At 36.6% G+C, this 71,283-nt stretch overlaps 6 protein-coding genes across 9 annotated transcripts in view; 3 read left to right on the top strand and 3 right to left on the bottom strand.

Moving 5' to 3' along the window:
- Positions 1–1,361: 1,361 nt before the first annotated feature.
- Positions 1,362–3,086, bottom strand: LOC121984489. The gene has a single exon (XM_042537426.1). It carries the CDS (start codon positions 3,032–3,034, stop codon positions 1,646–1,648), a length of 1,389 nt encoding a protein of 462 aa, XP_042393360.1. The 5' UTR covers positions 3,035–3,086; the 3' UTR covers positions 1,362–1,645.
- Positions 3,087–13,814: 10,728 nt separating this feature from the next.
- LOC122008431 (wall-associated receptor kinase-like 14) lies at positions 13,815–16,531 on the bottom strand. Its single transcript, XM_042564197.1, has 3 exons — positions 15,748–16,531; positions 15,418–15,486; positions 13,815–15,329 (listed from the first exon to the last, which is right to left on the bottom strand). The coding sequence occupies exons 1-3, from the start codon at positions 16,478–16,480 to the stop codon at positions 14,146–14,148; spliced, it is 1,986 nt and encodes a 661-aa protein (XP_042420131.1). The 5' UTR covers positions 16,481–16,531; the 3' UTR covers positions 13,815–14,145.
- Positions 16,532–34,018: 17,487 nt separating this feature from the next.
- LOC121984481 (protein TRIGALACTOSYLDIACYLGLYCEROL 2, chloroplastic-like) lies at positions 34,019–38,785 on the top strand. 2 transcript variants are annotated; one of them, XR_006112927.1, is made up of 5 exons: positions 34,019–34,575; positions 35,609–35,938; positions 36,557–36,672; positions 38,173–38,259; positions 38,338–38,785. XR_006112927.1 is itself a non-coding variant. In XM_042537419.1 (5 exons), exons 1-5 carry the CDS (start codon positions 34,105–34,107, stop codon positions 38,428–38,430), a joined length of 1,101 nt encoding a protein of 366 aa, XP_042393353.1. In that variant the 5' UTR covers positions 34,019–34,104; the 3' UTR covers positions 38,431–38,785. The 2 variants fall into 2 exon arrangements, 1 of the variants encoding a protein (XP_042393353.1); XM_042537419.1 differs by having other exon boundaries at positions 38,169–38,259.
- Positions 38,786–43,606: 4,821 nt separating this feature from the next.
- LOC121984461 (protein LEO1 homolog) lies at positions 43,607–56,264 on the top strand. Of its 3 annotated transcripts, XM_042537404.1 has the most exons (12): positions 43,607–43,886; positions 45,759–46,150; positions 46,635–46,746; positions 47,232–47,417; positions 47,820–47,996; positions 48,633–48,764; positions 48,927–49,106; positions 49,358–49,489; positions 51,599–51,712; positions 51,802–52,032; positions 55,635–55,781; positions 55,920–56,264. In XM_042537404.1, the coding sequence occupies exons 1-11, from the start codon at positions 43,743–43,745 to the stop codon at positions 55,767–55,769; spliced, it is 1,935 nt and encodes a 644-aa protein (XP_042393338.1). In that variant the 5' UTR covers positions 43,607–43,742; the 3' UTR covers positions 55,770–55,781; positions 55,920–56,264. The 3 variants fall into 3 exon arrangements, with proteins under 3 accessions (XP_042393338.1, XP_042393329.1, XP_042393344.1); XM_042537395.1 differs by having other exon boundaries at positions 55,635–56,264; XM_042537410.1 differs by lacking the exons at positions 55,635–55,781; positions 55,920–56,264 and having other exon boundaries at positions 51,599–51,711; positions 51,800–52,031.
- A 10,353-nt stretch (positions 56,265–66,617) lies between these two features.
- Positions 66,618–70,304, bottom strand: LOC122008339 (vesicle-associated membrane protein 711-like). The gene is made up of 4 exons (XM_042564088.1): positions 70,014–70,304; positions 68,064–68,254; positions 67,728–67,891; positions 66,618–66,973 (listed from the first exon to the last, which is right to left on the bottom strand). Exons 1-4 carry the CDS (start codon positions 70,228–70,230, stop codon positions 66,883–66,885), a joined length of 663 nt encoding a protein of 220 aa, XP_042420022.1. The 5' UTR covers positions 70,231–70,304; the 3' UTR covers positions 66,618–66,882.
- A 205-nt stretch (positions 70,305–70,509) lies between these two features.
- LOC121984450 (pentatricopeptide repeat-containing protein At3g47530-like) overlaps positions 70,510–71,283 on the top strand; it is a 1,993-nt gene continuing 1,219 nt past the window's right edge. Inside the window, exon 1 of the mRNA XM_042537385.1 lies at positions 70,510–71,283. This exon is cut by the window's right edge and continues 1,219 nt beyond it. Coding sequence (XP_042393319.1) covers positions 70,554–71,283 — 730 coding nt within the window. The 5' untranslated portion in view covers positions 70,510–70,553.

Here is a 71,283-nt window from a genome sequence, read left to right as displayed (position 1 = left end):
CTCTAGTTATTGTTCTAAGACGACACACTATTTTTTGGATTCTACCCACCTAGTGAAGTAGTTGAAAACCATTATGAGGAACTTCCCTTTGCCCTTTATCAGGTGGAAATGAGCTTCAGATGTCATACCTTACTGATAAAATGGCTAGATGCAACCGACAAATGCTTGTAGCAAAGACACTCTAGAAATTCTTAGATACTTTGCATTTATTCACTGGATAGGTGTGGTCTTGGTGCAGGGAAGGGCAAAAGGATCCACCTTTAATCACCTTGAAGAAGAGGCTACAAGCACCCTTGTATTTATTGAGTATTCCTTTGTTCATTTCATGCAAAACCAAACTAGCATGTAGGGGGGCAAGCACTCCAAGTATGGCATGGAGTAGGATCCCTTATACAAGGTGATGGGTACTGTTGTTAATCAAGTTGTACCCGGAGGCTGATTTTTAGTAGCTTATAATAAACATGGCCTTTATTGATGGGGAAGTCCTCCCACAATATGCGCAATATGTAGGGCATGACCTCCTCAGTCCCACGGTTGTACAAGTCTAAATTCCTTACTGCTTCGATATTGCATTTTCAGACATACTTGATCATACCTTGTTGGGTCCGTTCCACTGAAATGGTCACTACTACCTTGCAAAGAGAGTATGTTTTTGGTTTGTCATTGTGTAGGATGTGTTGTGTAATGTGAATTGATCTCAAAGCTCAATGACCTTGTACAGAGAAACAACCAAGGTACCCTCCTCTAACTTGTACTCCCCAAATATTTGGCCAACAACCAATTTGAAGTTGTCGAACACTTGAACATGCTCAACGAACACTTCGACTCTCATGTTCAAGCTCATTACAAACGCTTTATACTTTGCCTCAGTGCTGGCAACCAAGAATGTGAATCTTAGGACCTTCTCTAGTTTGATCCTTCAAGCCTGACAAAGAACTATCTTACCCTTTCTCATTCCCTAATGGAAGAATCACCAATTAATAAAAGTCCATTGTATCCTTATTTGTCCATAGGTTTGGTTATTCCAAATATGAAGTTGGCCAACTCACTTACTAGAGTAGTTTGCTATCTAAAGTTTTTGATGACCATAGATAGAATATTAATATTTGATAGACTACCCCCTATGGTATCTTCTTGATTTTCCTTCCAATTAGAAACTTCTCTAAAATCATCAAATCACAAAGAAGTGAAGTGATAGAAGTTTATGCTAAGTTTTCATCAAACTTAGCAAACTAATCTCCATCTCTCTCCATAATTTGATAGCATTCAAACTCGAACATGATTAGCTAGCTACTCATTATCTAATCTGAACAAAAACTCTTGAATTCTTTAAAAAAAAAAACTAACTCAAACATGATAAATAAACATCCAAATTCTTTGACTCTATACTTTGAACATAAATAAGTTATCAAACCCACAGTATCCAAGACATAACTGTTACATAACAGATGAGTATCCACTAGGCACACATAAATTCAAACAAACTCGTTTTGAAATTGAAAATTGTTTGCAACGATGAATCCAAAATTATCAATTCTGAATTTGGTTATGGAAATTTAGCATTTGCATGTTTACTTGAAAACAGAAGTCATTTCGATCGGAGCTATCAACGAATCTCAAAACACTTGTTTAAAACACCTGTTACTTACTCGCTAATGCCGTCGGAAGCCGCCGGTTCCAACCGAACACGCTTGCTCTGCGGCGGTGAAAAAGCGGCGGGATTAGAGATTGAGATTTTTGTGTCGCCCAAGTGCGGCACCGCCGCCAATGTGCTGATGTAAGGGACGTAGTCGTCGCGTCTAGGAGGTCCGCCGTAGGCCGTCGCCATGCGCAGCCGCTTGCTTGCCAGGTCGATCCCCACCAATTTACCCGACACCCAGAGCAGAATCTCCGAGTCCGCTCCCTGGAACCTCAGCGGCCATGGCCGCCGATTGAACAACACTTCGCCGTCCGCCTCCACCGCCCACGGCGCCTCCTCCTCTTCCTTTTGTTCTTCTACAACTTCTTCGTCTTCTTCCTCTGTTTCCTCTCTTTCTTCTTCGGCCGCCGCCTCGTTTAAGATCCGTGCGTCGATCACGCCCATTGATTCTACCATCGCCCACTCGCCGGACTTCCCAAGCAGCATGTGTACCTGCACGGACGTGGGGGTCACGGCGACGCAGTACACTCGGCCGCTGTCCCCCATCTCGCCGATCGCCCACCGGATCCCCGCCACGTGGCCCATGGGCCACGGCACCGTCAGGACGCTGTCCGCAGTTGGGTCGTATCGGACCACCGTGAACATCGTTGTCCGCCAGTAGGCCGCGCCGCCTGCGGCAATGCCAGAGCCCGAGTGTAGGGATTCAACCTCGCACATTTCGTTGGACACCCACCACCCGCCGACAGACGAGGAGAAGGTCTGAAACCCTACAAAGCCCGAGGAGGCGTCGCCGATCCGGAAGGGCAGCACGATGAAGTAGTCAGGGCGAAAGTTGTAGACGCCAGTAAGGAAGATGAGAACGGCGGAGGGGTCCTTCCCGGGATCGCAGGGAGGGCAGGGGACGGCGTACCAGGCGGCGGTGACCGGATTGCAGACGTAGAAGGTGGAAGTGTCTTCATCGAAGCAAAGGAGGAGGCCATTGGAAGAGGAGATGACGGAAACGGAGCAGGCGGATAAGAAGGGGAGAACATCGTTGGGAATTTTATGGGCCGAAGCGGGAGGGAAGTGGACGTAGGCGGAGGGGGGAGATCCGAAGAAGACGCCGGAGATGCAGCGGTTTCTGTGGGATTGGGTGTGGGCGAAGAAAGGGGAGGAGATGAATCGGTCCCAAGAAGGGGCGACGGCGCGGAAGCGGAGGAGGGAGCAGGCGGGGAGGTAGTGAAGGACGCGGTCGCGGACGACGGCGGCGAGAGGCTTGTTGATCTCGCCGTGGAGGAGCTTGATATGGGCGCGGAGGCGCTCGCGTCTGGCGCTGCGATTGCGTCGGATGACGTCGCGCAGGGCATCGCCGTCGGCATCGTCATCGTCGATGGGGCGATGGGAATTGTCGTCCATGTGTCGCTCGCCTGACTTCCTTCTCTGCTCCTATTGGTCATTGACAGCTTCAACGAGTGGAAATATAGGGGAAGCCTACGCGGACGACTTTGATTTCAACCTCAACTTTTTAAAAGTATCCTCAAAATTTGAATAATTCAAAAATATTTCTAAATTTTTTTTAAAAAAAATCCTATAATCTCGCAAATTCTTCAAGGGGTTGCTGATGACTGTTTTTTTTAGTCCCACATATTTTCCGCATCAGTGTTCTGTAACTTAACAGTTTATTTGATTAGGGCGAAAAATGAAGAGTCGCTAAAGTTCAGCAGAGTGTTTTAATGATTTTGAAAGTCGCATAAGTTTTCTAATAAAAGAGTAAACTTTAAGAGGTAAAATGAAATTTACTCGTATATAATATAGGATCCGCATCGTCATGGGTTTTCGTCAGCAATGACGACATGAAATTTTCGCTTAAAGTAAACTTAGTTGTAGATTGGAATCACTTGATGATTATTATTTAGTTACTATATTATTTAAGATGAGAAAGTGAGCCCGGAACTACGGTAAAATAGAAAGACGTCAAAGTAACTATAATTTATTTGCAATTTTTTGTTCCAAATATGACACTTAATTATAGCATACTATCTTTTTGGATTGTAGATGTGTTTCTTAATTTATTTTAACCGCTAGTAAAAAATTAGTATGAAGTAGTGATGTCAGAGAGTTCTCCTCATAGATATGGTGATCTTAAAGATCTTACTAATTAGTAATTAAGATGAATTTACAGCTACCAATTTGTTTTTAAGAGTTATAATTTTAATAATCTTACTCGTTATTGCAATCAGCGTGAACATCATAATCTCCGGGGGCATCACGATTAAGGCGATTTAAAAAAAATGTAACGATCCATAAATTAAAGTTGAAATGAGAATTATACTCTCTCCCTTAAAATGAGGTTGCTTTATTAAAACGCTCAGTGTAAAAGGACACTTATGATCAAATCTCCAGTGGAATAGGTCTGTCCGGAGCTACATTACCTTGGAAGGTGTTAAGTTGTCATATAGTTATTTGTGATTTGATCCAAACTAGGGTATATTTATACGAAAAAAAATCTTTAAATAGAATGCATAACTATAAGATGCTAGATTTCTAAATCACGTGAGTATTTTTTGATTTACATTAGTATCTGATGAAAATTTTTCATGGGACTAAATTATTCATCCCAATTTCGATATTACCTGATTTATCATTTTTTCAGTTGAATAAGAATACGGTACAATGAAAGAGCATTAAGTTATCACCCAGACATCTATAGTTCATTCCCCAATAGTGATGTATTTGTAAGGATTTTTCTCTAAATGACACGCACAATCATGAAATGCTAGCCTTATGAATCACCCATCATAAGTACTTCTTAGGGGGGTGTATTCAATGTTAGATGATCCGGATGCAGGTTAGAATATATGAGAGAGGGGACATTTGGGTCATTTCTCACATGAGGGTTTGAGTGCTTTAAGGAGCACTGTGCATAGGGAAAAAAGGGGGCTGGTTCGTGAGAGGGGCTCTCGCCGCCGCACACAGGAAGGACTTTTCTTCCTCATCCTCTCCGGTGCTTCCCACCGCTGGACTTGCACTGCCACCGACGATAGGCACTCACAGCTGCCTCCTTCTCTCCGTTGCCATCGAGCTCGAGGGCTTCGTGTGTGATCTTTCCGCCGCTGCTAGGAGAAGGAGAAGATGGACTTCTCCTTAGTCCTTCACCGCTGCTGCCGGACATATCTACCGACGACGACCGACCTTAGAGCCACCTCCTCCCTTTTCCTTCGACCCCGGCGCCTCCCGCCATGGCTGCCAGCGTCTCACGCCGTCACCGCCGCCTCCAGCGTCCGCTACAATGACTCCCAGTGACCACCACAGCCGCCTCTAACGGCTGTCGTCACCTCTTCCGACACACGCCACCACCTACAGCGGCTACCATCGCTTGTCGCGGCTACTGCCGTCTTCGGCGGCTTCGGGGGTCGCCGCCGACACTTCCGGGCAGCCGCCGTCCAAGTGCTCAGGTATCATACTATTTGTATACTCCGGCCTACGAGCCGAGACTGTGTTCGGCCTTCGTGCCGTGGTTATATTCCGGCCTGCGTGCCGCTGTTGTATGCCGGCTTACGAGCCGAGGTTGTAGTCGGACCGTGCTTCGCCTTGTGGATCCATATCACGCCGGGCTTCGAGCCACCGAAGTCGGCTACTCTCCTGGTGGACATTTATCTACTATTCAGAGCCGCGACGACTCAGTCAGTATCCCGATCAGCTCATCCACCTATCCGAGGGCGCCCCCCCTGGGGCCAAGGTACGTTACCGTACCTCTCCTGCATTTATTTTACTATCCTGTTATCAGTATTCTGCTGCTCATATACTTGTGGAATTCGCCTCGAGCACCGAGGTACCAGGGACCGGGGCAATCCGATCACTGGTTGCAGGTGTTGTTGATCAGAAGATATCGGACGACTTGGTCAACATAGAGGACAGATCATCAACCGGGTCATGGGGATGCGGTCAACCTTCCAGACACGTCACACCGGCAGGTTCGTCTTCTCAGCTTCCCGACAAGATCATTAAACTTTAACTTTTGTGTATTTTAAAAGTCTAAGTGCATTCAATCTAGATTTTTATAAACTTTATAAAAATTTAGTGATATCAAAATTAGATTTTTATAGAGTTTTAAAAAAGTCATGTGGTATTCAAACTTGACTTTTTAAAACTCTATAAAAATCTTTTGGTATCCAAAGTTTCAATAGATTTTCATGGATTCTTTTAGAATTCCTTGGATACAAATTTTAACCAATAATAACTCTCCAAAACATTTGGTACAACTTTAAAAATAAAATAAAAAGTCTTCTCCTTATCCTTGAGATTTATATATGTTGGATTGCCGGAGCGGATAATCTCAGGCTGCCAGCAGGGGCTGGTTTCTGCTACGAGCCGAAGAATTGCCAAGCAAGAAGATCGTCTGAGCCTCTAGTCTGTATTGCCGAGCGGACGGATCAGTCAAGAGGACGGGTCGGACGAGCAGATTGACCGAGACCTGCGAGCGTTGCAGGCCCCCACCTCCGGCTGTGCTTCGAGGCTTACTCGGGTCATCTGTTTCCCAGGATATAGTGGTCTAACCGTGAACTCCACCAAGTAATGGTGGGCACGGCGAACTGAGTGACACCTAATCGCTACCACGGCCACTCCGCCGAGTAAGAGTTGCACGACAGAGGAGGGAAACGAGGTGGAGAGCTTCTGCGAGAGAGCCTCTGTCCATGCATTTGTTCACTTCCTCAATGTATGTGGATCAATATAAACCGACAAAAATACCTTGAAACTTCCAATGTGGGATTAAAGTCTCATTCACAATGGAACCTCTTCTCTTTCACCTCTTCTCCATTCACACTTATTCAACAATATAGACTTCAAATCGCTTTAATTTTTTACGAATAAGTCCTTTCTCTTCTCGCTCCTCAATTTTGATTATTTCTTTGATCTTAAAGGTCATGTCCTTGCTCAACCTCTCGACAGCTTGTATCAACCTCTCAGCATGCATTTCATACGAAGCTGAGGGTCCTCTAAAGTATTTTGTTGAGTGCTCTCGTCATGGCTCGTCGGAACGTAAGTGGAACGGCTAGAACAGGAGTTTCGGCACAAGAACACATCACGCCGCTCCAAAGTTCTGGTAAATAACGTGCCTTGCTTTGAAACATCATTCTCCGATGTTATAATGGTAAAAGAACGGATCTGAACGACCGGAACGGAACGACAGTCGCTTGCAGCCTTTTCTCCAGCAGCGGATCACGATGGCAGGCTGTCGGCAGAGATTTCTCTGGTTGCTTGTGATGGGAAAGAATGAGGAGTGTCATCCGGTGAAGCCATCGGAGTGCCGGAAAGGAGGAAAAATAAATAGAAAAATTGTTTGAGGTGGTCAGTGATGCTTCCATCGACTACTCGTGAGCAAGTCGAAGTCGAAGTCAATTTGGACAGCGGCGCTGTATATACAGGGAAGAGAAACTTGAGATATTAGGTTTTAATATAAAATATATATTAATAAATAAAATTAATTATCAACTTAATTAATAAATAATTTAATAAATTCTAATGATATTAAATAATATAAGATACGGTAAATTAAATAATAAGTGTTATTGAAGAAATAAGCTTGTTGGATTTTTCAAGAAATTTAAAAATTTTCTGAGATTTAAATGGAGTTCGTATGATATGTTTAAGGAGATAAATTTATAGGCTTGGAGAAAGTATGTGTGGATTAACTATTAAAAGGGAGTTGATTGAGAAATTAACTTAGAGTTTAATTAATTAAACCCCAACTATATAAGTTTAGTTATATGTCATTTCCCTAATCGCGATGATTTTTTTTCCATCACCTCTTCCGAACTCCTTCCGATCCCAATCGTCATTCGGCCTCTCCCTTCTCCTCTCTAAGTCGCCGTCGACCGCCATGGCCTAATGCTGGACATCGGCTACCGTACATCACCTCTTCTCCCGATCCGATTTATCACCGTTGATTTCCCCTCTTCCCTTCTCATGATCTTGAATCGCCATTGATCTTTCAGCCACCCCAATCGCTGGTGTTGCTGCCCTCTTCCATCATTCTAATGCCATCACCATTAGAGAGAGAGTGTTGTCGTTCTCCTCGCCGCACCTTCCACTCGAGCATCAATGAAATTGTTAGATATTGAGTGTTGTTGTCAGAAGAAGGAGATTCGACGAAGGCATTAGGGTAATCCTTTCCCTTTGCTCGTGGAGTCGAGAAGAGCTGCGGATCTTACATTAGAGAGGTCCACCGTCTCTTCCTTGTCACCAAATTTGGATAAGGGCTCTGGCCATTCATGTTGGTGAGCATCACTGGTTGTTTCCCCTTTAAACGATGGGTGGCAGCTTCGAGTTCCTTCCACAGAGTTCCTCTGTTCCATCTCCATCCATCGGAGCCATCATCTTCCAATAGCTTGGGGAATAATCCAAATCTTGTGCATTTTCTATTATGGGGACTAATAAAGGGTTGAATCCTTTCCTAAATTTGAAATGTATCTTAGAGTTGGTCATGTTACTCTGTTATGGACATTCTTGTTCCAGTTCAAAAAACTAGAAGAAGAAGGGGTGATCAAGGTGAGATCTCATGGTTTAAGAACTTGTTTGATTAGGAGATTAATTGGATTAATTTGATATCCATGATGATTAATAATAGCATTAGTGTGGTGATGGGTTTTGTTAAATCTGAATAGTTTGGATGAGATTTGGAGTTGATTCATGTAATAAACTTAATCTAATGAAGATGATGGATTAATTAGGGTTAAACCGGCCTAACTCTAGTTTAAGTGGTTAATCAATGATCGTATTTCGATTGGGGTTACCCTTAATATGTTTGAAGATTTGATTTAGCTATTTAAGTCATAATTAATTAGATAAATCTGTACATTATGGAATTGTAGGACTTTGATTCAAGACGAGCATCTCATCATGAGATTGTTCAGCAGGTTCTACCATTAAAGGTAGGTATTTCTTCCTTGGCATCTATATAGTTCTTTGAACTTACTACATGGTTATTATTTGATGGATTAGGTTGTTTTACCTTAAATCTATTCGTTTATTATCCTACTTGATATTTATCTGCTTGACCTTAGAGATGATCTAGTTATTTCATATACAGTCTTGGCTTTTGGATATCTATACTCAGTTGTGTATATACATGTAGAGGATATTTTGTTGATTGTGTTAACATACTGATTATGCATATGTTGTTGGGCGTACACTTGTTGGGTATGAATTATAGGAGTTATCTTGTTGATTGTCTATTTGTATGTTGTGTGTGTACACATGTCCGATGTTTACTATTAGAGGAAGACACATATTGGATCTACCCATACCTATAGATATAGTTGCTAGATAGATTACGATTCCGTAAGTGCACGGATTCGTCGTCAGTAATACATATTATCGATCCCACGAGGACTGGTTATAAGCACTAGCGATGGCTTACTTAGGATTAGCTAAACTACCGATGGTTGTAAGTTATCTAAAGAAAAGAGGTTTGGAAACAGAAACGAGAACTAGCAAAGAGGAAGTAATAGACTTGATTTATGAAGAGTCCTAGGAGTTCAGTTTCATTGTGGTGGTGTTGATGTATCACAATATATCCTTTACTCATTGTCCATCAACATGCATTCGCCGGAAGCTGAAGTATCTAATCTTAGGTACCAAATAAAGAAGATCCCTATGAAATCCTGTTACGGTTAACCCCTGACACTAGGGCGTCTCGGTAGATCACAAGAACACTACTCTAACTGGTGTCACCAAGGATAGAGATAAGGAGCTTAGTTTGGTCTCTTACTTCCTTGTGGAGGAGTTGTCTCTCCTTTCAAGGAAGTACCCTAGATGTCCGTGAACGGGTTACCCTTGTCACTTGGGCCCCTCGGGTGTACGATCTAGGATATTCTCTCTACGAGATAGATAATTCCTACACAATCAATTAACACGATACAGAGATCGAGTAGTCGAAACAAAACAAGCGAAATCATCCAATGAAATAGAGACAAAAGTACGAGTCTTACATCAAACCAATCTACAACTACTCCCTCATCCTAGAACAAAGAATCTACTCCATAGACACTGGAGAAAAACCCAAAGACATAATGTTAAGCATTCAATTCTCAAACAAGAAGAGAGAGAGAAAAGACGTTTATCCAACGACGACGTGTGATCTTTGGATCCAATCCTTTGCTTCTGGAGTTGATGTGGTGATGAAGGATCGCTGGACGAAGGTCCTAGATGGCGTAGAATAGCACCAAGTCGATTCTTTCCCTGACGGCTCGCTTCCCGGCTCCCTCTCCCCCCCCTTTTGAGGAAAAGGGTTAAAACCCTTTTATAGGCTAGGGCGCTGCTGCGGTGGTACGACCGTGTACGAATGGCACAGTCGTGCCCTTTCTTGTCTCTGGCTGTGATGCACGGCCATGTGAACCTGGGACTCGGCTCTAGGGACACGGCCGTGCAAGATTGCACGACCGTGTGCTACTTGGTTGCGGTTATGGGGGGGCACGACCGTGCAAGTACGAACGACCATGCTCTAATCTGCCTCTAGGTTGGCCGCACGGCTGTGCAAGAGTTGCACGGTTGTGCACTTCTCCTCTCCTGTTTGGTCATACGGCCGTGCGAGGTTGCACGGCCGTGTTCTCTGGCTCATTCCGGTATGTCGACAATCGTTGTTTTTGCTCCGAAAATTGTCCCTGTCAATACAAAATCAAATAAAGAACAAATATCCGAACAAAAGACTATATATGATGAATACATGATAAAAGAGGCGATCATGCAAAGAATATATACGTATATAGCAAGTGAATGTGTGTTAAAACATACATAAACGATCATAATATTTATGCACATCAGTAGCCGACCTCTTTTGCGAGGTCTTAAAAGTTCGTTTGATTCTTCTGAAATGACGGTGGGAGCTGATGGCTAAGTCATGGTGGGAGGAGTAGTGATGGTCGAGGGCTCGACATAGAGGATATAGTCAGTTCTGAGTCAACAGACGCCATAACGTTAGCGGTTGTGACTTGCTGATGCTTGATGAGAGAGGCTGACCTCATCTAGTTATTCGCAAAGAATTGGAGATAATCATTAATTATTTACCTAAAGAGAAGGTAAGTTCTCTCTACAGGACTAAACATGAATGGGAAGAGAAGATGTTTTTCTTTTCTTTTTTAATGAATTAGATAATATTAAATCTGGAGCGATCAATTTGGCTTCATGAAAATATTTCATCGACTATCAAAGTAAATCAAGAAGCGCTCAAGGATGGATGACCTAGAAATCCAGTATCCCATGATTACACACCCATTTGAAGGAAGAGAAGATATTTTTCAATAAGACGGGTGATATTAAAATGATGATCAATAGAAAGTTTGAGATGGGTTGATACATGGAATTTTCTTTGAAATAGATAATCAATCGACCTACAATCTCTTTCAATTAGACTTGAGAGATTAGACTTAAGATGAAGACATGGTATGGAAGTGAATAAGGACCTTATGTAGTATATCCTTCACTCGGTCAACATAGATGATGCATGAAATATCCCTGACTTAGTCAACAAGGATTTTATGTGTCATGTTCTTAACTTATTCAACATGGATGTTGCATGATATAATCTTGACTAATCAATAGGGATTATACGTGTCATGCCTGACTCGGTCAACATAGATATGAGTCACTTGAAGATCGATTTGGATAAGATTGGATCATGCTGACTTCATAGGAGCTCAACAGTGTGTATGGGAGCTCAGATATACTCATGGGAGCTCAACAATGCTTACGAGGAGCTCGCCAATACTTAGGGTAACTTCGTCGAGCTCAATAAGGTTGGCGTCGAGTCCGTTGAATGCTTCATTCGGCAGATTAACCAAGTTAAGTCAAAGTGAATTAAACAGAGGCAAGCAAGAAGCACATCAGTTGTGGAAATGGAGTTAGGTCAAGAGGCCCAATGATTATCTTGTTAGCAATAAGGAGGAGCGTTGGAAGAGATGGGTTAGTTCCACACATAGGAGAGCAGGCATCGATTACAATTGTAGGAAGCTTACATCGGTTACCGGCATCAGAGTTATGCAATAGCTTGGAATAAAGAGAAGGGGAGCAACCATCACAGGCCAAAAACATCTTCTCCCTCCCTCCCTCCCTCCCTCCCTTCCTTCCTTCCTTCCTTCCTTCCTTCCTTCTCAATATATAAGGTAGGAGATCTTGCCTGAAAATGATGGAGATGACGCGCTGGACAAATGACTCTATCGTTAACTCAGATAAGACTCTTAGATGGAGAAAAGATGACACCTGATACTCCTTCCTGCACACAACGCAGAGAGAGCAAAGGGAAGCATTAGAGTAAGAACAAAGGAGGGGGTCTCTTGCATAGATACTTTGATGCTCAAGTCAATACAGTAATCAAGCGAAAAGTAGAAAAGAAGATGAACAATAGAGTGAATGGGTGTGTGTTTTTCAGCGTGTCAAAATATATCTAGCCAACGGAGATGGCCCCTTTTTATACTGACCCTCAGAATTCCTGTAATCATCAGGTGTCAAAGAATGTCTGATGTAAGAATATGTCGTGTAATGAAAAATTGTACAACCATCCTTCGAGGAAGGTTTCGTTTAATGCACATGAACCATCTTTTGTAACTCTGGTATTAATGAGGCGCTTTGAATGTTTGATGTCAAATTATATCAAGTAATGTCGAGCAATATACGACCATTCTCAGAGGAAGATTCCTTTTCTTGCATATATTTTGGTAGCGAAATATTCTCTATCGATCGAGTTGCTGTTATTTTCTAATAGATTATTGTGATTCCTTGATAATGTTGTCTCCTGAAGACAGTCCAATTGACCTAGTAGCCAACCGACTGTATGCTAGGAGGCTTGTACATAAGAAGTGGAGAACTGGGCCCTAAAAATCCAACTGGCTTCATAGCCGACCGATCGTATGTAGAGTGTTTTGGCACTGAGAAATGGGGAACCACGTCTCGAAAGTTTGACTGGCTTTTGAGTCAACTTGCTATATGCTAAGAGTTGTATCTTAAGAGTGGGGAGCTAAGTCCCTTAAGTCCGGTCGACTCTGGGGTTGATCGGCTGTATTCTGTGTATCTTGGCACTGAAGAGTGGAGTGCTAAGTCTTTTAAGTCCGACCGACTCTGAGGCTGACTAATCGTATGCTAAAAGACTTGTGCTTGAAGAATGAGAGAACTAAACTCATAAATCTGACTGACATTACTCTTGAGGTCACCCACAACACACGGTATCAGTAGTCATTGTAGAAAATAAAGTATGAACAATTGACTTCAAAATTACCAGACACCTATTGTTCTCCATTCCGTTCTCTGTTTTTTTCTTCGACTCTAACTTTAGTATTGTAAGGGTCACACCAAGGTGCGCCTTGGCCCCTCTTCTAATATGTTGTTAGTCTTTTTCAGCTAGACAAAGGAAAACTACACTATCAGGTTCCGCACGCTCGATAAAGGAAGATCCGCCAAGAGCTACCAAACACCTATTGTTCTCCATTTTGTTCTCTGGTTTTTTCTTCAACTCTGACTTGAGTATTGTAAGGGTCACGCCAAGGTGTGCCTTCGCCCCCCTTCTGATCTTGTATTGGTCTTTTTCAGCTAGACAAAAGAAAACTGTACTACCAAGATTCTGCTCACTCGATAAAGGCAGATCCGCTAAGAGCTGACTCAGTAGAAGTCGATCCATTTGGAGAAGTCATTCTAGTTGCGGCTAACACAACTGAAGTCAATAGGATCGTCAGTAGGAATTGACTCATCTCTTTATTTCAGATCATATCACCACTGTCTTTTATAGGTTAGAAACTTTAGTAATCATTAACCCTGCCAATTAATGGTCATTCCTCCATCATTATGTTTTTTCTACAAGCTGGCTTGAAACTTTTGACGATTAATGGTCGTCTATTTTGTATCTGTTTTAATTTTGAGATAGGTAGGAAAAATAATTTGAGTGGCAAAATGTATTAAATGAGTTGCTTGAACAATTTTTGCTTCAATGGATCTAACATTCAATACGCATAAATCATTCGAGCAAAAGGTGCATCACCTTAGCGGTTGCTCCTGGATGGCCTCACATTAATGTAAAGGGGATAAATCAGGGAGATATTTATTTATCCTTTGCATAGGAAGATCAAACACCAAATAAGATAGTTTGCACATGCTAAAATTTAACCCAAGACTTATTAAAGTAACCACTCAACTATGTACACGATTCAATTGGATTTAACCTGATTTGGGCTTTAAATTAGCACTGATCAAGCGGGAGAAAGTATCTGATCTATATAATACTTACAATTGTAATTTAATATAAACAATCAATCATATTATCCTAAAACTTTCTACTGTGAAAGTAAATCCTATTGATTCAATATTAGAGTTAAATTTTCATCTATTTTTGTATACTTCAAGTTTTGTATACTAGTATTTAGAGACTCGCCAAGAGGAAGTTGAGAAAGATGAAAGGGATCCGTGTAGAACTTGTTTGAATGCTGTGATTGTCATGTCTGAAATTCATGACGAGGATCTCTGTTCATCAAAATTAAATTCAGCTAGCGATTATGAATGCTGGAGGAGGAGGCAGCAGACAAAGAGGAGGAAGAGCAGCTTGGCTCACTCCCCCATTGCTCCTTAACGCATGAGAATGGCGGCGACACCATCTCTTTGGCCACCTCCTCATCTTTCCCGTGATCATGACCTCCTTCTTCCTCCACCCTGATCCTCTCCAGCTCCTCTGCCACTTCTGCCATCGACGGCCGTGCCTCTTTGTGGAACGCCAGGCACCGGAACGCCAGCTCCGCCACCTTCTTCACTGACTCCATGCTCTGCCCGCCATCGCTTTTTTCCCTAAGCACAGGGTCTAAGATCTCCTCCACCTTCCCCTTGGCGATCCTGTCTCCCGCTAACGCCGCCAGGTTCACCTCGCTCGGATCCCGCCGAAAGTCCACCACCTTCATCGCCGTGATCATCTCCACCAGCACCACCCCGAAGCTGTACACGTCGCTCTTGTCGGACAGGTGGAAGTTCTGGTGGTACTGCGGGTCCACGTATCCCGGCGTCCCCTGCGGCGCCGTCGAGATGTGCGACGACTCCGGCGCCACCGCGCGCGACAACCCGAAATCCGCCAGCTTCGGCCGCAGGTCGTAGCCCAGCAGGATGTTGCTGGACTTGATGTCGCGGTGGTAGATGGGCGGGTGCACGGCGGTGTGGAGGTACGCGATGGCGCTCGCGGTCTCGGCGGCGATCACCAGGCGCGCCGGCCACGGCAGGCCGTCGCCGAGCTGGCGGTGGAGGTGCTGCGACAGTGTGCCGTTGGGGACGAACTCATAGACGAGGATGTGGTGGCCTCGGCCGATGCAGCAGCCGAGGAGGTGGACGAGATTGGGGTGGCTGACGGAGGACACAAGCTTGATCTCGTTGATGACGTGCACGACGTTGTCGGTGTCGGGGTGCTTGAGGCGTTTGATGGCGACGAGGCCACCGGCGGCGGAGAAGCGGCCCATATAAACGATGGCGTAGGCGCCGGAGCCAAGCTTGTAAGCGTCGGAGAAGTTGGCGGTGGCGCGCTCAATGTCCTTGTGGGAGTAAACTGCGACGGTATTATTGCAGGAGGTGCCGGAGAGCAGGAGACGGCGGGTAGCTGCTTCCTCTGTTTCGGCGCCGCCATTGGTCCGGCAGAAGATGCAGTAACAGAGCAGCGTTGCGGCGAGTGCCAAAGAGGATCCAGCTCCGATGCCTGCGATAGGAATCAAGTAAAGAAGGGTTGACGATTTGATGGCAATTCAAAAGAACAGGGAAATCGATGGAGAAAGAAGGAATTATACCTCCAATTATAACCCAAACTTTGATATCATCCTTCTTGCACGATTGATCCGATGAACTGCACTTGGGGACTGCTCAAAGAAAGATAACACTAAAGTAGTTTAATTTTTACCCATTTCATAAAATCAAACCTAAATAAATCCTTCACTTAGAGAACTCCTTATTTATTCAATCGAAATAAGGAAACAGGTGTGGACTGCGAAGTGGGAAAGGACTCGGAGCAAATTTGTGAGTGTGACGGAGGAAGACTGTCTAATTGATTAATCGGCAAACGCCGGACGCTTCATTATCGAAAATAAATAAATAAATAACGGAGAATACACGCGACTCACCTCTCACGCAACCGCCGCCGTCGGCGAAGCCGTCGCCGGCGAACCCTTCATTGCAGCTGCACCGGAACCCCGTACTGCCGTTCCCAGCCGGCAACTCCACGGGGATGCAGGACGCGTCGACCGCGCACCGGCACTCTCCTCGGAGCCACCACCCCACCTCGGCCGCCCCGAACACCAGCATCGACTGGTTGAAAGCGGACTCGCCGTACCTCACCGACGTGAACAGCAACCTGCACCGCCCTGCTGTCGCTGTGAAATTCTCCTCGGAGTAGAACCCCTCCGTCCGGCCGGTGGAGTAGCACCGGATGTCGTCGCCGGAGGGGCCGCAGCTCGACAGGTTGAGCCGCTGCGAGATGATGTCGGTGTTGATCCTGCACTCGGGGACCGCGTTCTCCGGGCATTCGCGGAGGAACAGCGCGTTGCTCGCCGTCATGGCTAAGTTGTCCCTGAAGAGCACGCCCGCGTCGGCGATGGAGCGGTTGCAGGAGGCCGACACATCGAGGATCAAAGAGTTGGCGGTGAAGTTCCGGACAGGGTACGTGCCGAGGAGAACCACGCCGGAGTGGGAGCAATCGAGCGGAACAGGGCAGCCGGCGGAGAAGCCGAAGGGGTAGGAAACGGTGGTGAAACCGCAAGTGCGGTTGCTACATGATGATTCCCCGTTTATGGAGTCGGCGTCAGCGGCGGCAGCGGCGGCGAGTAGTAGAAGGGCGAGGAGGAGGGATGAAAGCATTGCAGTTGAGATCAAGTGGAGAAGGAAGGAAGGGCGTGGTGATGTGAATTAATTAGTGGTGATTACTTTGGACAGGCAATAAATTAAGACTTAATTAATGTATTTAGGGCGCGATGGATTGTGGACTTCGAGAGCAGCAGAGTATCGGAAGGACACGCATTCTCACTTTGTTTGGACCAATAGTCAAATTGCTTACCTGGACGGGGTTTCGTACTACAATAGTAAAATTGATTTTATATATATATATATATATATATATATATATATATATATTCGTATATTTTATTCAAATAATTTAATATGTAAATATATAATTTTGTCAAAAAAAAATATATTAGACATGACTATCTTCTTTCAAAATAGAATGACTCACCGCGTATTCAATAATATTCTATTAAATATTCTGAATATTCCAATCTAAAGTTGGAATGTAAATATTTATCATTACTACTTAGCTTGTTTACCATAATTTCAAATGTTGACTTTTGAAGATTTTTTAATAATATAATCCATAGTTGCAATGTATATCATATGAGTAATTTTTTTAAAAAAAAATTCTCTACCTGCTTTATCCGATCATAATGAACTGACTTGTGAACAATACTAACAGCTGTTGATTATCATAGTCAAATATCATAGGCGAGTCATTAGAGAATTTTAATTCTTTCAATAATCTCTGAAGTTATATCTGTTGGTGTCGCAGAAGCGATTCAGATCGATTCAGATCACTAAAACAGAGAGGTGAATAACGATCTATAAATTAAAAATACTTATTTCTTTTGCTAATGACTTAATTAGCAAGGACAACATACAAGTTAATCGAAAATAGACACAACATTAAAAAAAAAAAAAAAACTAGGCAAATTACTTGGTTTACAATCCTTGGGTCGCTAGTTAAAGAATTATGCACAAAAGCTCCATTGTCTTCTCCTCTTCGAAAACTTATCGAAGGCGGAGCAACTTCTTATAATGATTAAGCACAAAGAAAATAATAGAACTGAAACAGAAATATTTGAATGTGTATTGTTATTCTTCTTTGAGCTTCAGTCTCTTTTATAGACTCTATCTTGATCAAACTATTGTGATGACGTGATAGTTTCTAGTCGTCTGAAAGCCTTCCACTTGATTGGATTTTGTTAATTAGGTTTCAGGCTTTATCTGCTTCAACAACAACTCAATAATTGCTTTGGATGGCTCTGCTCCTTCTCGCTTGGAGACACTCTGATTTCCTAGAGGCTGCTGGCATGTGGTCGTTCTAATCCGTTTTGACAACAGGTCTGGGTGACCCAGCGATGGGCTTCTGGTCACTTGGATTGCTTCTGGTTGCCTGGAATATGGTCAACCATTAGTCTTGACCATTCGCTGATCTTGCCTTTTCTGGTTGCTTGTGTAGGACCGTTGCGGCCGGCTAGGAGAGGATTGTTGGATAGTCCTGTAGAATAAAAATAAAAACAACCCTTTCTCGAACTCTTTAAGCTAACACTTGCATAATAAAAGCAAAGCAGTAAATCAAAAGCATAAAATAAGAGGCATGAGTGTTTACTTGGTTACAACCAATGTGGTTGTTAATCCAAGGAAGAGTAAGCCCAATATCAATCTCCTTCAGGCGGAGAAGCCTCTTACAACGTTGACGTACAAAAAGAAAGAAACTCAACTAAAACTCTAAAGCGCACAAGCGTTGGATTTACAGTTCTGAGTTCGTTGAAAAGCTTCTGGACCAAGGCTATATTTATAGCCTTGGTCGAGGCGCCCTGAAAGGTTTCGGGCGCCCTGGGGGGATAAACTTTATCCCCCAACGGTCAGATCGAGTCAAATCTCAATCCTAGTCAAAAGTCTGGTCCGGGCGCCTGGAAGGGTTCCGGGCGCCCTGGAGCCCAAAGTCAACAGATGTTGACTTTTTCGTCCGGGACCTTTTCTCTGGTTCAGTCCCGCCTCGGTCCGGTTCTTCTCCTCTAGATCCGCTCGCTTGGGTGATCTCTGCCATCCGGAAAAGGGCTCACCCGAACCCAAGTTCCGGTCTTCTCGAGCAGCCTTCCGCTCTGGCTTCTCGTCCCTCGGAATCGCCGCATGTTTCCTTCTCGTCCACCAGCGTACTCATCCGCAGTCTTCGTCCCTCGGTCGCACCCCGTGCTGACCTTCTCGCTAGCTGCGTCTCTTGCTCCCCGAGAAATCTTCCGCTCCGGCTTTCGTCCCTCGGAACCACCGCACGCTTCCTTCTCGTCCACCGGGGTACTCTTCCGCAGCACCTCGTCCCTCGGACGCACCGCGTGTCGTCCTTCTCGCTAGCTGCGTCTTCCGCTCGAGTACCTGTGCTCCTAAGCTCCTGCACACTTAGACACAAGGTTAGAAACACCATGACCTAACTTAACTTGTTGATCACACCAAAACAACCTTGGGGTTCCAACAATCTCCCCCTTTTTGGTGTGATCAACCCAAGTTAAGTTAGGGTTAAAATAGACATTAAATAAAATTAAGTAAATTACTTAATTTGCAATTTAAGTGCAAAAAGATAGAAAAGATAAAAAAAATTAAATCTATCTACCTCCCCCTAGACTTATACTTTCCCTTCTCCCCCTTTGATCACACAAAAAATGGGGTTTCAAGAAAAATAATCTAAGGGTTAAAGACTTAGAAAAAAAAATATTTCAAAAAAGATATTTCTAAGTCAAGGAAAAAATTTTAGGTAAAAAAAAATTTCCAAGTCATTAAGAACTTTTTTAGAAAATTTTGAGAACTTTGAAAATTTTGTAATAATTTTCACAACAGCAATCTCAAAATATCAGAGAAAATTTCTAAGTTAAGAATAACTTTTAGAAAATTTCTAAGTTTTCACCATAAAAAAAAATTCTAAGCTCAAAACTTTATGCAAGAAAATTGATAACATTAAAAAAATTTCTATGTATTTATTTATTTTATTCTAATAGTTTTATCAGAAAGTTTTAAATTTCCATTTCAATATATCATAATTTCTTAAATCATAATTTTTCAGATTTAAAGTAAATAATATTAAACATGCAGAAAATTCTTTTGACGAAATATTTGGTAAAAGATCTTTCAAACATGTTTCAAGTTTGCAAGATTCGTTTGACAAAGTATTTTGTAACTTGCAAGACTCTTTTGACAATACTTTTATTTGACAACATTCTTTCAGCAAAATAATAGGTAAAAAATCTTTCGGCAATTTTTCTGTTTTACAAGATTCGTTTGACAAAAGATTTTTTAATCCGAAAATTTTTTCTGACGATATAAAAAATTCTTTTGGCAATGTGTAAGATTCATTCGAAAAAATATTTTGTAGTTTGCAGGAATTTTTTAACAAAAATTCTAATTTTCAGGAGTCTATTAATAATAGATTTCTTAATCTAAAAAACTTTTTCGAAGATTCAATTTCTGATTCGAAAAAAACTTCAGGCAATTTTTCGATTGATTGACCCAATTGATCAGAAGCTCGAGTCCATACCTGACTTACCTTTTCGATAGTTGATACTCCCCCTGTCGAGTTGCTTTCTTCCAATATCTCTCCCCCTTTATTGATTCTCACTTGGGATGAGCTTTCTGTGTCCTTGGGATGGAGATCGACTATCTCGGCAGTTTCCTCATTCTCGGATTGTTCTGTCGACGGCTTGGTGTCCATCAAGGAGTCGAATTCGGCTTCAGCTGGTTCTTCGTAGATCTTCAAGAACTTTTCCCAAAGTTCTTTTGCGTTCTTGTATTCTCCGATTATGTCGAGATCTTCTTTTGGTATTACGATTAGAATGTGAAATTTGGCTCGCACGTTTGCCATAAACTCCTCACGTTGCTTGTGAGTCCAGAGACGTTTATCGATTTCTTCTCCGTACGCATTTTTCAGTTCTTCATAACCAAATTTTATTATTAAAGAAATACCAAAATCTGAATTAAGATATACCTCTATTTTTTGTTTCCAGACGGAAAACTCCCCCTCGAATGCAGGTGGGTAGTTGCTAGCTCCGACCATCGTTTTGTTGCTTCAGACGACGGTTAGTCCTTCTGAGGCGTCTCGGCTCTGATACCACTTGTATGACCGTTGGGCCAGCTGGAAGGGGGGTTGTTGGATATCCTGTAAAATAAAACACAAACAACCCTTCTCGAACTCTTTAAGCTAACACTTGCATAAGAAAAGCAAAGCAGTAAATCAAAAGCATAAAATAAGAGGCACGAGTGTTTACTTGGTTACAACCGATGTGGTTGTTAATCCAAGAAAAATTAAGCCCAATATCAATCTCCTTCAGGTGGAAAAGCCTCTTACAACCTTGACGTACAAAAAGAAAGAAGCTCAACTAAAACTCTAAAGTGCACAAGCGTTGGATTTACAGTTCTGAGTTCGTTGAAAACCTTCTGGACCAAGGCTATATTTATAGCCTTGGTCGGGGCGCCCCGAAGGGGTTCCGGGCGCCCTGGAAGGATAAACTTTATCCCCTAACGATCAGATCGAGTCAAATTTCGATCCTAGTCAAAAGTCTGGTCCGGGCGCCCCGGAGGGCTCCGGGAGCCCCGGACTGCTTCGGGCGCCCCGGAGGGCTCCGGGAGCCCCGGACTGCTCCGGGCGCCCCGGAGCCCAAAGTCAACAGATGTTGACTTTTTCATCCAGGACCTTTTCTCTGGTTCAACCCCGCCTCGGTCTGATTTTTCTCCTCCGGATCCGCTCGCTTGGGTGATCTCTGCCATCCGAAAAAGGGCTCACCCGAACCCAAGTTCCGGTCTTCTCGAGCAGCCTTCCGCTCTGGCTTCTCGTCCCTCGGAATCGCAGCATGTTTCCTTCTCATCCACCAGCGTACTCATCCGCAGTTTTCGTCCCTCGGTCACACCCCGTGCCAACCTTCTCGCTAGCTGCGTCTCTTGCTCCCCGAGCAATCTTCCGCTCCGGCTTTCGTCCCTCGGAACCACCGTACGCTTCCTTCTCATCCACCGGGGTACTCTTCCACAGCACCTCGTCCCTCAGACGCACCGCGTGCCGTCCTTCTCGCTAGCTGCGTCTTCCGCTCGAGTACCTGAGCTCCTAAGCTCCTACACACTTAGACACAAGGTTAGAAACACCAAGACCTAACTTAATATGTTGATCACACCAAAACAACCTTGGGGTTCCAATAGCTTGGACTCGCCTGTGCATGTGGTTGTCCGGACCTTGTCTCGGTTATCTTGCACAGTCTTTCTTTCGGCTTCTCTTCCCTCAGATGCATGGAGCTCTTTTGGGTCGCTCTCGTGCATCCTTCTTGCTCCGCCAGAGTATTCTTTCACATCTTCTCATACCTCAGATGCACCAAGTTCATAGGCTCCTTTCCCCTTTAATCCTTTTTGCCCACTTACGTCTTCTGCCAAGTTTTGTCGTGTTTATGCTTCTTAGTCATCGGGTACATGTGTGTTCTTTTAAGTCCCTATACACTTGGGTGTTAGGATGTATACTAAAAGCCTAGCTTTTGGTATTAACATTTATCTAGAAATAAGAATCACATTGGTCAAATGTCTACATTTATGATAAATATAGTTGTTCAATTAATTTATATTGTAGATAACATGGTGTGTGGTATCACACACAGAGGATCATGTTATCAGTACCTTATAAATTATAAACAGTAGCTCACGACCAAGATGGAAAGGAACAAACTATTGGAAGGTCGTAGTGTAATTAGGTATTAGTTTATCTTAACTATATAATTACACTAGTACACTTAGAGTGTATTGAGTATGACCATTAGAGGTCGTTTCTTTTATACTGACTTTATAAAGGAACAAAGACCTCAATTATTATGGAAGTGTGTGTTCTTAATCCTAATATAATAACAAACACATATATTTGATGTTTATTTCTTTAATTTATCAATGGGTGAGATTTAATTCGATAAATCAATAAGCCCGATAAGTTGGGAAATGATATCACTTATAGTGTGTTGTTGTTGATTATAGAAGGAAACTGTGTCCTAGTGATCTAGGTTGATAATGTCCCCAAGAGGAGCTCATAAGGATTGTCATGTTAAACCCTGTAGGTGGACTTAGTCCGACATGACGATAAGGTTGAGTGGTACTACTCTTGGACTAAGATATTAATTAAATAAGTTGTCAGTAACTCATTTAATTAGTGGACATTTGACATCTTAAACACAGGGAGACTAACACACTCATAATAAGAAGGAGCCCAAAATGTAATTTGGGATTGGTGCGGTAGTTCAATAATAGTTCTTTAGTGGAATGAATTATTATTGATGAAATTAAGTTGTGTGTTCGGGGCGAACACGGGATGCTTAATTTCATCGGGAGACCAAAACCAATTTCTCCTCTCGGTCCCTATCGTAGCCTCTTGTATATAGAGATTTATACCCACCACATACCCACCTTCTTACCCATCCAATGGGGCCGGCCAAGCTAGCTTGGAACCCAAGCTAGGGCCGGCCAAGACCAAGTGGATGAGCCAAGTTGGTGGTCGGCCAAAGCTTGGGTCCCAAGCTTAGGTGGCCGGCCACTAGAATATTAAAAAGGATTTTTATTAAAATTATTTCTTATGTGGATATCATGTTTTTAAAAGAGAGTTTAAAAATTAAAAATTTCCTTTTATAGCTTTCTACAAAAGATTAAGAGAAGAGATTAATCTCTTTCCTTATTTGTAGTTTAAAAGGATGGTTTTAATTTTTGGTAAAAACTTTCCTTATTTGTAAATCATCTACATGTTTAAAAGAGAGTTTAAAATTTGAAATCTTTCCTTATTTGTTGATTAAAAGGTGGATTTTAAATTTTAAGAAAACTTTCTTTTTTAACCATGTTCATGATTTAAAAGAGAGTTTAAAAATTAAATATTCTCTTTTATAAGTTTCTACAAGAGAATAAGAAAAGATTTGATATCTTTCCTTATTTGTAGATTAAAAGAGATTTTAATTTTTAGAGATAACTTTTTTTTTTATCCACATGTTTAAAAGAAAGATTTTAATTTATAATTTTTCTTTTTACCAATCATGAAGGGATGAAAATTATTGGAGAAATTTTTTATAAATTTCTGGAGACAAATTAGGAAGTTTTAATTAAAACTCTCCTTGTTTGTAGCTTTAATATGGCCGGCCATTATAATTGATGAGAAAAAAAAATTGTTTTTAATTAAATAAATTTTCTTTTTCAATGGCAAAAGAATTAATGAAGTTTTTATTAAATTTTCCTTATTTGCCAAGACCAAGGATTATAAAAGAGGGGGTAGAGGAGGCTTCATTGCGAACGACTCTATTCTATTTTCTCCCTCTTTTCTTCCTTGGTGTGGCCGGCCCTTCTCCTTTTCTCTCTTCCTCTTGTGTGGCCGAAATCCTTTATCTCTTGGAGCTTGGAGGAGGTGGCCGGATCTAGCTTGAGGAAGAAGGAGAGAAAGCTTGCATCCCTTGGAGCTTGGTTGGTGAAAAAAAGTTCTTCATCCTTTAGAAGATATGCTTGGCCGAAACTTGAAGGAAGGAAGAAGAAGGTGCCTTGGTGGTTCTCGTCTCGGAAGATCGTTGCCCACACAACGTCCGGGATTAGAAGAGGAATACGGTAGAAGACCTAGAGGTTTTTGTTTGCAAAAGAAAAGGTATACTAGTATTTAATTTCCGCATCATACTAGTTTTATTTCTTTGTAAAAATACCAAATATAAGAGGCATGCGATTCTAGTATTTCGAATTAGTTTTCGATATTGTGTTCTTTTATTTTTCTTTTCCTTGTGATTTGATTGTTGTTTTTGGTTGACCTAAAGTTATTTAAGGAAATTAAATATTAGCTTTCCTTAAAATGCTTTGTCTAGGCGGTGGTGGTTGTTCCCATATCCAAGAAGGTCATGTGCCTCGTCATGCAGTCCTGGAAGCCAATTTTGGAAATTAATATTTAATGGAATTAATAACCTAGGTGATTTGGATCGAACGTGTTAAGTTCCGTAGGAGATCCAAGTCTAAACCTAAAAGAACAAGTAAATTAAACTTTGGATCAAACGTGTTAAGTTCCGCAGACGATCCAAGTTTAATTTAAAAGAACACATGGTAGCTAGGAAAAGGTTCAGACCTTTGTATAAAATTTTTTTACAGTGGAACCATTAGGTTTTCCGAGTAGCAACCAACAATTGGTATTAGAGTTAGGGTTTTGCCTCTGTGTATTTGGTATTAGTTTAATTATGCACATGTCATACATAATTTAGGCAGGATAATAGTAGGATGTGCTAACTTTGTGGATGCAGGATCCAACTATTTTGGCTTATAGATATTGTGTGTGTGATTGGACCCTTGGACATGTCAAGGGCATTTTATTGTGTGTGCATGATTGTATTATAAAATACAGCAGGAGCTGTATTTAGCTTTATTAGGATTTTATTTTTTGATCTAGTTACATGTACATTCCTTTTATGGAATATAGGATCGATGGATGTGAATTTTATTTTATATTCGATCTAGTTTACATGTACATTCCTTCGAGGAATATAGGATCAAAAAAAAATGTAAAATTCTATTTATGTCGCGGATCGAATTTTGCAAGGCATGGAACCTTTTGAGGACCAGAGGCGTAGCGGAACAAGGAGCAAGATGGATGTGACAACTAGACCCGGTGACGGTGGCCAAAGATGGCAGCAGCTAGGGTTGGTGACACACGGAGGACAACAATAGATAAAAGCCATAATAGTTGAAAATTAGTTTTTCTATTTATTGTTTTTTATGCTGTGTTGTATGTGCTTGTTAGTATGCATGTTAAGTAGGCTAGCATAGTCAAAATTCCTCACTTTAAATAACTAAGTGGGAGAGCGATTTATTTTTTAATAAATTCCACGGTCTCCATTACTGGTTTATAAGTGATGCAACAAGCTTGCGCGTTGGCTCTGAGTGCCTTCCTCCATATCGGATGAGCTTGTTTGCGGATCACTAGATTAAACTTCCATTTTGGATGACTATAGGAAGTTAATTAAGAGCGTGTGATCTTCCCCATCGGAAGGGGCACAATCTTATTAATGGACTTAGTGTCAAGTAATAGTATACACTTAGGCACGTCTAATAATATCCTCCCCATCGGAGTCACTGCTTTTATTTGTGTGACCGAAGAAAACCAACTATTAATTTGTCAAATAAATAGGTTGACAAGATAATAAAATTAAAAACTCCTCTTACAAATGTTTGATTTTGTATACGTCCACACTATCGTGGCATACAAAATTCACGGTGTTTGAGGTAATTTTATTTTGTCATAAAGATTTATTGACAAGCTAATTAATGGGTAAAACCCTCCTCTTACAAATGTTTAAATTTTGTATACGTCCACACTATCGTGGCATGCAAAATTCACGGTGTTTGAGGTGTTGGTGAATTTAAATAATATTGTTTGAGGAATCAATGTTATTTTAAATTCAAAAGTTTTGACCAAATATTTGATCAAAGAAAAATCAACTATTAATTTTATTCGTCATAAAGTAAAGTTGACGAGATAATAAAATTAATGGATAAAATCTCCTCTTTGATTTTGTATACGTCCACACTATCGTGGCATACAAAATTCATGGGATTTTAAGGAATTGATCTTGACCAAATATTTTGTGATTCTTAGGATTTAAAATGTTTGTCGATTCCTTAGTTGTTATACTATAGAAAAGACTTAGTAGTCCCAATTGTAATGATTGGAAATATGACTTAGACATTAAGGTAGACTATCTTCTTAGAACTAAGAACAATATAGGTGTATTTAATTCATTAGTTGAAACATGTTTAGTGGTGTTATCTACTAGAACCTGAAGTGTAGATACAGATGCCATTAATCATGTCCGTAATTCATTGCAGGGTTCCAGGAAATCCGACAACTAAATGAAAATAAAAACACCGTCTACATGGGCACTGCTGTAAAAGTGGCAGCTATTGCAGTGGGAGATGTTTATCCTTTGATAGGAATAAAATATGGATTTTAAGTAATTGTCTTTACGTACTAAGTTTAGAAAGAACTAGTTTTTAGTTTCTAAACTATTCAAAGAACTTGATATTCTACCTCTTTTAAAGTTGTTAAAAAAAAGAGGGAAGTTATCTCTTCTGGTACGTTGGTTGGCAATTTATAAATCCAATAACTCCCACGATGCAACAAATGGAAATTAGTAACACATCTTCTAACTTTAAGAGAAAGCAACCTTCGGAAATGAACCAATTATATCTTTGGCATCTAAGGCTAGGTTATATTAACTTGAGTAGGATTCATTGGTAGCTGATGAACTTTTGGGTTCATTAGTAGTGGAAATCTTTCCAACCTGCGAGTCTTACTTGGAAGGAAAAATAACCAAGAAGCTTTTAAGTCTAAAGGGTATGGAGCCAAAGATATGTTGGAATTGGTTCATCCTGGTTTGTGTGATCCTATGACTATCCAGACAAGAGGAAGTATCGAATATTTCATCTATTTTATAGACAACTATTCAAGATACAAATACATTTACTTAATGTGCCGCAAGACTAAGTGCTTTGATTAGTTCAAAGAGTACAAGGCTGATGCGGAGAAACGTTAAAGTAAAAGTATCAAGTCACTATGGTAAGATCATAGTGGCAAGTACCTCTTGGGACAATTTAGGAGTTACTTATCAAAAGTAGGGATTCAATCCCAACTAACTGCACCTGGTACACTCCAACAGAATGGTGTAGTAGAAAGAAGGTATATGACTCTTATGGAAATAATTAGATTGATGATGAGTTATTCAGAAAATTACCAAGTTTGTTTTAAGGATATACTCTGAAAAAGAAAGTGAACATAGTACCTTCCAAAGTCAGAACTCTCTACTCATATAGAATTGCTGAATAGGCGTAAGCCTATTTTGAAGCATATTCGGATTCGGGTAGTCCAGCACATATGCTGAAGAGAGACAATGATAAGTTGGATAGGAATTCACTTGTTTGTGGGTTATCCTAGAGAAACGAAAGTAGGTTTATAGTCTTAAAAATCATAAGGTCATTGTTAGCATCAATGACTGATTTTTAGAAGATGACTATATAATGAACCACAAGCCCATAAGTAAATTTGTTCTTAATAAAGGACACGTCTAATCTAGTACCAACTGTACAAGATGAGATACCACAAGAAAACTGCAACATGTATCACAATAACAGACAATGTCTCGTCGTAGTTAATTTTAATTTTATTGTAAAATTTAAACATGAAATTTAATTTTTATTGTAAAATTTAAATTTTAAAAGTAAAATAAGATTTAAATGGGATGTAAAATTGGAAATAAATTGGATTAAATGATATTCCTATAGATGTATGAAAGTACTTAGTTATAAAGTTATTCAACCTGATATTGGAAACTAAAAAAAGTATGAGCAATAAAGAGTAAGTACTTTAATTTCCTTATATAAGAATAAAGGAGACGTACACAATTACATAAACTATAGGGGTATTAAACTAATGAGTTATATCATGAAACTTTGGGAAAGAATAATAGAAAAAAGACTAAGAAAGGAGACAACGGTGACCGAAAATAAATTTAGATTTATGTTTGAAAGGTCGACAATATAAATTATACATATTTTCAAATAATTAATTGAAAAGTATTGGGAACATAAGAAAGACTTACATAGGGTATTCGTTGAACTAGAAAAAAAATTTATGATAAATTCCCAAGGGAAATTATGTGGAGAATTTTAGAAAAGAGATGTGTTAGCATATCGTATATTGAATTAATTAAGAATATGTATAATAATATACTGACAAAAGTGAAGACTTTAAGTGGATTAACCAAAGCATTTCACATAAAAATAGGATTACATTAAAGATCGACTCTAAGTTCATATAGTTACTAATCATTAACGACACTAGACATATTCAAGATATGGCACTGTAGTATATGTTGTTTGCAGATAATATTATTCTAGTAGATGAGACATATGAAAGAGTAAATGTTAAACTCAAATCTTGACAGAAAATATTAGAAGTGAAAGGTTTTAGACTTAATAAAGTAAAATTAGAATATATGAATTTTAAGTTTAGTAATATTAGACGTAATAAGATAATTATTAAGATAGGAGATGATGAGTTGGTTGTAACTGAGAGTTTTAAGTATTTAGGATTATTTTTTAAAAATATTGAGGGATTGAGATATCTCTTTCATAGAATAGAAGCAAGATAGTTAAAATGGAGGAGAGCGCTAAGTGTTTTATGTGATCGTAAGGTACTTGTAAAAGTTAAAGGAGAGTTTTATAAAATGGTGATTGAACCTACTATGTTATATGAAGCTCAATATTGGATTATGACTCGAGCACATGAGCATAAGATGAGAATTATAGAGATGAAAATGTTAAGGTGGATACGCGAACATAAAAGAATGGATAGGAAAAGAAATAAAAAAATTAGCGAGAAAGTCAAAGTTGCACCTATTAAAGAAAAACTCTTAGGGACACTTTTAAGATTGTATAACATGTACTTCAATAACCAATAAATATTATAATTAGACAATGTGAAATTATAAGAAATGTGCATATTAAACAAGGAAGAGAAAAATCAAAAAAGCTTGGTTACTAACAATAAAATAAGATAAAATTTATTTAAATATAAATGATGATATAGTAGGGGATAGAGTCCAGTAACATAAAAGGATCCATATAATAGATTATACCTAGTGGAATAAGACTTGAGTATTATTGTTATTGTTTAAGGTCATTATGAGTCAAAATATATTTTCTTAATAATTATTGTATTATGAAAATTATTTAGTTCAACAATCTTCGACATTAAAGATTATACAAATGAGAAACTTCTAGTTGCATATTCATGGAGGTATATTTTAACATGTGGTATCAAAGTAGAACTTATGCTTTTTTCATTAAAGAATATGTTTCTCTGATCGATTGTTAAAAACTTTTTTAAAATTTTTCTTTCATTGTTATTTATATGTACAAATATGAATATAAATTTATGTATGTTTTTAACATAGCATGATAAATTAGTTGTGAAATTAAGTTTTAACATGGGTGTGTTTTTGTTTAATGGTAACATATCATTTTTTTAGTTGTATTATAAAAGATGTATTCTTTTAGTTATAATATATTATAGTTATAATTCAAATCATGAGTGTTTGAAAGTCTGCTGAATGCTTTACCGCTGTGTCATCTGGGGACAATATATAGTTGTCTTTATTTAGTTATAAAAGGTGTATCTATCTAGTTATAGTAATTGTATTTGTCTAGAAAATATTTTCGTTTAATTACAGCAGATGTTCACTTAGCCGTGGGATGTTAACTTTGTTTAGTTATAGATAATATCTTCATTTTAAAAAAAAATAATAACTAAAATATAAAAAAATGAATTTTGTCATAGCAACTATGTATTGGTAATAAGTGTCTTCCTTTAATTTTTATTTTTATTTTTATTTAGTAATAGAAGGTGTCTTATTTTAGCTTAAAAACTCAATTAGAATACAATATATTTGTTTTCTTATGAAAATTTTATTTATTGTGAAAATTATTTTTGTTTAGTTATTGTAAGTATCTTTATTAATTAGTTATAAAATGTGTGTATCTTTGTTTAATTATATTATGTGCATAATAAAAAGAATTAAATATAATATAGGTGCACTCATTTAATTATAATATATATGTTCATTTAATTTTTAATAACTATTATTTTATAATTTATGTAAAATTTTTTAAAATTTATTGTGCAAAGATTCCAACAACGTTCATGTGATCACATGGGAAGTGAAATGTGCCTCCGTATAAATTATATTTCTTAATTATTATTATTAGAGTTAAATATATATTTAATATGTATTTTATTTAAGACTTCTAATAAATTTATTAAATTTATCAAGTATCCTATAAAATCATAATAAATTATATTTTCTTATTCTACCTCTTCAATAGATAATTAATTTGTATAAGAAATCACAAAAATGAATGAAATAATAACAATTTGATAAGGATTTTACTATTTAAAATTCATTTTTATTATCAAGCGCATAAATTATGATTTTATAAATTAATCAAAAAAGATAGAACAATTAATTATATTTAACAAAACGCACCATTAGTGAATTAGTCAACTAATCTCCATTATTCATTTCTAGATAGAACAAACTATCAAATACAAAGAATTGTCGCCGGTCGAGGTTGCAGTGAAATTTGGGAATCTGTATTTTTATACATATATTTATATATTTTATATAAAATTAAAAGTGGACGTGTAATTATAAAATTGGATTAAATTTTATAATACATGCTGTTAAATTAATAAATGATTGTGTTTTTCTCATGTCAACTAATTAAATTAATGGTTGCATGACCTCAACGAGAGCAACTCAAGATCGTGATGGAGATTGAGATATCGACCATATTATTTTTTTTTGCTGAGCGAAGAGAACAAGAAACGGTCTCCGAGTAGCTTGATTGAGTTGGCGTCATGGCAACGCGATTGCTTCTTGCTCTAGGCTACCCATTGATCATTTTCTTCGTCTGAATACCTAAAAACAAAGTCCAAAGACATTGAGAAATCGACATCGAACAATTATTATATAGTAAGGAAATCGTCAATATGGACCTCCAAAGAGAATCAATGAGTTTATAAGGAACAAGAAATATAAAGAAAATTAATAAATATAATATTGTGTAGCCTTAGAGACTTGTCCATAGCGATTCCATATAGAATTGGTCAGCTAAATGATATTTTTCTGTGGTCCTCTTATTAATTTTGAACATAAATTAATTTTTCATAATTTATAGTTAAAATTATAAAATAAAGGAGTAAAAATGAAAATAGGTAACTACACGGAAGACTTGACTAAATTTTAAAAAAAAAGTCAAGCAACTCTTCAATGTTATACAATCTACAAAGTGAGAAGATAGAGAAAATCATAGAATCTATATAAAATAGGGCAAGAAGAAAGTAGAGGAAACAATTTGAATTTTCTGAATCTATTATTCTACAGCTTGGTAAAACAAAGTGTTTTCATGAGAATTGCACTTAGCTCATGAGGAGCTTTAAATCAACAATAACAAATGTATAATCTTAATTAGTAAATTGTAAATTTAAAAAATTCAACGTGACTTAAGGGACTCTAATGAGTAAAAGGAATACTAAAATGTGTGACCTTTTAATTAAATACAATATCTTAATAAGTAAACTCTAACAATAAAACTCTCTAATTAAACATTTCATATTAACCTTTGATGGAATATTATGATGTTTATATGTTTTTAAATGGAGCTTAAAGGTTTAAAGGTGCTTGTCCGAGATAAGAATGTTCAATTATAAAAATTAATTTGACTCGGGCTATGGTGCAATTGTAAAGCACTTCCACAGTTAACTAGTATTCACGGATCAATTTTTAACTGTGGCGCATTACAGTATTAATTTCCTCCGGTGAGAAACCAACTCGAGAATGCTGACTATGGAGCGACAAGTCTTTCTCACTTATAGATTTATCTTAGTGGTCGATGGAAAATTTATATAGAATCGAATCTATCATCTCCAAAATTAATTGGTTCGAAGAGCTAAATACCTAAACTATCAAACAACTTATAAAAATTAATTTTCAATATGTAATTCAAACATTTCATTATAGAATTTTGATAATTTACATATTAATACAAATTAATTTAATAAAATATATTAAAATTGAGGTTACGCTTGAAGCATGCTTTCAACGTTGAATCTATGCTCTAAAACTTTCAAACATGGGTCAGCATTAGGGCCGTTAAAATAACGAATCTATCATTTTTTTCTAAAACTTCCAAATCTTCTTTAGTGTTCTCTTAAGACTCATCTCTGTAATATATTTTTGTATACGTGGACACACTTTCTCTTTCTTTCTTTCTTTCTTTCTATATATATATATATATTTTGTTGGTACAAGAAACACAAGATGATTAAATTTAAGTTTTGATAATGATAAAAGGTTTAAAGTTAATGGTTATTGTGGTTCTAATAAGTCAGACTGAGTGTACAGAAAAATTCTAAGTGAATTTAGGTAAGGTAAAAATCTTAGTGAACATTATGTAGGTAAAAAGCTCTAGTTGCAACTAAATAAAGAAATTTTGATCTAAGAGATTGGGCAGAAGTTTTAGCAGGTCAAAGACATTGGACAGAAAATTTTACGAGTTGAGGATAATAGGTGAAAGTCCTATAAATCACGGATATCAAAATAAAAGACTAGATGGATTTTTGGTGAAATTTCTCCGACACTCAAGATAGGTCTTAGTCATCCAAAAGGGTCAACCAAAAGATTAGAAGAAGATAAACAGACAAAGTGTAAAAAATATATTATCCATGTATCTTCATCCGTGAAAAAGGACACCCTTTTTAGGACTGGTCCAAGTGGTAAATGGCTTAACTAGACATCCCGCACATATCTCGTACTCGTCCCACGTATCCTCGAGTCAATTTTACACCACGTCTGACACGTCCAGCAACATTCCCCCATATCATGAGAGCTCAAAGAGGGGCCCCCGCGAGCTGGATCAACCGGTTAAGGCGTGGCATCCTTGCACAATGAGTCGTAGGGTCGAAGGTCCACGGACGCACACTGGATGAATAATCTGGGCCGGCTGTATTAAATTCCGGAAACACCACGCTTTATCCGGGCCAGCATTCACCGCTGATTTACCTCCTTCTAGGATCCCTGTGAAACCAGGCCTAGGGGGCCGCTGGGCGGCAGGACCCACCTTTGCACAATGAGAGCTCAAAGAGGGGCCTGATTGGAAGCATCTCCTCATGTCAATCAGGCCCCCTTTTGAGCTCCATCGGCGCCAGCTGGTTTGGGTCAAGTTTTGTCATGAGTTGGATGCTTTGACTTCGCTCTATTTTAAGTTCAGTTGATCAAAATATGTGTTGATCGAGTTTTGATTCAAGTTCTAGCATTTGTCGTTACCATCGAATCCAGAAATTAACTTGAATTACATGAAAATTATTTTAAATCATTTGAAGATTTAAGTGAATATTTTGAGTCTAATTTTTAAACAAGGTAAAGTTTAGAGATGTAAATGAACTAAATCGTTCATGAATTATTCAAAGTTTGATTTGATAAAAATTTATTTGAATTCATTTAATGAGACTCGTTAAGATAAATAAATTAAATTTAAGCTTTATAATACTCAACTTATCCTCTTGTGAATATGTTTGTTAGTAATCTTATGAATTAATTTTAAATAATAATAATAATAATTTGATATTAAATTTATAGATTTTATATTCTATTTATGAAAATTATAGATAAATATATTAAATTTATTTATTAAAATAAAATTATAAATTTTAATAAGAATATTATAATTTTTATAAATATATAATTTAATTTTTAATGAATATTTAAATTTATAATTTATATTTATTAAATCTATTGAAACTTAATAAAAAATCGATTAAGTTTATAAATCATGAATATATTCATTAAATAAAATTTAAGTTCAACTCAATTATAATCGAGTAAAGTTCGATTCGACTCGACCTGATTATCTAGTAAAGTTGAAGTAAATTTTATGTATCCGGCACACAGTTTGGGAATTTAGAAATTAAAAGCGTTCTTTGGGATTTTTTAAATTTACATAATTTAATATCTACTGCAATTGATATGAATAGGTACTTCTCTTTGCCTACAATCATCAGTCGGTAGCTCTCTAGGGTTTAGTCCAATCCATCCGACGCACGCTTTCTCCGAATCGAGATGCTTTCCTCCGCCAATTTACTCCCGTCGCCGTCGACTTTTCCCTTGGTCGCCAATACCTCAAATTTCCGCTGCTCAACCAAGAGATTCCTTCGGATTAAGGCCTCTTCCGCCGACTCCGAAGAGGGCCGGTCGACGGGGAAGAATCCGCTGGCATCTGTCCTGGACGTCCCGAGGAAGCTGTGGAGGCAGTCTCTGCAGCCGCTCGGGGATTACGGATTCGGGCAGCGGAGCGTGTGGGAGGGAGGCGTCGGGCTGTTCATGGTCTCCGGAGCGGCCGTGTTCGCCCTCGCCATTGTTTGGCTGCGGGGCATCCAGCTGAGGACGCGGCTGAGGAAGTACCAGGTGGTGTTCCAGTTCTCCCAGGCGTGTGGGATCTGCGTTGGCACTCCCGTCAGGATCAGGGGGGTGACTGTGGGCAGCGTGGTGCGTGTAGGTTCTAGCTTGAAGAGCATTGATGCTGTCGCGGAGGTGTGTGCATTTTAGTTCTTTGTGCTGCGTCAAGTATAATTAATGCAATTGTATGCTTAGAAGTTCGTGAGAAATTCATTAACTTAGCCCTTTGGTCTGAAAAATAGAGTTCAACGTTGCTATTATTACTTAGGACCGATCACTTTGTGATACTTTTTCTAAGACCATATGTTTTTGACTGCAAAAATTTATACACAAGCATTCTTGCTTGTATTGAAGTTCACTTTCTTATCCAGCTTCACCATTATGCATGAACAGATTCACCAGAAGTATGCTACAACACGTAACAAGTTCACAAAATTGGCCCTGTTACCTAACAATAAAGGAGACTTCAGTTAACTATCGACACCTAGGAAGTGATTCTCTTGTGGATGCATTTTTATCATTTGTCCTATAAATTCATTAAATTTGGACTGCTAGATGTTATGGGTAAGATGTGACAGAAGCAATTCATTGGCTAATCATTGAAAACTGCCATTCACCAAGATGGTAGAAAGCCAAAGTCTGATGAAATAAAATCTTGATCATAATGATAAGTGGTATACCTTTTATAGGCATATATTTCTTATTCTGGGAGAAAAAGGATTTCTAAAATTTTGTAATCCAATCTCTATAATTTATATCATAACAAAGTTATTCCTTAAAAACTGGAGATATACGTTGCATACAATAAGATCCATTACATGGCACACTGCCAGACAAATAATTCTATTTCAGTTAGTTACATGCAATTTGACAAATGTGTAAGCTTTATGCAATTATGGTGCTTTCTTTCTGACACATTTTTGTGCTTACTCTGTCTCTGAAAAGTAGAAATTAACTTAGCATGATTTTCTTTTCTTCCATCTGATCATAGTTTAAGAATCTGGGCTGTTTCATTGCATATCAAACATTTTACATGTCTTTATGGACACATTGATATATTCTGTTCATTGGAATACTTTAATGTTGTTTTGTATCTTTGTTTTTGAGGTCTCTTGATTCCAAACAAGAGACTAGCAATTATAATTTTCTTTAACTTTCATTTTGACAGGTTGACGATGACAAAATCATTGTACCTCGAAATTCATTGGTTGAGGTGAATCAGTCTGGTCTTCTTATGGAGACATTGATTGATATCACCCCAAGAGATCCTCTCCCTGAACCTTCTGCAAGTCCACTTGATCCTAATTGTGTTCAAGAAGGTCTTATTGTGTGCAACAGAGAAAGGATAAAAGGACAACAAGGGGTAAACTTGGATGCCTTAGTTGGAGTGTTTACTCGTCTTGGAAGAGAAATGGAGGAGATTGGAGTGTCCAGAAGTTATAGATTGGCTGAAAGGGTTGCGTCGGTTGTTGAAGAAGCGCAGCCCCTCCTTGCAAAGGTGAAAAGTAGTTCATTAGTTATGTGATTTACCTTATGATAAATATGATACTGCATCTTGTCCCTATTATCTAATTTTGGTCCTTAATCCCAATAAAAAGTTGCTTCTTAATTCCACACAATCACTACTTCTATGTTCCATCCATATATCGGATTATGCTATCCTATCTGAAGAACTTGTGTAGCCAATTAACACTGTGATTGTTGGATACAAAAAATGAACTTGAAGTTCTGGATAATTAATGTTATTTATGTTCTTGTTTTCATTTTTTTCTTTCTAGGAAATCATTGTCTTGGCCAATTTGGTCTAAATTAAAATTTCTGATATTCAATAATTCTTCCTTGAATTATGTAACAAAGGATTTTTTGTGAAAACTATTGAGAGCTACTTTGAATGACTTTTGTTTCTCCTGCATTATGCAGTAGTATCACTTCCTTAATCTCTCATTCTATATCTTTACCATGAGTAACCATTTTGTTGTCCTTTAATTCTATATCTAATGGCATCTTTATGTTCAAGGTTGATTTTATTGTGTGTATATACACCTGTTTCAGTTGCTTTTATTTTTCAATTATTTTGAGTTTTAAGTACGAAGAATTTGTTGTAATGATGCAACAGATTGAAGTTTTGGCTGAAGGTATTCAACCTTTGCTTGCTGAGGTTCGTGATAGTACTCTGCTGAAGGATGTGGAAATTTTAATTAAACGTTTAGCTATGGCAACTGAGGATTTGAGGTAGTACCACTTGGCATCAACAATTTCTAGATATATTGTTTAGGTGCTTCATTTTATATTTAACTGTTAAACTGTCCTTCAATTATTTTATGGTTGCATAACATAGTGGTGCTTTCTTCAAGAATACAAGACCTCCTTTCCCTCTTTTTGTGATTGACTAAATGAAGATTAGGTTTAGCCATGCCCTTTCACTTGTGATGACTCAGATGCAGTAATTCTTTTTTATTTTACATATATGTTAATGTGAGCAAACATTTCACTTGAGTTGAGAACAATTTTCGCAACAGTTAAAGTTTTACTTTGAGCCATTCTTTGATTGTTTATTTATCTCCTATGCTTCAAAGATTTCAAACTTCTAGAATAGATTAATTATTGAATATAAACCTAGTGACCTTTTGTTACATAATAGGCTCACTTACAATTTAGACAAAACTTTGTATAGGGCCAGGGACGGAGGGACGGATCCAGGAATTAGAGGTGGGTTGGGCTTTGGGTGCGGAAGGGGTGGGCTTTAGTGGGCAAAATAAACAAAAATAGAGAAGTTGCATATACTTGGAAAGGAAATAGTAATTTGCATCGATAGAATATGAAGAAGAACATAAGACTCCTAATTTAATATCTAATGACTGATTAAGTTATGTGGGACTGAATATTCTACTTAGCTTAGCTGTCGATCAATATCCAACTTGTTAAAAATAGGGGGAAAAAAGGGCTTAGTGAAGTCATCGAAGATGAACAATATTATAGTGGTTGAAGCTTATCTGAAATTGAAGTCTGTTTGATTTGTGCTTCAAAGCAGGATGATATTCTTTTTTTAACTCACCCTCAAACTTAAGATATGATGTCAGAAAAAGAGACAGAAAAATCAAAGGGTTGCAATAAGAAAAAGAGATTGTTTTTCTAGTATCTACTCTTCAAAGAGCTAAAATGGGAGCTTATACGGAAATAGAATGAGTAAAAATCTGATAGTTAATCTGAAAATGAGAATATGTTCTTTCATTTAGTTGAGAGAAAAGAATTGAATACTGAAGAGAAAATAATTAATCTATTGTTTAAAGTTGCAATTAGCACCGGGAATTATAAAACAAAGTGTTGCAAATAAGGGAGACTTATCGTGTCTACTCTAAAAGGAAGATGATAGAATAAGAGAAATTGTTGATTATTTTACTCTGACAGAAAAAAATTATGATATAGGAGAAAGTAAAAAATTTAGAATCAAAGCCAAGACGCTGAGACAGGAAATAGAATGTTGAAAGATAAAAATGGGTATAAAAGATTGATGATAAAATAGAAGCCTAGTGGTAAGTCAGTTTGAGATGAAGGACAGAAGAAGATGCAATTAATCTTAACAATCTGTAGCATTTTTTTGTTAGCCCTTAATCAATATAGTTATGTTATTTGATTTGCAATTTGTAATACTCTAGATATGCTACAACAACTTTTTCCATGATTTACTCATTTACCATCTTTAATTGCTAACTGCTGTCATATCGTAGGAAGGTTCAGTCTGCCATCATAACTCCTGACAACACCGAACTAATTAGGGAATCTATTTTAACCCTCATGTTCACCTTGAAGAATATTGAGGTGAGGATCCTTTGTGTCTTCCATTATTTAGCTTTTTAGGAAAATAAGTATCTAATTACTCTTTCATATGTTTTTCAGAGTATTAGTTCGGACATCTCTGGATTCACAGGTGATGAGCCGACAAGGAAAAATTTGAAACTATTAATCAGATCTCTCAGTAGGCTTTTGTGATCCTCGCTGAAGCCAGATTCATGCCAACTCTAAAATAAACTTCAGCAAGAAGCTGCTCGAAGGAGAATGGGGTCAACAACTGCACTGCAATATTGTCATGCGAGGCGAATTAATGAGCAGTGCTCTCAGTTGCGGAAGATTGTGGCTAATGAAAATATACATCTCCAGTTAACCCCTTTATGAATCCTTTTGCATATTATTAGTTAAATAGAGAAAATTTCAAACGAGGTCTGTGTGATTCTTCCTGAATTTTAACTTTATAGTATTGAAATATAGAAAATATTTCATGAGGTTTGCCACAAGTTTTGTTGATGGTGTTGGCCTGCAAGCTCAATACAAATCTGGTAGTCTACAATTAGTCGAGTGCCTGTCTATGAGATGCAACCCTTAATAAAATGCGAATGCAGGAAAATAATTATATTTAGTTCAAAGATGCCAGTGTTAACCATGATGAATGCTCAGTTTACAGCGTGAGAGGACAAGATTTTAGCTGCCACTGACAAAGAAGGCATCTTCCACTACAGCCAGTTGAAGTTCCTTATTTTGAGATAAAAGGAGAATCCATAGGCCTGGGTGGATCGTATGAGCTGGTACAATGCTTTACATTTTCCTTGACCTGAAAATTTTGGTTTTAAAGTAATACCCAACATAAAGGAAGTTAGCATAATCATTCTAATGTATGATGATTTGTTATCATTGAATTGCCAAGGACTAATATATGTTGCTGATAATATAATTCCATTTTATGGATTTTTCAGAGAGCAATTGATAGATCTTTTCTTCATTCTTCTCTCATGCAGGAGGAAGAAAGTAGAGATGGAAAACTTGTGAAAAAAAATGGAATTTGGATCATCATCCTGAATGCAGAAATCTACTTGTAAGCTCCGTTATATTTTGATGCAGAAATATTGGTAAGAAAAAGATAAGAATAGGATGATGGCGATCATGAGAGAGTGGATCACCAGAAGTATTGTTTGAGTGCTAGAAAGAAGAAAACCAATTTTTAATCACCATGACAGATAATCTATGAAAGGAAGACATGTTGGAGCCTCCATAAAATCAAAAAGGCAACAGGCAACATGAATCAAAGCTCAAACATCTATAAATTCTACACAGGTGAGCACCAATGAACGATGAATTTTTGTCGCTCAATCTGACTTCATATAGTATCAACTATGATGATTAATATAGCCCTCATGAAAAGTTTTAGTATTAGAAAAGTTTGACTTGAAAGTAAACTTGTGGATAACTTGAGTATATAGACACATTTGGCATACACTCGTGATAGAGTTGACATGAACAAATTGAAGGGTACTTGTTCGGTGAGCATTTTCAGGAAAAAGTACGAGGGTAAAAAAGAGTGAGATAAATGAAAAAACTGATGTGAGTGTCTTGCAAATAGTTCTCCCGCATGATTTTTTTTTTCTTATTTTTTTTACCATTATTCTCTCATGTTCTAATCTTTGACTGGCCTCCATAAGCTCTTCAATACTTAAGATGTTTCCACCAAATTCAAGGGACATTTAGTAAGTTTGATGACACGAAATTTAATCTTACAATATGCGCTTGTAAACAAAGAGCCTCTTCCATGTTTCGATGCTGGATTTCTGGTGGCAAAAAGGTTATTCGTTCGTCCAACAGTTCCGCTTGTCTGTTTCAGACTAATACGAAAGATATAAATTACGGATGACTACTAATCTTGAACAGTTGAATAGCACATGGGGAAAGATGGATATCCAGTTACTAGTTAGAATTTGACTCATAGATCTCATAATGACAACACTATCCTATGCTATTGAATTATTCATCCTGAGGGGACTACTAATATGTTCGTCCAAACAGTTCCGTTTGTTTGTTTCAGACTAATACAGAAGACATAAATTACGGATGACTAATTTGACTCATAGATCTCATAATGACAACACTATCCTATGCTATTGAATTATTCATCCTGAGGGGACTTGGACGCTTGATTCCTAGTACCATGGAAGGAATTAACTTCAGCTTTAACACTGATCTCCATGCTTTGAAATATGATGAAAAGCAGCGTGTCTTAGTCTACATGCACTAAATTCAATTTGTCTTATCGATAATGCTGTCAAAACCATGATGCCTAATTATTCCAACCTAGGCTTTGATCGACATTAGATGGAGGAGGAAGAGTAAATCATCGAGAAGGTAGTAGTCAATGCTTCACTCAATGAGCTAACCTCACTAGAGAAAAACTTTCTTCTTGCACTTAGGAGAGAGAAAGAGAGTAATTATGAAGACATCTAGAGTGAAAAAGAATCCACCTTACTCTTGCAAAGAGACTAAAGAAATTCATTTTCAGAAGAAATGAAGCATTAGCTAATATTTGTTCTAAAACTATCCTTCAAATGATTTAGAATGATAGCTTTATAGACTTAGAGAACAAGTTAAAGAGTAAATGATCTTAAAAAATTATGCTCATGCACCTAAGTATATATGCTACTTTAATAAAAATCCAAAAATTAGAATAAGTCAAATTATGAAAGAAGTATATTTGTCATGTTTGCTTTCCCGTAATATCTTTTTTCGAATGCTTGATTTATCATAATGTAGATTTGGCATGGTTTTTGAGTTATTTTGGTTATCATGCCAAACTCGGTGATTAGATAGATGAGACCATTGAGTGATCAGAAATGTTGAGCAAGTGGGTTGAACGAGCCAAATGTGGCAAGTTAGGTTTGATTGGCTAGGCAAGCCAACTAAAGGAAAGTTGAGGTTCATAGTTTGAAGGCTTAGTTTTGACCCTTGTGCAAGTCAGTCCGATCCTTTTAGCACCCTCAGGATGCAATCGATGACACTTGCATCACTTGCACGATGACTCTATTAAGCTTCACTTCTTTGAGTTGTGCTAGACATGCTCAACTCTTAGCAAGCTTAGTTAGGTCAAACACATAATCAAGCCAAGCCTAGGTTAGGTGGTAGGGAATTTAGCGGAATGGAGCGCGTGTGAGTCATGTCTTGCCAACATGTCAAACACAACTCAAGACTAGACCTATTATTATATACTTCCACACCAACTCAGGTATATCTCGTATGTTGTGAGGACGAGGAAAGGAAAGATCAGTGGATTCCTATGAGAAATGTTGCACAAAGGTATACATACGGTTGTACTATGGCCTTTAAAGACGTTATATATAGTATTCACAATACATTGTGGCCTCTATTGAGTGGCATGGTCTTTTATCGCATGCCCTAGAGTTTGATGGATGATGTCTATCTAACTATACAAATAGTTCTTATCAGATCTAAGTGTTACACGTTGTTTGGCTTGGCCTAAGTCGAGCAGGACATGACACGAGTTGGTTTGAGCGAACGCTTGATCGAGCCTGGTATCGAGCAGTGCTCGACATAGCCAATTGAATTGACACCTCTAACCACCACCTAATTTTACAAAGGAATCAGTCTGTTATGCCCTCTTGCCCCAGTAACAGAGAAGCAAGCAAACAAACAGAATGAAAACTTACAAAACTAAACTAATGAATACAAGTACAATATAATTAATTACATGAACTCACAACACAACATCAATTATTAAAAAAGAGTGCACAAAGAATTCTCCAAGGAGTCAGTTAACGTCCTCCATGGAGTTAATTACATCGGCAGTGACTACCAAATCCATCACGATCTATAAGAAAGGGAAGGATGGCGTGCGCCACATCTCAGTTGTGAAGAGGGTTCGGCCCTGTCGGCACCAGCCGCTTCTCCACGCCGTATCTCAGATCGATCTCCTCGCTGTCTGTTGGTAAAGGCGGTGAAGGCTGGAGCTGCTCGGCAGGCGGCGGCTGCAGGAGGCACCAGGAATGCGGCTCCGGTTCACGGCGGTGATCATTGGAAGATGCCTGAGAGAGTGATAGCGCGATCAGGAACGCAACTGCCCAAAGTCTGGGAAGAGGAAGGGAAGAAGCCCTCATGGTTCTTTCTGTGGGAGGCGACCATCAAGAGCAGAATGGGTCGTTGGGTGGTTGAAGAGAGAGAGAGAGAGAGAGAGAGGGAAGTTGGGGTGATTTAAACGCCAAGGCAAGAGACCCATGAACCTCAGTAAATGGACGCAGAGAATGAAAGTAAAGTAGTGCTCTGCTCTCCTCTCTGGATTCTGAAGCAGGATGATGGTGGGTATGTAGTTGGAGTTTGACTTGTGTTTGGACATTGTGTGGCAGGGCACAGAGCAGTGCAGTGCAGTGGAATATTTCTGCTCATTTTAGTCAGGCCTGACTGAGGACTTGGTGGTAAAGGTCATACGCTAGCCTACTGATAAGGACTTCCAACTGCAGAAAGAGGAGAGAGATGTCATTTTGGGGAGAGAGATTTCATTTTGGGGAGATTGGGAGTGTGACTTTGAAAAAGATAGAAGAGGTTATGCATCAAGTGTATCTATTTGCCAGATAGCAAGAAGAGATGATGAAGCTCTCCTTCCCTTCCACGTGAAGGTTGATATCTGGTGAATTTGGGATCATAGAATGTGGCTTGTGTTACAAGCCAGATGTTAACAATGATGATGAAAGGGTGGAGGTTGGATTTAGTGACCTGGCCTAGTTTGTGTCGCACTGAGCACAATCTGCTCCCTAGGTGCGACTGAGCCATAGGATTTTTTTTTTTTTTTAATAATCTAGAGTATTTGGGCCTTCAGTCCAATCATAATTTATAAAATCATGATATATACAGGAGCAATTTGGGATTAGGATTGAATGGTAGAATTATACAGTCCTATCAAAAACGTTTGAAATTTTATGATAATTGAAAAAATACTTTAAATAATTTAATGTATACATGCGGCACTCGATACCATAGGTAAATCATAAATACTTAGATAAATTGCTAAACACTTTACTGTTGTACCATATCAAGAGAGGGTAAGCTGAGTGATAAAAAAAATAATAAATTAGGAAACACTGAACTTGAGGTAATCAATTTGATCTCATGAAAATTTCCTACAAAGTAAATTAGAAAATACTCACAGCCAATATCCCATAAGTGCACTTTCCATTTGAAAAAAATCCGTACAAATATAACGTAGCTAGGAGATGATAACTTGACGTCCTCTGTACAAGAGCCCGGGCAGGCAGGCTAAGTGATAGGGCCCTTTCTAATGGGCCAAATACAACACCGGCCCGTTTCGCCCTGTAGCAATTAAAGGATGCCGACCCCCAGAGCGGAGGAAGTAGAGGTAGGCCTCGCGCTGCGGGCGAACAGACTGGGCGAATCAAGAGGAAGGTAGCGAAAGATCGATTTTGAACTTCTCAGTCGAACCATTGAGAGAGCGGGGGAGGAGTCAGAAGTCGCCAATGGCAGGGGAGAGAGACATGGCCGACGAGACGAGGAATCAGATGATGCAAAACCTTTTCGGAGAGCAGTCAGAGGACGAAGAGGAAGAAGAGGAAGTTAATTCGGTTCACGAGGCGGCCGCCAATCACTCTGATTATGAATCGGTATACGTTTCTTTTGTTCAACAAACAACAAAAAAAAAAAAAAGGGAAAAGAAAACACGATGGAATTGTTTGTACCCCGTTGCCCTAATTTGTGATGCCTTTACCACACACACACACCCCGGATCTCTGTCATCCGGTTGGTGGTTTCGGAACGAATGTTGAATAGAAGTTCATATCTGCTGGTAGAGTTTGAATATTCAATTTCGTAGAAGACTGTAAATGTTGTATTGGCTTCGTCAATACAAGTCTAGGGCGGTGAACTTTGATTATTTTTTCATGGTGTGGGCAAGCTTATCTGTCTAAATCTTCAATTTGGTTTAGATTGTTAAAAATCTTCAATGTTGAACCTTGGCCATTAATGCATGTTATATTATGGGAATTAACTTTTAAATAGAGAAGGAGGAGGAGGAGGAGGAGGAGGAGGGAGAGAATTGTAGCTGGGAAGGAGATAGGGAGATATACAGGAAAAAATGGTGATAACTTTGTTGCAAATGTAGAATGCCACCATTCTGTTGCTCCTCCATGTAGGAGTAAAGAACTGTAATTTCCAGCCTTGCTGAATCCTATGAAATAATAGAGAACGATCTTGACTATTAGTTTCATAAATTAAAGTTACATATACTTTTCAATACCCCAAAGGGATAGTTAGAGAAAGTTATTAGGGGTTTTTCATTATCTTTCGACTTTGGTTTGCTATTGAACCATATTAGTATATCTGAATGGCTTTATCCTTCTCTTTCATTTTTGAATTCTAGGTGTTTGTATTAATAGCAAAATGAACCATCATTTTGTACCACAATATATGAAAAACATGATGGTGACCACCATAGAATTACTTGCAACCAACATTGTTACATGTTTGCTGTCATTGACTTATGCCCTCTACATGCTATAATTTTTGTGTTTTCCTCGCGGGGTATGCTTCTCACTATCTTGCAATGGCAAACATGTTACTAGCCAAATGCAGGACCTTGCCAACAGTAAGCTGGTTGGCATGGCCTTTATTGGACAGATTTATACTGAAGAATTTACCATTAACATTGTTATTGTGGACTGGCTGGGTGATGATGGATAATCAGTCTTATTGTGGTCAGTAGTTCCATTACTTGGACACTTTGGTTATCCCTGCCTTGGTAAGGATATTTTGTGTTATAAGATATCTAGATTCCTTGATCCCATATTCTGACTTGAAACTTGATAGCTTGACATCTTGATCCATACTGTGTCAAATATTCATACCTGTATTTGAGTAACATATATCAATAAAGTTAATCATAAAATCAATAAATGGTAAAACAAGACATAATAACCACATGACATGAACTAGTGGGGCAGTAATCTAATTGAAAGCCTGAGCAGCTTATAGGGACAAAATGATATTTTACTAACTATTTATATTCCTTGTCATATGTGGCACTTATAAATGAAAGATTATTCAGGAGAATTGTTGAGCAATTACTTGCAAATTCTTTTCTCATGATTGCATATTATGAGATAATAAATGCCACTGTGGAAAAATCTTATCTCTTATGAAATAAATTGGGAACATACACTTGCAAAATTGAAAATTCATGGTTGTTTTAATAACCGTAACCCTAGAGCTTTACTGTAAACTGAAAATTAATTGCACACCTTCTTTATATTGATAACAGTGAATGAACTGTTGTAGTACACGTCTAACTGAGAAATGCTGTGCTGTATGTTGTGCACAATTTGATAAATACTGAAACTGAGTAGAAAATTGTAATGATGAATAATCTTGTTATTGCGGTATTGTGATTTCACTCTTCCTTCATTGCTTCACTTTCCACTTCTTTGACTTTGAGTCTTAGAGGATACTTCAACATTTTCTTAGTTGACTTATTTCTTCAGGATGAAGGTGAAGGTGAGGCTGAGAATGATGGTGATCTTGAGGCTGAGAATGATGGTGAGGGTGAAGGTGAGGCTGAGAACTATGGTGAAGGTGAAATGGAGGGGCAAGGTGAGGTTGAAATGGAAAGTGAAGCTGAAGCTCATGATGTTGATATTGAGCAAGTAGAGAGTGAGGGCGAAAGATTCCAAAGTTCTCCAGAAAGAGGAATTAGTTATGAGAAGATGGAAAGTGAACCAAAAGATGGAGAAAGTGAGGAAGAAGGTTATGGACAAAGGGTAACGACCAGCAGAAGAAGAGAAGTGATGGCCAGTGAGTCTGAGGAATCTGAAGATAATCGATATGCTGATCATGAAGATGAAGAGATTGACTCTGATCAACCCAGGAAGTCAAGGTGAAATATCAACTAAGGTTTTGTTCACACTTTTATTTTGTGGCAACGCTTTTTTTCCTTCATATTTTGAATGTATTCTCAGTTCAGGTTCATTTGGAATTTGGCTTTATTTACTAAATTAGTAGCAATATAAAGGTTAACACTATATTCAAGATGATTGACATATGTTTAAAGTCAATGCTTCAAAATGTCTTAGTGCTCCAATTGTTTGATTCTTTCAAGGGCTAGTTTGGATGTTTGGTCATTTCAATACTGTTATATGGTGTAATAGAACCTTTTTCTTCTAATGTTTTTCAGTGCCTCTCCAGAAAAGGGTAACCATATTGTGTCGAACTTCTCTGTAAACAGAAAATCTATTATTTATCTGGATCTGTACCCTATACACATTTATGCTGATGACTTTGTTTTCCTTAGATTACTGATTTAAAATTGTCTCAAAGCCTGCTCTGGTGCATTCTTATGAAAGGTTCTGCTTCTGAGGCAGGTCAATGGATGAGCAAAAAGATGAAGAAGTTGTTCGTGATGTATTTGGAGATTCTGATGAGGATGAACAGGCTGAATATGGTGGTCAAGATGAAATTGAGCATGATTCACATGTGAGAGTGCAAAAACTTACTTATTTCTTTTGATTGTTTCTAGAAACAAAGATATTTTGTAGATATGTTTTTTGATATGATTGGTTTAACCAACTCCACCCCTCTTGTAAATAGCTTTTTGATTTAAATAAGCTTTTTCCTCGTCATGAGATTTCTTTGTCTGGGATCTATGTGAGATAGATATCCCTTTGTGCCATGTCATTTTTTTTTCAACTGGCGTCACATCAGTTGAATTGGTGTTTGAATTCAAAATGATATCTGGTGTATGTATATAGTTTTGTACCTCTTTTGTGTATATCCAAAATGATATCAGATATCTGATGGAGTTCCGACCTTGATTGTTTGCTCATGCCATAGTCATGTTAGGATAATTGATTGTTTGTTATATTGTTAGTCCAAAGCAAGAATTTATAGTCATTTGATCTCTTTTATTTATTTATTTATTTTTGTCAATGTAAGTGTTTTTCCTGATTATTTTGTGCCAGAGATCTCCTGCAGAGGAGGAAACAAACTATGAACAAGATCTAAAGCCAGAAGATATAGTGCCTGATGAGGACATGCAATATGGAACAGAGGATGAAAATTTTGACGATAAACCTAAAGAAAAACCAGTTGGCCCCCCATTGGTTTTGGATGTTCCTTTGCAACTGCCACCTAGCCGACCTGATCGGGTGAGTTATTGTTACATTTGTTTTAGTTGATGTCACAATTCTACGCCTCCTGAGATAACACTTCATCGTATGGTGAAATGAACTGTATTTGGTGAATAATTGTAACTCATTGTTTCCTAGAATGATGCTTATTGTCTTTTTTCTAATGATCTTGAGGTCAAAGATCATGTCATTAGGTCACAATTTTTTTGCATGGTTAATATCTGCCTATGTGGTTCTCTTGTTTTCCTTCCCATGAATACATTTGATGATAATCCACAATTTAGCATATAGATGTAATCTAAAAAACTTGAATCTGCTTTCTTCTCCTATCAATCTACATAATCTACTGTCATATGTTTCATAACTTATGCCCACAGAATGACTTGTTTAACAGATATATATTCTTTTTTTATTCCTCAGATGAATGTCATTAAAGTTTCTAACATCATGGGCATTGAACCAAAGCCTTTTGATCCTAAGACATATGTTGAAGAAGATGTTTTTGTAACTGATGAATCTGGTGTGAAGAAACGAATTCGCTTAGAAGACAATATTGTGCGCTGGAGAATGGTGAAGAACCGTGATGGCACAGTCTCTGTGAGCAAAAACTTTCTATTCTGAAATATGTTACATGAGCCTTGAATAAGATGAATGTGTTAATTTCTCTGCCTATTCCTTTTCTTTACTTTCTTCCTTGTCAACTTCAAAATTGGAGGTCTCCTAGATTAGTAAATTACTATCACAGACAATAGTTGCTTCTACTTCTTTCATCTCGGCAACCTCAAGTATCATATGACCTCATGTTAGAAGTTTCCATGTTAGTTCTCATAACTAATGTTTTAAACAACATTATATAGTTTTGTATCTTTTTTATTATAATTAAAATTATATTACCTTAAACCAAAGATCAAAGTTACGTGCTCTATAAAAGACTGGCTCATTTTTTAAATACCTTATCTTATAGCAAGCTACACTTCCTAGGATCTATCTAAAATAATTTTAAAGAATTATGAGGTACACAAGGCCCCTACTTTCTTTGAAGGCCCAATATTATCAAACCATAGGAGGTACCATACAACCTGATATAAATCCTTAGTCCCACCACTAAGATTCTATATGTATTTGAAGTCTCTGAGCTTGATAAAATATCCTGTTAAGGGATTATAGTTTCATACTAACAGAAATGGGAAACATTGTCTTATGTACTTTTTTGTTGGCCATGTATTTCTGCAGTATGAAAGTAATGCAAGGTTTGTGAGGTGGAAAGATGGAAGTCTACAGTTGTTGATTGGAAATGAAGTTCTAGACATATCAGTGAATGATGCACATCATGATCAAAGCCACCTTTTTCTTCGACGTGGAAAGGTGCAGAATTGTTATCCATGCCTTAAGTTTGTTATATTAACCAACAAATGATTAAAGTGGATGAATAAAATGCATGTTTAATTTTTCCTTGCTCCAATAGGGTAGGTATTTAGAATTATTATTAACCATTATTGACAATCTTTTAAATACTTTTATTTGCAGGGAATTTTGCAATCTCAAGGCAGGCTCTTACAAAAGATGAGGTTTATGCCATCTTCTTTGTCATCTAAGTCCCACCGTTTATTGACTGCTCTTGTTGATTCGCGTCATAAAAAAGTTTATAAGGTGAAGAATTGTATTACGGAGATTGATCCAGAGAGAGAGAAAGAAGAAAAAGAAAAGGTTAAGAAACTATTATATCTTGATACTTTGTTACTGGAATTCTAATTATTACCTTTTGGACTATGGTTTCTTTTGTAGTAAATATATTTGATGGCATACACATTAGAAATTTTAGAACTATAACTAATGCATACTCATCCTTCTTTTCCCTAAGAAAAAAAAACCACTGCATAATATTGGGGGCTGCATGCCCTTCACTTTGGGTGTGGTTCTGGCTTCGTGATTTCCTTGTACATGGTAAAATTTTGTAGGTTGTTGGCCAAACTATTAGAGCCAATGCACTTCTTCATAGGAAAAGAGAAAAGGTTAACCGCAAGTATGCACAACCTGCCCATAGAGGAAGACAACTCTCTCCAGGGTTCTTGGAAGATGCACTTGATGAGGTCTGTAACTTCCTGACTATTTTTTGTTTTTGTTTTTTTGGTTGGTTCCATGGAATTAATAAGTCATTACAGAATTTTCTCTTACTGTGAAATTCATCACAACTGATTGCATAGTGGATGTATGTTCTGAACAATACCCTGGTAAAAAAAATTAAGCTTGTATCAAAATGTGCTCTATTTCACAACCATTAATCGTGTTCTTGTTATCTTCCATTTGGAGGACTCTGGGCACTTCCTGACAGTTGATCTCTGAAAATAATGTTGATAACACTTTATGAAGTGTGCTCAGTGCAACTTGTGCTGTCATAATCTTCTATCTGTAGTTAATTTCAAATACCTCAATGTGCTATCATCATTGTTGTACTTTATCTTCTCATGTTTAATGGTTTTATGGAAGGGGAGCCTTGGCGCAACGGTAAAGTTGTTGCCATGTGACTAAAAGGTCACGGGTTCGAATCCTGGAAACAGCCTCTGCAAAAAGCAGGGTAAGACTGCGTACAATGGATCCTTTCCCGGGACCCCGCATGGCGGGAGCTTCGTGCACCGGGCTGCCCTTTTTTTTTAATGATTTTATGGTTTCCTTTATGCTTTACAAGGTTTACTCTTGGCGTTAGTATTTTTTTTATTAGTTTGTAATATAATGTTTGAATATATTATCTTACATTTTTTTTTTTGTTTCTGAGTTGTTTCATTATTTACTCTATTGTTTCAGCAATTGAAACACTCAGAATAATCTCAGTTATTCTGTCTGTTTTTGTTGTTCTTACTAGCATTACAGTTGATAAACTGGAGAATCAGGTTGGCCTTGACATGTCATTTGTATATCAAAAGTGTATTCAGGAAATGCATTCTATTAAACTATGAAAGTAGTTCAGTGATTGCTGACACGCATCTCAAGATTCCTTTGAAAAACAATTTTGTTAGTTAACGTAGGATAAAGTGTACTTGTAAACATCTTTCATTATTGTAAAACAGTAATAGTAATATTGTAACTAAATAAATTAAATATTATTAATTGAATTATAAAACAAATTATATTTGCCACTCAGATTTTTTCCTAACTTTTTAGATGCATGTTTTAAAAATGTAGTTATTTTAATGATGGAATTATTAGTTTGTATTTTATTATAAAACTATGTTATTAATAGTTTGTATTTTATTATAAACCTATTGCTATAAGATGTTATATTTATACCTAAATGATAAAGAATATAAATTTTTTGACAATGATACTATTTACTTCATATGGCATGATGATTCTAATGTTATTAATTGATGATTATTTCTAATTGCTAATATATAATATTTTAAGAATTTAATCAATTTGTATTATATAAAAATAATATTATTCATACAATCAATTATTTTTTTTAAAAAAATGTTAACTTTCTTAAAATGTGTAGTTTGTTCTAATGGTTACATAAATCTTGATGACATTATATGATTACATATTATTTTAGTGATTTATTGTTGAACTAAGCAATGAATATTTTGATTCGTTTACTGAAGATTATTTTAAGATATTTTTCTGTTTTTTGTTTATCAGTATTATTTGCATATTTATAATCCCACCCTAATAGTTGGGACAAATACAACTTGATGGATAGTAATGATGAATATTATTTACAGAATTATTGATATATAGATAATAATTTATCATTAAAATTTATTTTGAGGCAATACAACAAAAGTAATTTATATAATATAATAAAGTATGAATGTTCCATTATTTGTCTAATTTTGATATTAACTTTTGGAAGTAATTTTTTTTGGGAAATAACTTTTGGAATGCAACTTCTCATCTGTTTTAGAAAAGCCACTTTGAGCATGCAGTGGTTTGAGCAAGGGGATTTGAGGCATCTGTTTACTGAACACTATATCAAAGCACCTTGGGAAAGCCTTCTCAAATCCAACCTTTGTCTGTGCATGCTTTCTCCCTTTGTTGCCATGAGGTCTTGCATAAGATCATTTTGTATGAGCAACAGCTCTTATGTTTATTCCCTTGTAGAAACAATCATCTTTGCTTCACTTTTATATTAGTTTAATTATCTTAAAACTCTAATTCCATTGCCATTTACTATGAGCCACAGCTGTTTGATATGACTGTAGGAAGATGAAGCGGAAGACTATTACAGTTCTCGTCGAGGTTCAGCTCGTAGTCGTTTTGAGGAAGACTTGGAAGCAGAAGCAAGGGCTGAGAAACGCATAATTAATGCAAAAAAGGTTAGAATAAGAAATGCAATATTGTGCAACTGCCATTTGTCAAATCCTTTTTCTTTAACCTTATGCCTCCAAGTTCTGTGATTTGTCAGTCAAATCTACATACAAATAAACCATCCTTATCTGCTGCTCGCTCATCAAAGAGACCGCTTGAGGAATACTCTGAGAGTGAAAAAGAAGAATCAGAATATGAAAGTGAAGGTGAAGAGATTGAGAGGTCTCCAATGGGTGCAAGGGAAGATGAGCAAGAAAATGAAGATGAATATGAAGAAGAGGTAGATGAAGAAGCTGCTGATGCTATATCTCCATCAGAAGAAGAGGAGGTAAGAATAACACCCAAATAAAATTTATCATTAGTGCTTTCTTGCACCTTTTTTAACTATTAAAAAAAACAATTTCCAAAAGTAGATGGCTTATTGAAGTTATTTATTTGACGAAAAAGGAAAATTGTTCTTTATAGATGAAATTGCTGGTTTACAATATTGCTTCTACAGTTTATTTTATCTAAATATCTTTTTCATAGTATTTAGTTTAATATATGTAGGACCTATGAAGTTCAAAACAATGAGTTTAATGGTGTTGGTATTAAGAAGTAAAAAGGGGAGAAAACTATTAAAAAAAGGGGCATCCTGGTGCATGAAGCTCCTGCTAATGTGGGGTCCCGGGGAAGAGTCAGACCATATATGTTTATTGTATAGAGCCTTACTTGCATTGCAAGAGGATGTTTGACTCAAACCCGTGACCTCCCAATCACAAGGTAGCAATTTTACCGTTGCGCCAAGGCTGCCTAGGAGAAAACTATCTATTGGATTAAAGTTAGAGAAATTAAATATAGAGATTTTAGTAATATTAGATGTGTAAAAGATGATAAAATGTTTTTTGTGATGACAATGCAATTACTTAAAGATGAAATTTAATGATCATTCTATGAAAGTTATAGTTTTGGAGGTTGTAAATGTCACCTTAGAATTTGGAGCTTTTTTCGTCATATTAACCCCAAAAGTATGGAGCTAAAGTCATTTTTTCCTATGGGATCTTAATTACCGCCACTTGGCTTTTAATTCGCCTCTGGACATTAAATAAATTGTGGATAATTTGTTTTCCTCTCTTTGAAACAAGGGACACTTTTGGTTCTATGCATGCTTCAAATAATTTTATCCCATGTTACTATATCTAGAGTCAATTATTTTTTATGATGTACTCCTAAATCAAGGTTCAAATGGATTAGTGACCAATTTCTAGGTTTCATTGTAAACTTATTTGGTTACTTCCAATTAGACGTATCAATAGTTCAAAGTGGACTTGAAGTAGCACATTTATTGCTTTAAAGAAATTAAAAATAGGTAAAATTGTAGATTCAAATGATATTCTTATTGTAGTTTTGATGAGTTTAGGAATGAAGGTAGACAGGTATTCAACAAAACTGGGTGATAACTCATTCTTTGCCTCATGTATAAAATTTAGTTCATGCTTTTAATATTTAAGATGTATGATTCTCTAGAGTAATAATGTATTTCGTTTCTAGAAAAATAAATCAAACAAAAACTATAAAATTAAAATTAGTACTACAATAATGTATAATATAATAAGAATTCAACGAAATTCAAGTTATTTTAAATATCCAATCTATCAAAAAATTGAGAAGATGCTAAATAAAAATGAAGTCCAATATTTTATTTAATTTTTTTGTTAATGATAATGATTCAACTCTTTAATGTTTGCTAAATAATAGGTAGAGTTTAGGAAAAAATATCATTCTTTCATATGACTAATGGGAATGACATGTTCGAAAAATATAGATTTGATTATCATTCTTTTTAAAAATATTTAATGAATGATTAAAAACACGAAGTAACATTACAAAAATCAAATTGACAATTTTAAATATTGAATTAAATTATTAATATTAATATGAATATGATAGATAAAAAAGTATAATTACTTGATATGGAGTTGCCAATGGATATGTGTCTGAGTACATAGAATGGTATATCTATATAAGGTTTCCATTCGCATTAGCAAGAGTATCATAGGTTCCACTGCATGAGATTTGATAACGCTTTTTCAATGAGGCCCTATCCACTAATATTACACAGAAGAAATCAATAATAGAAACTAAGGGCATCTGCAGTGGGAGATTTATAGCATGCAATTTATGTTATAAATCTCTCAATATAAACCCCTCTCCCACTACATAGGTGGGGGTTATAGTTTTTTTTATAAACCTGTATCAAAATCTTGGGACCAGGTTTATAAAAAAAAAATAGTAGAGAGAGGATAGAGAGAGAATTTTGAAAGAAGTGGAGTTTTTAAAAGAGAGAGGTTTTATGATAATAGAGAATGATTTTTAAAAGAAGTACGGTTTTTAACTTTTGATGTGACAATGATATGGCAGAACATAAACCTCTTTAAGAGGTTTACGACTGCGGATGCCCTAATATAATTAGATTAACTCTTCATGGACAAACTTGGGATTTGCGACCTCAGGTAAGGATCATGGGGTCCTTGTTTATAAGATATGAAGGGTTGTTTATCCTATATGTATCTAGATGAAGAAAAAAACATGTAAAGAAGGGTATCCTTATTTGTACAAATGGTACTCTGGACTTGGAGTGAGCATGAAGAAATAAACGACACTTCTGTATCTTTTGAATTGCCCATAGCTCGAGAGGAGCTTGATGAACTTGAGGGTTGAAGGAAAACAGTTGATAGTTGAGATGGAGTGGTATGAGATAAAATATAATTACTACCCAGGAGCATTTAGTTCTACCTCCATTAAATGATATAATGGAAGAGAATATTTTGTTGCTAGACATGCTGAATCGATTAGATTTGAAGCTTGAGAAAGTATAGGGAAATCAAAGAAAACTCTCATTAACGTAATGCAAGATGATTTAAAAGACTTAAATATTACAAGATATAGCCTTGTATCTGTTCACTGAAATGATAAACTCCATCGAAACAATCCCATATAGTTGGGACAATATTACTTGATGATGGTCATTTTAAAACTCTACCAACATGTGGCTGTTCATTGTCATCTAACATATGGCTTGTGATTACTTCATGAGAAGATTGATTTAATATTTGACTAATATGTAAATAATATAGTTTGGACTAATATGGCTTGACGATGTTGTTGATTATAGCCATTTTCCCTAAAGGATGTTGATCTATGCTGTCAAGTGTGTTATATATTTCTACTCGATATTATATACTATGTCCAAGACAAACTGTAATTCTTTTCAGTTCATTTGTTAATTATATTGCACGGAAAGATGCTGTGGATCATGACTACCAGGTATAATAATAGGAGAATCTAATTTGTGCACCTATCACTAAAAGTAAATATATCTGGTACAGCTTTGATCAACTTTAACAAAGGGCATAAGAATGACAACACTGATACAATTCATTTGGAATAAAAGTGAAACTTATGATCATGAACTTCGTAACTTCTCGCTCTAACTAAGCACACAGATTATCTTAAATTATCTTTAAGGCCATGACTAATGCCCTAGCTAGTTCTGTACTTACACATGACCTGTGATCTGGAAAAGAATTGCAAATAGCCAAATGATGGCTTGCAATATCAGCCATCCATAGACCACCTATTATTGGGTCTAATCCTCCATGAAAAGTTAGAGATTCTGCATATTTTGACCAAATCAAGGTGAACAATGGGCCGCTTCCTCATCAAAACAAAGATAAGTTGAGAGCCTAAAGGTCCTGATTCAATGTAGTATTGAGCCTAAAGTTCAACTGACAATGTAGTATTGTACTATGTGATCTAGTGTTATGAATCAGGTCATATGATTGATAGTTGCTCTCATTGGAAACATTTATATAACTGTGAGTTTCAAGACTTGATAGTCGATACCATTCATTTCTTTTGAAATGCTTAATTGTTCTCTTCTTGCTATAGGAGCCAAGAAAAAAAATAAAGGAAACTGGACGCAGCAACCTGAAACGCAAGGAGATCGAGTCAGATGAGGAGTCTCCTCCTAGAAAGACAGTTCATCGCAGAAAAGCAGTAGTATATGATAGCGATGAGGATTGAATACTTGTCATGGTGATTTCTCTGCTATTCAAGTGTACATGCTTTATTATCCTAAAAGTCACACCAAGTTGCAGATGAGACCCAAACATTTTCATTCGAATTTGAAGATTGATCTGCCACTTTTACTTAGCTTTACAACTTAAATTACAGTGAATGCCTACCCAACCTTGAGAGACTGAGTTGCTCAAAATGCACTTACAGTGGCAGATACAGAATCGAAATTGCACTGGCATTGCGTTCTTGATTACGAAGGCTTGGAGAATGCGTACCCTAATGCATTATTCTTATTGACTACTAATATTGAGGGCCAAACATGGGAACTCTTGGCAGCTCAAAATTATTGCTTTCATATTATCGCCATTAGCCTCCTTTTTTTTTTCCCTCAATGTATTCAAGATATCTCATCACTGATCAAACTGTTGAAAATATCATCCAACTGACTTAAAACTTGTAATTTTTGTATGCTAGTTTATATCTTATGCCAGTTTCAATTTATGTGCTATGTTTTCATTCTGGAACATATGATTTAATCACTGGTGATGCTCCAAGTAACCCAAACTTTATGAAAGACATTTGGTCTGTTTTTATAAATCTAAGGTACTTGCACTTTGTTAGATTTATGATTCGATGATGTAAATTTCTATTATAACTTGAAATTCTGTCCAATGTAGGTTAATTCTTATTCCCTTTTGACGCTTGATTAATATTTAGTTTGTATATATGAACACAACAATATTGATTTTTTTGTTAAAAATAGATTGCTACTTCAATATTTATCTAATAAGAACTCTATGTTTATATGCAATAGTTAAACGAGTAAGGATAGTATCTAAACCTCTTTATGTATTAGGTTGGTGTTCCCATAATTTAATTACTAATGATCATCAATTAGACAAACGGTTGAATCAATTCTACTGGGGATCGCACTCAGACTCTCTGGGTCCTTAGAGTAATAGTGCCTTTTCTATGGGGCCATGAAGTTGAACGTATCAGTGAAGACTTGTTCCTTCATTGTGCTTCAATTTGGAAGCTTGCTTTCACTCGAATGCATTACAAGTATCACTTCCTCGTTCAGACACCGCTGAAATCAAGGGCTTTTTCAGGAACTCTGTTTGGAATGCCCAAATCTTTTGCTCTTTTTGCTTGGCGTAGAATATCTGCGAGCAGCGTTTGGAACAGTGGATGGTAGTAGTTGTCTTTGCTGTTCAAGCCTTGATTTTTATGCCAGTAATATGATGATCAGTCGAATATGAGCTGGAGGCGAAGAGAGTGGTATTTTACCATGCCGTACCAAACTTTTGAGAATTATCAAGAGCCAATTAAACCTTGATTTTTTATTCAAGAGCACATTTTTTTTAAGAATAATCTTTAGGTCTATTCCAACCCTAAATTAAAAATAATATTTTTCTCATTTAAACCAAACCGAACTAGTCAAGACAATTTTTTTTAATTATTTCATGATGATTTTAAAAATTTCAAATTTATATTAAATTAATGTTATTCATTATAAATAATCTCTTATTTATAATTTTTAAATAACCTCCTCAATTTTATTTTAAATTTATGTCATGATGGCGATCTCCCAAATTTATCTATTTTTTTTTTAAAATTTTAAGCCTTAATAAAAAATATATAAATTTATAAAAGTAAAAATATATTTTTAGTTTTTTTTATCTTTTTAATAGTTAATTACAAGAGAGAAAAAAATGAAACAAAGCTAAAAAAATTGAAAATTTTTTTTTACCTTGGTGTTGCTTTGGCGGAAGCAAGTACAAGATGCTCCAAAGGTGAAAGATTTGATCTTTTCTTCCTCCCTTGAATTTCACTATGCCTCAAAACTTTGGACTTATAAATTATTTTACTTTTAGTGCGATGTCATACCTGAAGATAGACACCTCTAACTCACTTTAGGACAATACCAAAAAAATTCCTTGCAATCTTTTGATTTTATCCATGTTAAAATTTTAAGATATCAAGAACATTTAAACCATCAATAAGTTTTAACCTCAATCCAAGAGTGTAGATCCTCTTGTCCATAATTTCTAATTCTCTCCTAGTCCCTTCTATAATTTATACATCGAATTACGATCGAAATCAAGCCAAAATTAGTTGTGATCTCCCCTGAGTTCATCTTCCCACCCAGGTTATAGTTTTGTTCGAGGCAGGCGGCCGAAGGCCGCTGACAATGGAAGAATTGTATGACGTTGAGCAGGAGGCACCCCACCCACCGCAAGCGGCCCACCCACTGCAGGCGACCTTTGGCTGTCTGCCTCGAACCAAACTATAATCTAGGTAGGAGAGTGAACCCAAGAGAGATCGTAGTCAATTTTGACCGGATTTCGACTACGATCCAAAATGTAAATTACAAAAGGGACTAGGGATTACAGACAAGAGGATCTTTGCTCTCAATTCAAACCTTATTTAATAGGTTTCTTTTATTCTCTTAAGTCTCACTGTGCCCAACAACTCTTGACTCATGATCCCTATCGATTTAGAGAAATTGTTTAAAAAAAATTCAATCTTCATAAATTATGGCACAATATTATATATGAATTTAGGCACCTCTAATTCACTTTAGTATAATACTAATGATTTTCTTGCAGTCTTCTAATCTTATCCATGATAAAGTTAGGATTTTAAAAGCATTGAAACTATCATTGATGGACTTAAATAAATTAAATTTAGTCTAAACCTAGTCTAATAGGCCTTTTTCTCACCATGCCCAAAAACTTTTAACTCAAGATCTCTATCAGTTTAGAAAAATTATTAAAAAAATTCAACATTCTTTACATTTAACCCCTATCTATAAATTTTGATCAAAATTTATTAATAAATTTAAATCATAGTTATTTAAGACGTGAGACACCCAAAAATATAAGTACTATGAGGCTTGAGGCGCATAGCATAAGGTGAGGCGCATGACACAATATGAGATGCATGATGTAAGGTGAGGTGCATATCTTACCGAAGTAAAATGCTCTGGGTATAAATTTTACAAGTCAAACATACATACAACATTTCTGTCAAAATATTTCACTAATAAAATTTGAGTCCAAAAAAATATTAAGCAATAATGAAAATATAAAATTTACTATCAAATAAATATGTTATATACAATTCAAATTAAAGAAAAAACACTTCAAATATCTAAATCATCAAAATCTTCATCATTTTCCTCAATCATATCATTATCATTATTGTTGGAGCAATCTAGGTATCCTACATTTTGATGTTTGGACATATTTAAGTTAGATTTATTGTTATATTTAATATGTATTGTGAGTATGCAGGATACAGGTACAACAAGGAAAGTCCAAGTGTGATCTTAGTAAAGGAGGAAAGTCCAAGGATGAGTCTTGGCGGTGTCAATCCAAGCATGTAGTCTTGGCAACGTAAGTCCAAGTATGACTTGGCAATGGATGAAGTCTTGAAAGCGCGACCTCTTGACAAAGAAAGACCTGACAATAATGACAAGGTCAATGGAAGCTCCAGAAGGTAAGGCGTGAAAGATGAGGAGACATCTGAGGGATGCGAGGTTGATGGAGGAGGTTAGAAGGTTAAGTCTAGGTTGTGCGAGCAAGGACGAGTGTATGAGAGATTGAACTCAGGGTAAAATCCTAGGTTTAGGGTTTTACTGTAGCAATTACTATAGCAGTCGACTAATATTTTCATCAGTCGACTGGTATCAAACAGAATGCCTTTGTTTGCACAACCCATGTGGAGCAGTCGATTGATACTTTCATCAGTCGACTGGTATCGAGCCGTTGGCTTGTAACAATCAAATTCCACTTAGGACTAGTGGACTAGTGTTTTTACCGATAGACTGGTGGCGAAAAAATAGTTTGGTGTTTTCCTCTCGAGATCTATTTAATAGAGCTTGAGGTGCTTGGTCATGGTTGATGAAAATAGAGGAGGTTAACCCCTATTAGAGTCTCCCAAGCCCTCGTGTGATCGGTGTGCTTGTATTCAAGTGTTTGTGATAAAGTTTCTCCACTAACAAGAAGCTTGAACTAGCCAGAGATTTTCCGAGGAGTCATCCACCGACAGATTGGGATCTTCCACCATACGGACAACCGTGGAGTAGGAGCTTTATCTCCGAACCACTTTAAATCAACGTGTTAGGTTTACTTTCTCTTGTTAGTATTTATTTTTGTATTCCGCTGTACGTACTAACAAGTGTAGGAAGTGATGTTTTGGGTGAGACGCTATTCACCCCCTCTAGCGGACGTCAAAGTCCCAATAAGTGGTATCAGAGCTAGGTGAACTCTTGTTGGACTAATCACCAAGAGAGCGGATAGAGGAAGAAGAAGATGGAGTCAAAAGGACCGCTGGATGGGATATCCAGATCCCACCTCCATACGACCAAGACGACTTCAGTTATTGGAGGATGCGGTTGGAGACATGGTTCCAAATGGAGTGGAACCATTGGATGGCTTTGGAAGAACCATTCAAGACTCCAACGGATAAGAAGGGGAAGCATCTCTGACCTCGGTATTGGACCGAGGAACAAAGGGAGAAATCAGAGGCGGATAATGAGGTAACAAAAATTCTATTGAATTTATTATCTCCTAGCGTGTTGTTGAGTGTAAGAGAACACAAGTGATCTTTGGAGAAAGATCATTGCATTCCACGAAGATCCTACAAAATTCCAAGGATTGGAGGAGCCCAAGGAGAAGAGCTCATTGGTCTAAGAGGAGAATCAATCGGATGTCGACACTTATAGCTAATTTTAAATGAGTGAACTATGTAGGCAGAGAGAATTAGGACAAAGTTCACAAATATGTCTTCAGACATTTGTAACTTTTGTGTCCTAAGTCTTGTAACAAAATTTGAGATCTCCATAATGTACCCTTTTATACTACCCTTCTTGTTATACCGCATGGACACCAACTTCGTAAAAAGTGTGATAGTCTCAACCTTTTTATTTGAGGCGAATTTGTTTGCTAACTCCTTAATAAAGGTCTTATCATCCTCATTCTTAGTAATTGAGCCCTTAATTGATTCCAAAATTGATATTTTCATGATCATTAGACCCATGTAATTTGATTGTTCCACCTGTCAAAAATCATCTTTTGATTTGCAATACTTTCAATGGATAAAGGTGTAGGGCAATCATGTCTAATGCAAAGTTTAGATCCATGCGGCCTATAAGTACCATAATATGCTCTTTCCATTATCTAAATTTTGTGTTAGTAAGCATGAGGATGTTGTTTAGATTAGCAGATATTGAGAGTGCTATATAAACAAAAGAAAAGAACATAACTCAATTTATTAAACAAAACATGTATCTTTATAGATGTACAGTAACATAAATGCAACAATCAAAACATGCAATTATATGAGCATTCAATGAGATACCTAGTGCAACATTACATTAAGTCTTTGAACTAAAATGTAATTTGATTGTAATACTCTCTAAACAAGTTATAATGACCTTCATATGCCGCATAACATATTTTCTTTTGGGCCGACATATCATATGTATAATTAACTTTATATAAAAGCTTTATTAGTTAGCTTATGTTTTTGAGTATCATTCACAACACTTCTAATCAGCCACACAATGCATCTTCCTTTGGACTGACACACTACGTGTATGACTTAGAAGCCAAATTTAATTTATGAGCTTCCTTAAATATATATCCAGCATAAAGAATGGTTTTCTTTTGGGCTAACCATCTTTAGCATTAATATACATTTATCTACGTAAATACCCTAAGCCTAGCCAATAGTTCTCATTTTGGCGATAGTATTGGTTCAACTAAGTATCAAATACGAAGAAGAATACAGGAAAAACTATAGAAAATACAGATAATCAGATATCAATTGATTGATATCAGTTATCAGCCGATTAATACTCTCATCAATTGATTGTCTTCAGAAGCAAACTACTGATACTCCTTATGTGCCAAGTTCAGGGCACAACGATTAATTGCCTGCGAATGGAAATTGATTGCTCCATAGCAGTCGAGTTCCTCGGTCGAGTTAGAAAGCTTCTGTTCCTGAGTTCATTCACAACAATTGATTGTTGCCTCACAACAATCAATTGATATCAATCAATCAAACCCACCAATTGAGTTGGAAGCTTTATGTGGGCAACCCTATGAACATCAAACGATTAGGACTTGTAGCAATCAATTGGTGAACACCAGTTGAACTACCTAATTGATTCTGATGTTTTCTGTTCATGACCCTAGGTTTAGCAATTGATTGTTCCTCACGGTAATTGACTGGTGAACACTAGTTGAATTGCCCAATTGACTCGAGATTATTCTGTACGCAACTCTTGGCTCAACAGTTGATTGACTCCTTATGACAATCGATTGGTGTGTATCGATTGAACCCACCAATCGATTTGGAGTCATTCTGTGCTCAATTTTACGCTCATCAATCGATTGGTGCTTCTCACCAATCAATTAGTACTCGACTGACATGAATTCGTGGGTTTCTGTATGCGATTTTTTTTAGCATGGACGAACCCTAATTCCACGTTGTTATTCGCGTTATTTGTGAATAATATGAAAAATTCAATTTCTAGGTTAAATCCTAGCATATCCATGATGGATATGCATCAATTCAAAGCTCCACAATGGAATCAAATGCTGAAATAATGCATATGCTCCAAATCATTGAAAATAATCCTTACGTCTTAAAGGTGAGAATAAAATAATCTTAAGCTCTAATACCAAATGAAAGCAATTGTGATACATTGAACTAAATCAATGATGTATCTACATGACCTAATTATCATCATCTATAAAGAAAAACGAAAATTGAATTGAAACAATGGCATTCTGAATATTGACCTGGGTCCAAAGCTAGAGCCAATGTTCCTTACTTGTCACCGGAGTAATTCCTGTAATGCAGTTGAAGTCTTCTACAGGATTAGGCAACAACTAAAGTTCCTTCTCAATAGGAAAGAGAGCGAATGAAAAAAGTAGCCAAATTCAAGATGCTCATATCAAGTTGAACTTCCTCATTATATACCTTGGCCCATCTTACAGACATCATCTGCCATAAAGTCCATAACCCATTAACAACCAATTAATATTAACGAACCAGGTTATTGGATCCACATCTTATAGTATAAATACCCCTTCATGCATCAAGTATTAGATCACTTAATTAAGATTTAGTTCTTTAATAACAATTGTTGTGTGCATTGTTAATCACGTATTATCCCATCAAATGGAGACTTAATCCCTCAATATTTGCTTGCCATTCCAATTTTGACTATGGATTTAGAATCTACATTTAGTATAGGTGGTAGATTGATGAGTCCTCATAGACGTAGGCTTCATCCGAAATCTGTAGAAATATTGATGTGCACTCAAAGTTGGTTATCGAATGAGAAATAAGGTAATATAAATTGCAAATTAGTTTTTATTATTTTTAAATGAAAATATTCTTCTTTTATAATCTACAATAATGATTTTTCTTCTTCATTGAATTTTGTAGCTACAAGTTCACAAGAAACAGAAATATTAATTCTTCAGTTGAGTTGCATATGATGAGGATATTATTGATTTTGATGGGGTAAGTTTATAATGCAACTTAATTTTGTTAAATGTAATACTGAAAATGAACTATTGGGGTCAATTATTTCTATTTCTCCTCATTAGTTTGAATTTTTGTAGGACACTATAATGTAAAGTGATGAAGAAATTTATGATTAGTTAAGATATAGTTTGTTTTTTTGGATGATGATGTTTAAATATGACTAAATTATGAGTAACATATAGATGTTTAATCTATTTTTATTTAATTATATTTTTTTCGGATACGATGTTAATTTTGTTATGCTTTTATTGAATGATAATAATTGGATGGAATGAACAAAATTATTAATATAGAACCAATGCTATTTGTATAGGACATGCTATTTATTATTTCTTCTATGATATTTAGTTTACTAATTTTTATCTATAATCTTTTTTTATTATTTTTTTAAGAATTTGATAAATATTTTCAACTTCATCCAAATAATTCAAATTTGAAAAAAAAAATAATTGTAAGGTATTTGAGTAGGGTATAAATATCTGACCCTTATATGGTGATTGGGATGAAGTTGAAAGGAATGGAGATAAGGATGAAAATGAGGATAAATATAATAATAAGGATGAGGATGGAGATAGAAGATAAGAAATTCTATCCAAATCTAACGCATTACCCTCCCATAGCAACACCAAGGTAATTTTTTTTTTATTTATAGTTTATAGTTTTGTTTCATTTTTTTCCTCTGGTACTAATTAACTATTAAAAAAATATTTTTTAATTTTAATAACATTATTTTGTCATTTTATTTATTTATAATTAAAGGTCGAAAATTAAAAATAAAAATACAGATAAATTTAGAGGTCCACTATGAGTATAATGACATTAATTAAAAAAAATTTAAGTTCTTTATAGTCATTTACTTTTGTCAAAAACTTATGGATGGATTTAAAATGCTTAAAAAGATTTAAAAACTATAAACAAATTATAAATAAATTAAGAAGGTCATTTATAATAAAAAAATATTAATTTGATATAAATTTAATTTTTTTAAAGCCATGAATATCTTTTGAAAGTCCTTGATTAAATAACTAAGTTAATTTTTATTTTTATTTTACTTTTCCTAGTTCTCTAGTAATTAGATATTAAAAAATAAAAAATATTGTTAAAGTTTTTTATTAATATTTTTTTTTCTTTTTAAATATTTTATTAAAACACAAAAGTTAAAAAGTATATAAATAAATTTAGGGGATCATTATGAATTTAATGAATATTTTTTTTTAAAAAAAAATGAATTGATACTTTTAAAAAGTTAAAAAAATTAAAGAATTTATTTGGCATGAACAATATTAATTTGAAATAAATCTAAAATTTTAAAGTCATTGCAATCAATGTCTTTTATATGAAAGTTTTTGATCAAGTAATTTTGATATGTTCCGAGTTGGTTCGAATTAAATGAGAAAATGTATTTTTTTTCCCCTTTTAATTTAGGATTGAAATAAGTAAGAATAGTATTTTAGAAAATGAATCGTGATCGTTAGATAATAATTGATTGTGATCCCTTTATAGATTTATCTTTCTATCTAGATTATAGTTCAGATCGGGATAGATAATGGAGGTCATCTGGAGGTCACCAAGGGTGGACGGGTGGTTGGGCTGTAAGGCATTGAGCAAGAGACGACCTTCGACTATTCATCTCGATCTAAATTATAATTAAAATGAAAAAATAAATTTAAAAAGGATCCTAATTAATTATTGTCAAATTCTGATTATGATTTAATCTCAATTATATTGTGGATCAATTTTTTTTTTCCATGAAAAGTGGACAGACCCGGTCTGCATATATGTGTAGGCGGGGGTTTTTATTTATTTTTTATTTTTTATTGTCTCCCAGTGGCGAGATGTTCAACCGTCCAATTCCATCTACAACTGTTGAATGAGGAAACGTTTTTGAATTTATCCGGTAGACAAAACAGGAGGAAAGACCGTCCGCCCACCTCCAGAGAGATTGTTCAATTTGTTATGACAAAAGGTGAATACTTTTGTCCCTAGCGTGTTCATCAATTTATTTCAAGGTCAACACGGAGGAGGTAAATCATGGACGGCTACTAACTTTTGAAATAGTGACTAGCACATAAGGGAGATATTTACCTCGACTTTGCTGAGATTCGAATCCCAAATCTTATTGTGTCAATACTTCATACACTAACCATTAGACCCATCCGAGATGAGATTGTTCAGTTTGTAAACACACAAGTGGATGTGTATTTTCATTCATCAACCGACTAGGCAGTTTCCTATTCCTCCTAGTTTCACATTCCTAATTGCCTTCCACAATTCCTTAATCGTAACACCTAGTAGCACATGCAAGTGTGGACGAGCTAAATTGAATTAATTCTAACTTGTTTATGATTATTTAAATTTTTTATAATTTTATACTTATTTTGATAATTAGTGAGTTTGATATTATGAGTTTATTTGTTGGTTTTAATTTTTTTTTATTCATTTACAAGTTTGATACAATTTTATTGAAAAATATAATTAATAAATTTTGTATTTTTCATAAATAATTCATAATATGTATTAGTGACTAATATTAACATGTTGGAGATATATATCTTAAAGTTTGTGCATTTAATTTAATGAGTTATACAAATTTATTTATTTAATTATATTTAAACATAAATAAGTTATTATTAAATTGAACACCAAACTTACAAGTAGATGCTGAATTCAAGTAGATACCGTAGTTCAAGAGTAGTTTAAAAACTCAAACTTACTCTTTTTTTTTTCTCTTAAATTACAAGTATCTCTTTTTTTTTTTCTCTTAAATTACAAGTAGATGCTGTAATAAATCTACAATGGTTTAAATTTTTTATTACTATTTTTAAATTTTACAAATCTTTCATAAATCTTACATTGGAGATGCCCTTAGTACCAGAGTTATTTACAATAATATTAATTATTATTATTATTAAATGATAATTTAATAAATAATAATTATTAGCCTTTTATTTATTTTTCTTCTCATCGCTATCCTTTTGAAATGTATCAGTTGTATATGTTAATAAAAAATCATCAAGTAGTTCCAGATATATTACTTAAGAGTTCAAGATTAGTATTAATTATGTTTGATTTGGTTTTCTCATATGCAACTTTAATAGGCATCACATTCTAATCTTTGACAGTGCCAGTTTTCTTGGAAGAGCTTGAATTCGATCAGCCACTTGAATTAATTTGATAGAAAACTACATGCTCAGGTTGTGTTTAGTCTTGATAGAGTAAATGATGAATCTTAACTCATAAAAGAATAAGTGCATATATTTAATCCACAAATTATTAGAACTAACATAATTTAACCATCGTATCTAAAAGATTACACGAAATTTGAGTTGCACATCTCAATTGACTATGCTGATCAAAGTGATTACAATCTTGAAATCTAGTGATCATACAAATGTTGAGATAAAAATTATATGTGACAACCTTGAAATCCATAAAAACAGTATGTTATCTAACAATGACAATACAGGGGGGAAATGAAACGAATATACTTGACATTCAGATTCGCGGTTATACAAGTTTTACACGGCAAGTAGAAAAGAAAAAGAAGCTCCTTCTATCTGATGCAGGATGGTAGAGTTATGCCATTGCATACATACGCAGCTACTATATAAGTTATAACGAGGAGAACTAGGACCAGAATAGCTCTACAAGGAAAAAAAAAAAAGGTTGTATCATAAAATGCTATTATGGCAAAGAAAGCAAGTTAAAGTCTCAGTAGAAGTTCATACTATCACCTACTTTAATTGCATGAGATATATGATTAAGGATCAAACTATGGAAAATAATTGTTGCATTAACAGTTTATTTAAATAGCTTAATACAAATTGTTAGAGATCATGCAAATGAAGAACAAAGGGAAAAAAAATGTTGCATGTCTTCTATAAACTCACAATTTAAAGGTGTAGCGTTGTTATCAAATAAAAGGAATGTTAAAAATCGTAGGAGGCAGCATTTAAATTTTACTTTAAACAGAATTAGATTGCCTTTCTTCAGAATTTCAAGTAGAAAGTCAAATTTATAAAAAGTATGTTATCTTGCAAAAGATTAACAGGAGATTTTGATCTTAATTAGCTATACAGGGAAGCTAGGAAATAGGTAGATTTTGGAAACATATTGTTTTTATGATTTTGGTTCCAAAGCCAAACAAATTATATGATTATAGTCTGCAAGACCAGTCAACTTACATCCAACCTCAGATTGTTGAGAGTTAATTAAGGTGTGTTGTTGTTATTGTTGTTGGATCCTCTATAGAGAATCATGAAAACTATCAAATTCTATTCAAATAAAGAAAAATCAAGAGTAAATGAACTCTAATAAGAATTAGAGAGGCTCCTCCTGTTGATCCTAAAAACAAGGACGAACCTTGAGGGAAGATCCTAGGCATAGAAAACTACTTACCTGAGCTTAAGATTCTGCCACCAAAGAGCATTTCTATAACGACGAGATTGTTTCTTGAAGCGAATAGAGTTTCCTTGCATGTTTGCAGTTTTGTCAAGCAGCAATTCCAGTCGCTCTCCTCGTTCTAATACTTTGTCAATGTTCTCTATCATAACATCACGCACCTACATTACATGTGTTAATTAATATGTTTCTGATAGCATAGAAATAGAAACTAGAATTACTAGTGAACATCTTAACAATAAACTGTCGATTTCAAGAGAAGCAGTTTATTTCACAAGCAAGAAAAAAACATTGTTATAAAATATATATCAATTTGAGGGAGTACTCAAACACCTGACTCATTTCATCCTTGATGCGATTAATCCTATCTGCATTACGTTCAGTTGAGTAGTATTCCATTTGTTGACTCAAGATTCTGGAAAATTCGACATTCATGGCATAACCAAGAGCTGTGTGACAAGAACGACCATATGTCTTCACAAATCTTTCATGAATATCCTCAAGAAATGCAAAAGGAATTCTCCCTGCAAGTGGCATTCAAAAGTCCAGAGGCAGGATATGATTTGTGTTAAATGAGTGATAAATAACAAACAAAAAAAAAAAGCTTCTCAGTATGCACTTTTTCTTGCTGTTTATTATTTGTTATCATTTTCCTTGTATGTTAACGTTAATATTCTCATCTATTTCTTTTATTTCTATTAATAACCTTGGATTGGGAGATGTCCCTATTTTAAACAAATGATATCAAACTCAAAATCAGTCCAGATTTTGGTGGCATGTAATCATTCAAAAATATAAGAGGAAGCCACTATCCAAGGAGGATTGATATGAGAAGAGTACCAACTTATCCATTTAATTAGTAGAAATTGATGAAAGGATTAATCTGACGATATGGTAACATGCAGGTTGACAAAGTCCAAATTTATCTCCAGCTGGATTGTTAAACCGGCTCCAATTGACAAATCAAAGAGGATGCTGATGAGTTTAAATTGAGATATATGTAGTAAGTCTAGTGCTTTGTTAGCAGAGGCAAAATTCTCCATGGACCATAATTAATTTTGCTAAAGACTTACAAGTCTTGTTTAAGAATTTCATGAGTAAACACAAGGTCTACGTTTAGAGAAGGGAATAAAGTTGCTGATTTGCTCGCTCATTTTACATGAAAATCCAACGAGATCCTTTGTGGGTAGATGATTTTACCATACAACCCTAGTTAAGTTTAACCTCTAATGCTAGAGTCATAAGTTGTAATTAGATGGGTATGTGTTTAGTTAATTCGAACTTTGGAAGAATAGGTTATAGAGAATAACTCATGCGCAGCTTCATCCTGATTCAAACAACATGAATTAACATGCTGTTTAGTAACAAGGTAAGGTTCTTTAGTATAAATTACATCTTCTCTAAGCACAGTTTGAGTTTAAAATGATCTCTAAAATTTTCTAAAGTCTGGAACTAAAGTATGATTAATTTCCAAGTTCATCCACTAAGTTGAAGTCAATTCAAAAACATATGCATACTAGAATAAAAAACATAAAATAAAAAATCATCACTTATACGTTAAAAAAGTGTAAATTTTGTGTGTATTATAAAGGTAAAAATATCATATCATAACAATTTAAAATGCAATTCAAACTGAATTTAGTTTCCAATTCTGTCTTTATTTAAGCTCCATTGAAACTAAAATCGGTTAAATCCTAAATAATTGATAATGAATCTGAATTAGATATTCATGGGATCCTTAACCAATGATCAACTTTAATATTATAGATTAACAAATCTGAATTTTTAGGGCATCTAATTTAGTATCACTAGATTTAGATATCCTCATCACTGTTGGGCAATTCTTAGATGCTTCCCCAGTTAATTATGCTTGAGTTTCATTAAATTTAACTATTAGAGCTGAACAATCCCCAGATGCTTCCCTAGCTTCCAAGATGGAGAGTAAAACAATAATAAATATTTTCAATGCAAAGAAGCTAAAAGTTGCATTCGTTTATGATCTTTACAAATTACAAATCCCGACAATTCTTAGATTATGGCCATCATTTACATTTAAAAAAAAATGTATTTGTGAAAAAAAAAATCAACTTTGAAAAAAAATTTAAATTCATACCACAACCTAGAATCTTTTAAAATTTGAGCCATTTTCTTGTTCACAATGACTGATTGAGGCTATTCTACTTCCATTATTGATTCAATCCCAATTCCTCCAATCCGATTAAAATCGCAGAAGAAAAAAAAACTATTAGAGGGAGGGAGAGAGGGAAGAAGAGGATGACTCACTTCCGGCGGTCTCATCGGCGACGCAGAGGACGGTTATACCGTCGGTGAGCTTGACGTGGAAGATGTGGCGATCCTGGGAATAGGAAACATGGGTGTCGTCGGTTCCGGCAATCTTCTCCAGGATCTGCCGTGCCACCGCACTCGCGGTGTTCGTCCCCGTGCTGAACTCCACCAGCACCACCGATCCCCTCGCCACCAAAGCATAGATGATCGCCATCTACATCTCCCCGTTCTCTTCCCTCCCTCTTTAACCCTATTTTTGTACCAAGCTCGAATAGGCACATCGATAATAATGGAAAGGCTGAAGGAGACCCAATTTTTATTTTTATTTTCCAAAACAGCATCGCGCGGGGAATTAAAAATAGTTTAAAATATATATTTTTTTAAAAAATAAATAAAATGTATATATATATATATAAGGAAATTAGGATTAAAATAAATATAGATTTTTTTAAAATCGATATAAAAAAGTTAAATTCACATTTTAAAAGGGATTGGAGGGAGAAAACAAACGGACCAATTCCAGTCATTTCTCCTTCCATGGCTCTATCTCGTTTCCTACGGCCCAAGAACAGGCCCCTTGTCCACCACCGTCCCCTTCCTCCGATCCTCTGTCTCCTCAATCGCCGGTGCTCCGACCTATCGCCGCTGGGTCACCAACCCGACCGCAGATCCCCACCCGCCGCCTCCAGTGACTGCATCCGCCTCATCAAATCCTGCTCCACCAAATCCCGTCTCCTGCAAATCCACGCGCACCTTCTCCGCTCCGGCCTCATCAGTGACCCCACCGTCTCCACCGCCTTCCTCTCCCGCGCGACCCTCGCCCCCGTGTCCGACCTCGACTACACCCGGCTCGTCTTCCGTCAAATCCCGCGGCCCAACGTCTACCAGTGCAACGCCCTCTTGAGGGGCTACGCCGAGAGCCTCTCCAACGCGGAGACTCTTACCTTCTACAACCGCATGCGCGAGCTCGGCGTCCGTGGCAACTCTTTCTCCTTTTCCTTCCTTCTCAAGTCCTGCGCGAGCATCCGCTCCTTGCCCGGCGGCTGGCAGGTGCATTGCAGAGTCATTCGCGACGGCCACCAAGCCGATTCTGTCCTGCTCACTTCCTTGATGGCGCTGTATGCTTCGTGCAAGGAGTGCGACGATGCCCGCCGGATGTTCGACGAAATGCCCTTTAGAGATACCGTGGCATGGAATGTTTTGATTTCTTGCTACGCTGACAACAGCAGAAGTAAGGATGCATTGCACCTGTTCGACATAATGCTGA

This window comes from Zingiber officinale, chromosome 1B (assembly GCF_018446385.1).
Source record: "Zingiber officinale cultivar Zhangliang chromosome 1B, Zo_v1.1, whole genome shotgun sequence".
Classification (NCBI taxonomy): Eukaryota; Viridiplantae; Streptophyta; class Magnoliopsida; order Zingiberales; family Zingiberaceae; genus Zingiber; species Zingiber officinale.
The sequence above is the reverse complement of the archived record's forward strand: the minus strand, read 5'-3'. Positions and strand labels throughout refer to the sequence as shown.

What these genes read in the sequence shown, in the direction of transcription:
- LOC121984489 (XM_042537426.1), bottom strand. Translation starts at nt 3,034, where the DNA reads ATGGACGACAATTCCCATCGCCCCATCGACGATGACGATGCCGACGGC.
- LOC122008431 (XM_042564197.1), bottom strand. Translation starts at nt 16,480, where the DNA reads ATGCTTTCATCCCTCCTCCTCGCCCTTCTACTACTCGCCGCCGCTGCC. An exon ending in CGGCGGCGGTTGCGTGAGAG is followed by an intron (nt 15,487 to 15,747) that starts GTGAGTCGCGTG and finishes TTCTTTGAGCAG; the next exon opens with TCCCCAAGTGCAGTTCATCG. An exon ending in AGTTTGGGTTATAATTGGAG is followed by an intron (nt 15,330 to 15,417) that starts GTATAATTCCTT and finishes TTCCTATCGCAG; the next exon opens with GCATCGGAGCTGGATCCTCT.
- LOC121984481 (XM_042537419.1), top strand. Translation starts at nt 34,105, where the DNA reads ATGCTTTCCTCCGCCAATTTACTCCCGTCGCCGTCGACTTTTCCCTTG. An exon ending in GCATTGATGCTGTCGCGGAG is followed by an intron (nt 34,576 to 35,608) that starts GTGTGTGCATTT and finishes TCATTTTGACAG; the next exon opens with GTTGACGATGACAAAATCAT. An exon ending in ATGGCAACTGAGGATTTGAG is followed by an intron (nt 36,673 to 38,168) that starts GTAGTACCACTT and finishes GTCATATCGTAG; the next exon opens with GAAGGTTCAGTCTGCCATCA.
- LOC121984461 (XM_042537404.1), top strand. Translation starts at nt 43,743, where the DNA reads ATGGCAGGGGAGAGAGACATGGCCGACGAGACGAGGAATCAGATGATG. An exon ending in TTTTTCTTCGACGTGGAAAG is followed by an intron (nt 48,765 to 48,926) that starts GTGCAGAATTGT and finishes TTTTATTTGCAG; the next exon opens with GGAATTTTGCAATCTCAAGG. An exon ending in AGAAAGAAGAAAAAGAAAAG is followed by an intron (nt 49,107 to 49,357) that starts GTTAAGAAACTA and finishes AAAATTTTGTAG; the next exon opens with GTTGTTGGCCAAACTATTAG.
- LOC122008339 (XM_042564088.1), bottom strand. Translation starts at nt 70,230, where the DNA reads ATGGCGATCATCTATGCTTTGGTGGCGAGGGGATCGGTGGTGCTGGTG. An exon ending in CGCCGATGAGACCGCCGGAA is followed by an intron (nt 68,255 to 70,013) that starts GTGAGTCATCCT and finishes TGCCACTTGCAG; the next exon opens with GGAGAATTCCTTTTGCATTT. An exon ending in TCAAGGATGAAATGAGTCAG is followed by an intron (nt 67,892 to 68,063) that starts GTGTTTGAGTAC and finishes CATGTAATGTAG; the next exon opens with GTGCGTGATGTTATGATAGA.